Source organism: Perognathus longimembris, chromosome 23, assembly GCF_023159225.1.
Source record: "Perognathus longimembris pacificus isolate PPM17 chromosome 23, ASM2315922v1, whole genome shotgun sequence".
NCBI classification, from domain to species: domain Eukaryota; kingdom Metazoa; phylum Chordata; class Mammalia; order Rodentia; family Heteromyidae; genus Perognathus; species Perognathus longimembris.
In genome coordinates this window covers 14,424,587-14,485,534 of record NC_063183.1, presented here as the reverse complement: position 1 = coordinate 14,485,534, position 60,948 = coordinate 14,424,587, and the positions used below count along the sequence as shown (strand labels likewise).

Sequence of the window (60,948 nt, the reverse complement as noted above, 5' to 3'; positions counted from 1 at the left end):
ATTGAACTTTCTTGTTCAGACTGGCCTTAAACCATGATCCTCCCCATCGGCTTCCCAACATGAGCCACCACACTCTGCTTCTATTTGTCACCATCCCACGTGGGATGACATTGATCGCTTTCCCTCAGCAGAAAGTAAACATAAGGGCAAGGATTTGATTTGTTTGTTTCTGCCGTGTTTAGGGGTGACTCTCCAGTGACCGGGGAGCACCTGACCCTGAGTGAACAAATGCTCTTTACAAGGTATGCAGTGAATGGTTTGGCAGGGCCTAAGCACTGTCCCTGGCTTCTTTTTGCTCAAGGCTAGCACTCTACCACTTGAGCCACAGCACCACTTCTGGCCGTTTTCTATACATGTGGTGCTGGGGAATTGAACCCAGGGTTTCATGTATACATGTATTCATGTTTCAGTTTGTAGTTGTACTTTGTCTTTTGCTTTTTTTCTTTTTTGGTACTAGGGATCGAACCCAGGACGTTGCACTTGCTAGGCAAGCACTTTGCCACTGAGCTACATCCCAGCCCTGGTACGCAGTGAATGGATGAAGCTTAGGGAAGGACCTAGGCCAGGGCTCCGACAGGCTTTGGGGCTTGGCCAGGAGAAGGAACGGAGCTGCAGCCCTAGTGCAGCGTGTTGACAATGTCAGTCAGACCTAAGAAGATACACATCCTTCTAATTTACCGGGTAAACCGCACCGGCAGGGGCGGGGAAGGTAAGGAGGGCTAGGGCGGAGCCTAGGGGCGGGATCTTCTGGGATTGGGTCATTTTGAAGCCTGGGCTCCTCTGGGGCGTGGCCACCGTGGGCGCGGCCAGAAGGAGGCGAGGAGGAAAGGCGGAGAGGGGGCGTGGTCAAGCAAGAGACATGCAAACGAACAGGGAGGGACTATGAGTGGGTGGAGTCATTTGGGGGAGGAGCCAGGCTGGAGCGGGGACCAGTTAAGGAGGTGACTGGGCGAGGCGATGGGCGGGGTCAATCAGGGGGCGGAGTTAGGTCCCTTCAGCGGTACCGGCGAGGCGGGTCTCGCTCCCCGCGCTGGCAGGACTGAGAGTCGCCGCCGCAGATCGCCTGGGCTTGGCAGTCAGAGCCGAGCTCTGCCTGAGGTGCTCTGCTCGGGACAGGCCAACGTTAGGGCACTTTCCCCTGGCTGTGTCCCCAGAGGCTCAGGGCGAGGGTGAGCTGGGCGTGCGCGCGTGTGTGGGTACGCACGGGGAAGCAGTATGTGTGCTTGGGGTTGTGTAGGCGCCTGCCCCAGTGGCTGAGGACGCGTGAGGCTGGGTAGGTGCTTGCCCTAGGTTGTTGAAGGTGCATGGGGTTGGCTAGGTGCATGGCCTAGGTTGCTGAGGTCGTGCTGGGTGCCTGTGCAAGGGTGGTCTTGTGTGGAAGCCTGGCAGGCAGGGCAGGGGAAACTTGGGGGCGGCTGTGTGTGTGTGTGTGTGTGTGTGTGTGTGTGTGTGTGTGTTGGGGTGTCTTGGAGAAAAATCTGTCCCCCTCACCTCACGAGTCACCCCTCACCCCAGGCTCTGTCAGTGCTTCCCTGTCTTCCGGGGTCTTCGAAGGCCACCATGGTGCAGAAATACCAGTCTCCTGTCCGTGTCTACAAGTACCCCTTTGAGCTGGTCATGATGGTGAGTGACCCTGATTCTCAGACCTCTTGCATGAAGGTTGGAGGGGCTCAGGAGGCCAGCTAGGGTGGGACACTCCACAGATCCCCAGTTGTAGAGCTGTGCGGCTACTCTGCACCTAGCTTCAGGTTGTAACCAGTGACCCTTCTTCCTGGCCACCCTCTCCCACCCAACTTCTGAGTGCTGGCCAGTGACAGAACACAGTTTGCTCTTGGTCTCCCTTTGGTGCAGATCACCCCTCCCTCACTTCAAACCCTCCTGAGAGGAAACAAGGCAGTCACCAAGCCACAGTGTCCTTTTGTGCCATGATGGCAATGAGAACAATAATGGAAACCATCTTGCTGATGGGGTTGGCCACCACTAGTTGCACATGTCCTGGGTTGAGTCCTCACACACATGTTTCCTGTGTCCTACCTCACTTGGATAAACTGAGGCTTGAGCAGGTGGCAGGGTAGCCTTCTGGGAGAGATTGGGTCAATCAAGCCCAGCTCCATGCAGAGGGAACTCCATAGCCTCTGTGTTGACCAGGGCAGCATGGGAGTCTTCCTTCCTCCCAGGGACCACCCCCCCTTAGTTTTTTCACCCAATACAGGCTCTCTACCGCTTAAGCCACACCTCCACTTCCAGCTTTGTTGCATCTCCTAGTCTTTCCTTCCCAGGCTGGCTTTGAACCATGATCCTCAGATCTCAACCTCCTAAATAGCTAGGATTATAGGCGTGAGCCACCAGAGATTGGCTTATGCCCAGCCTTTCTTGCAGTAAGTTCAACGTGTCTCAGAAAGTGTGCTCTCTTAAGTGAAGGGTGGGTTCCATTCCCTCCTCACCTGTAGCCTCTAGGTATTGATGTACCTGGTGGGGTACCATTTAAAGATGGGAAAAAATTACCTCTGGGCTGGGGACCTGGTTGAAGTGTGGCAAGTGTGAGGCATGAGTTAGTTCAGTCATCAGGAACACATGCCAGAAGTTTCCAGGTATTTATTTTCTGTGCCTGCACGAAGGTAAGGCATTACCTGTCATTTTCAAAGGCCCGGCACAGCCTTGTCCTCTTATGTTCCATGCTGTCTCTCTGCCTTGATCCCAAGCCACAGTGCATAAGGGACAAAGCCATTTTACCACTGTTTGTACAAAACTCCATTGTCCCCACATAGCTTCATAACTTTGCATGCCTCGTGCCCTGGGAGCACAAAGGGGTTTTCTGCCCTGATCCGGCCTCTTCTGTCCTCAGGCTCCGAGTGGCGTGGGTTGGAGCCTGGAGCCCGGGAGGTTTCGAATGGACTCAGCTGTTTCTACAACCTCTGTCCAAGCGATGGGCAGAGCTGGCTTTTTGTTTCTGTTTAACAAATCTGACTTGCGCCACCAAGCTGGGCCTTTATTTTATTTTATTTTTTTAATTTTTATTGTCAAACTGATGTACAGAGAGGGTACAGTTTCATACGTTAGGCATTAGATACATTTCTTGTACTGTTTGTTACCTCTTCCCTCATTCGCCCTTCCCCCCTCCCCCTTTCCCTCCCCCCCCCCCCCCGAGTTGTTCAGTTCATTTACACCAAACAGTTTTGCAAAAAGCTGGGCCTTTAGAAACCACTTTATTGTGGTGTCGTTGATGTAGGGAGCCAAGGTGTTTTGTTTTGTTGTGGGAGTTTTGGTACTAGGGTTTGAACTCAGAGCTTCACCTTTGGTAGGCTGGCAGGATACCACTGAACTATAACCACACCCTGTTTTTCACTGAGATTTATTTATTTATGTGCTTATTTATTTTTTTGTGCCAGTCCTTGGGCTTGAACACAGGGCCTGGGCACTGTACCTGAATACTTTTGCTCAGGGCTAGTGCTCTACCACTTCAGCCACAGCTCCACTCCTGGCTTTTTTGGTGGTTAATTGGAGATAAAAGTCTCATGAAATTTCTTGTCCACACTGGCTTCGAACCATGATTCTTGGATCTTAGCCTCTTGAGTAGCTGGGATTACAGATATGAGCTACTGGTGCTCGGCTTTGCTAGTTATTTTGGGAATAGGGACTCCCTTCCTAACCTGTAGATAACCTCACTTGAACAAGAGTTCCTCTGTAAAGACCCCCAGCTCCACATAAAGTCACATTTACCATTGTAAGGGCTCAGGCCCATCATCTCTTTTGGGCGTACAGTTTAGCCTACATCACTTAGCCAATGGCAGAGATGGGCTGTGATTTTGGGAATCTGACCTCCATAGATGGAGCTCACAGTCAGACATCTGGATTCTGACTTTGATATTCCAGAAATACTTGGCTGAGTGGCGTGGAAAGGACCTGGGCCTCTCCACTGGCCGCTGGCCACTGCCCCTGCTAGAAGGGGAATGGGGGAGGGAGGAGAGAGGCTGGATGAACTTTTGGGGTTCAGATCACCTCTGATTGTCAGTCGTGGGGCTTGAACTCAGGGCCTGGGTGCAGTCCCTCAGCTCTTTTGCTCAAGGGTAGTAGTGCTCTACCATTTTGAGCTACATCACCACTTCCAGTTTTCTGGTGGTTCATTGGAGATAAGAGTCTCACAGACTTTCCTGCTGGAGCTGGCTTCAAACCAAGATCCTCAGAACTCAGCCTCCTGAGTAGCTAAGATTATAGGCATGAGGACATCCATGCCTGGCAACAAATGGGTTTTCAAGAGGGAGTGGAGATGAAGCTCTGTAGCTCAGGCCAGGATGCAGGTCGAAGGAGAATGGTTGCTGTGGACATTGTTTCAACAACACAGCAGGGACCTTATTTAAATGAGTTGAAATTAGTTCCCTGGGGATGTCATCAGATCCCGTTGCTAGCAGGTGAAGCAAAGCCACTCAGGTGATCAGTGCCCTGCAAAGGGACTTCTGATTTCAGAGGGCTTGAAAGGAAGCCAAAGGCCCTCAGGCAGTATTTTCTGCCTGCATTAGTTCATACACACACACATTCCACAGATGTGTGCTAAGTTTCAGCCCTGTACCATGTACTGTGCCAGGTTCTGGGGCTTCCATATCACTGACTCCTAGCATTGTCTTGAAATACTGTATTGTGGGCCCAGTGTGGTAGTGCACACTTGTAATGCCGGCTGCTTGGGAGGCAGAGGTAGGAGGATGGGTGGTCTACTGCTGGGACCCTTGTCCAAGGAAAGGATCTTTTATTTCTCTGATGTGTGGGCACCTGTGCTGGGCAGCAGTGGGGAGGCTGGCGTCCCTCCCTCTTGTTTCTGACTGACTGTGGGTCGTCCAGAGACCCTTACTTGGGCGAAGGAACCATTGCCCTTCCTGTCCTAGTTGGTCATGGTGTTTTGTGTCACGTATTTGATTTCCTTAAAGGCTGTTTCCAAGAATCTCTCCTACACTGGCGGGGACTCCACCTGCCTCCCAGGTGGAAACCAAGCCTTGTCTGACTATGGACTGGTCAGAGCTCTGGAAAGGTCCTCATGCTGACCCGGGCACTCTGCAAGGGGGAGGGCCCCACCAGGCACGCAGCCTCTCCTTCTGCTTTCAGCCCCCCACTCCAATGCAGCCCCCATTCCACATGCAGCCCACACTCCGCGTGCAGCCCCCCACTCTATGTGCAGCCCTCCCCACTCCTCGTGCAGCCCCCCACTCTGCGTGCAGCCTCCCCACTCTGTATGCAGCCCCCCACTCCGCGGGCAGCCCTCCACTCTTCTGTGTCTCCCCCCAGGCCTACGAGAAGCGCTTCCCCACCTGCCCGCTGATCCCCGCCTTCCTGGGCAGCGAGGTCCTGAGCGAGTCCTGCAGCGCCGACGGGGCAGTGCGCGTGGTGGAGCGAAGCTGCCGGCTGCGAGTGGAGGCGCCTCGGCTGCTGCGGAAGGTGCAGGAGATTGGGCGCCAGACTGGAAGGGGGGGATTGGGGGTCAGAATGGATGGTGGGGGGGCGTGCTTGCCTAGCATGCATGAAGCCCTGGGTTCGATTCCTCAGCACCACATACATAGAAAAAGCAGGAAGTGGCGCTGTGGCTCAAGTGATAGAGTGCTAGCCTTGAGCAAAAAAAAAAAAAAAAAGCCAGGGACAGTGCTCAGGCCCTGAGTTCAAGCCCCGGGACTGGCAAAAAAAAAGAAAGAAAGAAAGAAAGAATGGAAGTTGGGGATTGGAGTGAGGATGGAGGGTGGGGTCTGGCGGAGGGGCGGGGTCTGGCGGAGGGGCGGGGCCAGGCGGAGGGGCGTGGTCAGGTAGAGCACCGGCTCAGGTGGAGGGTCTGGCCCCCCTCCCCGCCCCATCTCATGAGCCCTGGCCCGCGGGCAGCTGGCGGGCGTGGAGCAGGCCGTGTTCCTGCAGAGAAACGCGCTGGACCTGCGGGAGAGGACGCTGCTCATCGAGGCCCGCAACGACACCTTCGCCAACCGCGTGCTGGTCACCGAGACCTGCCGCTACTCGGTGAGCCCGCCTCGACCTGGGCCTGGGCGGCGGGATCACAGGCGGAGCCGCTCCCGGGCAGGGTGCGGCTCGCAGACCCGCTTCCCCTCGGTCCTGGAAGTCAGACCTGGCGTCCCTTGGCGTTCCGGGCACCTGGGGGAGGGCTCCTGGGGCGGGGGTGAGCTTCCCCCAGCACGGAGGCCCTGAGCTTGGCCCTTGCCGGTTTCAGGTCCACCCTGAGAACGAAAACTGGACTTGCTTCGAGCAGTCGGCCTCGCTGGACGTTCGGTCTTTCTTTGGCTTGGAGCACATGCTGGAGAAGATCGCCATGAAGCAGTACACCGCCAACGTGAAGAGGGTGAGCTGGGGCTCCCGGTGCCACCCACAGCCCAGGACCCCAGCAGCAGCCCTGCCCTGCCCTGCCCAGACTCAGCCCTCCCGCCTGCCGAATAGGTGCCTGGCTGGGCACAGCATCAGGCAGAACAGTGGGTGGGACGCCCGGGCCTGCTCTGGGGGCACCTAACCATTGCCCCAGGACCCCAAGATGTTGTTGGCACGTGCAGCAAGCTCCAGGGGAGGGACATTTCGAGGGACTTGTTCAGGGTTACTATTGCCACTGCAGGCAAGGAGCCATTGGCTCACACCTCTATCCTAGCTAGTCTGGAGGCTGAGATCTGAAGGTGGTGGTTGGAAGCCAGCTTGGGCTTCCGTGAGACTCTTACTCCAGTTAACCACCAGAAAAGCCAGAAGTGGAGTTAATGGCTCAAGTGGTAGAACACTAGCCTTGAGCAAACAAAAAAAACGAAGCTCAGGGATAGAGCCCAGGCCTTGAGTTCAAACCCCAGGACCAGCCACACATACACACACACACACACACACACACACACACACACACACAAATCATCACTGCATGGGTGGCTCAGTGGTAGAGCGCTTGCTGGGTGTGCCTGAGATTGACCTTGAACTCAAGACCCCAGCTTAAAATCAGTACATAAATAAGTTAATAAACAGAGTTTTCACTGCTTGATTTGAAGGCCTCAGATCTAAACACCATGGGGTAGGGGATTCTTCTCGTAATCAAGAGGGGAAATTTTCTCTCTCTTCCAGGGGAGAGAGGTGATGGAGTATTACCTGAGCGAGCTCGTCTCCCAGGGCGTCTCCCACGTCCCCCGCTGGACTCCTGCCCCCGTCCGGGAGGAAGACCCTGGCAGCCGGCCTGCATTGTGGGGTCCGGGATGCCTGGAGGCTGGTGGGGGTGGCAGCATGCCAGGCCCTGCCCCGGATGATGGTAGGTGTCTGCCGTGGCCAGTGGCCAGCAGGCAGTGCCAGGTCCCAGCCCCCACTCACATCCTGAGAATCCCATGGGCAGCTTGGCTCCCCAGGGAAAGATGCCCCCCCCCCCGCCCCCTGCAGCCCGTCCCTCTGCTGGCCCCGCGCCCATGCTGCCTCCAGGCCCCTAGCCCAGAGCTGCTTTATTTCACCGGTCTGAGCCTGGCGTTTCCGCTTGACTTCGTTCCTTTTTAATTGTACGAGGCGATGGGTGTTCACGGTGGTATTCAGAGGTGATGGAAGGGGGGGAAATCCCTCTTCTCCCCCTCTCCCTTTCCCAGGCCAGGGCAGTTCAATGCTGCCATTTCCTGGAGCCACCTGTGCATTTATAGTGTGCCACGTGTCTGTATTTGCACGTGTGTGCATGTATGCAGAGGCAGTAACTTAAGTTGAATGTTTGGGAGTGTGTCGTATGTTCAACTTGGTAGTTTGCTTTTACTCACAAGTGTCACGCAAATACTTCCCTGTGTCAGTGCCTGCATCATTCTTTCTTTGTTGTTGTTTACTTGGTGTTGCTAGGGATTGAACTCATAGGGCCTTGGGCTTGCTAGGCAAGCCTGCTGCACAACTGGAGCCATACCCCCTAGTCCATTTGCCTTTAGTTTCCTTCTCAGATAAGGTTTCAAGCTTTCTACCAAGGCTGCCTCAAACTGTGATCCTCAGCTCTCAGCTTCTTGGGAGGGGTGAGCCACCAGCTCCTGGCTTGTCCTTCATCCCCCACCCCCCATTTTCCCATGGATTTCTTATTGGTTTGTGAGGGCTCTTTACATATTAAGGCAATCAGCTTCTTCCCACAGCCTTTTATTAATGTGGAAAAGGCTTGCCACATAATGTCAAAGGCAAAAAATTACATAACTAAAAGTGCTATGTTGATTCATTTTTTTCTTTTGGGCCACTGGCCTGATACTTGAGTAGCTACGATGCAACTAATACCTATGGGGCTGTATCTGGAGACAACAAAATTCATCCATACAGTAAGCATTCTGCTCCTACTGTGTGCATTGGCTGGCTGCTGCCATATTGCACTTTTTTTTTAAAAAGAAAAAGTAATAGCTGTGCCCTCAGCGGCTACCTCCTGCCTGGCTCTCCCGGGCTTCATGCCCAGGTCTCTGCTCTATGCTGACCGCAGCAGTGCTGGCAACAGAATGGCCAGTGGAAGGCACAGCCAGGCCTCTGCACCCGGCCTGGACTCACTGGGCCTTTGTGCTGAGAGGCAGAGCAGGGCTTTCCCAGCTGCCAGAGGGGGGGAGAGCGGGGCTGGGAGGATGGGGAAGCGCCAGCTTCCCTCACCACTCACCCACCAGCCTTGTTCTTCCTCTCCGTCGCTGGCCCCAGTGCTTCAGGCTGTCCACACACAGCCTCGGCTTCAGTTCACCCAGCAGTTCACTTCGGCTGTCAGGGGGACTCCTGGGGTCTGGGTTTGTGTTCAGTGTCCCCATCCCACATCTGTAGCCTTGCAGGCTGTGGCCTGTGTCCCCCGAGCCCCCACGGGGATGCTGGAAGGTGTGGAGACAAACCCACTGCCCCGATGGTCAAGACTGGGGGACAGAGCCATGCCAGACCCAGCTCTGGGGGCTGACAGGGCGCTGGGCCCACACAGCCTGCCTGTGAGCCAGGGCTATGCTGTGGGATCGAGGTTCCGGGTGCCAATGGCTGTGTGGTACCCTTGTACCCCCCAAGAGGGCTGGGGAAGTTGGAGAGCAAAGGAAACTTAGGTTACCCCCCCCCCCTTTTTTTTTGGTCTCAAACTTAACGATCCTCCTGCCTCCTCCTCCTGAGTGCTGGGCTTACAGGTGTGTACCACCACGCTGGGCTGTGTGCCTTTTCTCCTTTGTGGCACTGAATCTTCTGAGGTCTGCTCTTAAGTGGGAACGAGAGTGACTGACCGGCTCTCCCGGCCTGGTGGTGGCAGAACCAGACACCAGGCCTGGCCCTGAGTGCGCAGCGAATGATGGGAGCCCATCTGTGCCTCGCACATGGGTTTCCGAAGGGCTGGATACGGGTCTGGGAGGATGAATGGATCTGGAGCCTGGGTGGATGCTGTCTGGGGTGGGGTGGCCTTGTGTGGATGGGGTCACACAGAGTGTGTGGCAGTGAGGAGACCGTGTCCCCTCCTGAACCCCCTCCCTCTCCCCCAGGGGACAAGCTTGACGCAGACTACATCCAGAGGTGCCTGGGCTACCTCACGCCCATGCAGGAGAGCTGCCTGGTCCAGCTTCGGCACTGGTTACAGGAGACCCACAAAGGCAAGGTGAGCACAGAGCTCCCATGACAGGGAATCGGCCTGAGGCACTGCCAAGGGAGATACAAGAGTTTATGCAATTAGTAACACACAGAATTCATATCTGCTTTATTTTAGCAGCAGTAGGAATGAAACCCAAGGCCTCATGCCTGGCTAGGCGAACACTCTACCCCTTGAGCTATGTCCCTCTGCCTTTTTTTTTTTTCTGAGGCAGAGTCTTGCCACCTTTGCCCAGGCTAGCCTTGAACCCGGATCCTTCTGTTTTTTTTTTTTGTTTGTTTTGTTTTTTGGCCAGTCCTGGGCCTTGGACTCAGGGCCTGAGCACTGTCCCTGGCTTCTTCCCGCTCAAGGCTAGCACTCTGCCACTTGAGCCACAGCGCCGCTTCTGGCCGTTTTCTGTATATGTGGTGCTGGGGAATCGAACCTAGGGCCTCGTGTATCCGAGGCAGGCACTCTTGCCACTAGGCTATATCCCCAGCCCCGATCCTTCTGTTTTTGCCTACTGAATAGCTGGGATTGCAGGTGTATGCGGCCATGACTGGCTGTGTTTTATTCATGCTCACATGCTCTCCTAGGTATCTGTTCAACACATGCTGACAAAACTGCTACATGGTAGTGACCATGCTGGTTGGGCTCTTTTTTTTTTTTTTTCCTGAGCCCTGTGTTTAGCAGGTGAGCGAGGAGGCAGCTTCCTGCGCTTGTAACCTGCCAGGTAGAGGTTACCACTCGGTGAGCATTTCCCTCCTTTGCCTCTCAGATCCCCAAAGATGAGCACATCCTCCGCTTCCTGCGGGCACGGGACTTCCACTTGGACAAGGCCCGGGAGATGCTGTGCCAGTCTCTGAGCTGGCGGAAGCAACACCAGGTGGACCTTCTCCTGCAGACCTGGCGGCCCCCGGGCCCCCTGCAGGAGTTCTATGCCGGCGGCTGGCACTACCAGGACATAGGTGAGTAGCATGTGGGGCACACCGTCACTGCCCAGTGTGCCCTAAGCAATACCTTCTGTGCCCACATGCCAGCTTTCCTTTCAGCTCTCCTGAGCATCTGGAGATGCCAGTGGCACATCACCCATCTGCCAAGAAGGTAGACTTTGTGCTGAGCAGAGACGGTTTTTCCCAGAGGCTGGCTTAGCTCGCCGTTCACTTTGTATTATACCGTGGGCATCCGGCTTGTCTCAGCCGCATCTGTGCTGTGGCTTAGGGAGGCTGCCATAGCTTGTTACCACAAAGTGTGCAGCTTAAAGCAGCAAGACTGTCCCCAGCTCTGGGGGCCTGGAGTCAAGATGTCCTTGGACAACACCCCAAGGGCTTCCTGCCTCCTTCGGCCTCTGGTGGCCCCATGGGGCCCACCGTGGTGTCCTTGGCTTGTGGCCTCATCACTCCATTTTGTTCTCCTTTCTCTCTTTTTCCACTGAGGCTTGAACCCAGAGCCTTATGCTTGCTAAATAAGTGCTCCGCCTCTGAGGCTGGCCCCTTTCAGTATATTTTTCATACGGGTTTCTTCACCGGCGTTCTGTCCTTATAGAGCACTACTTCTGTGTCTTATCTTTTCCACTCCCTCCCCTTGGAGCAAGAGGGGTGCGGCCTAGTGCATGCACCCCAGAGCACAGCACCCGGGCCTCTGCTCTGGGGAGGGGAGGGGCTGCAGTCAAGGGGTGGCTTGTCCTGCCCCTGACCTCAGCCCCCTGGCCCTCCTCTCTTGCAGATGGCCGCCCCCTGTACATCCTGCGCCTGGGCCACATGGACACCAAGGGGCTGATGAAGGCTGTGGGGGAGGAGGCGCTGCTGCGTCACGTGAGTGCACCATGCAGCTTTGGGGAGGGGGGGACAGGCTGGGTCTGGGCTGTGGGATGGTGTGGTGACAGCACTGGGTTTGGCTTCCAGGTGCTTTCGGTGAACGAGGAAGGACAGAAGAGGTGTGAAGGTATCACCAGGCAGCTCGGCAGACCCATCAGGCAAGTGAGGTGGGCCCCATGTGGTGCTCAGTGCACTGCGCTCAGTGCAGTTAAGCTGGCCAGGTGCCCAGCTCCAGTATGGGCGGGTGGCCCCAGCTCTTACCATGGTCTGGTGAGGCAGGGACCCTGTTTTTCCTGCTCTTGACAGTCGAGGAAACTGAGTCTCAGGGTAGTGATGCCCTTCCAGGGATGCTGAGCACTCAGGGGCCCTGAATCTGAGCCTTCTCTCTGGCTCCACCCCGGCTCCAAGCCTCCTCCCCTTTCCTTTATGAGAACAGCTCCCCACAGGGCTCTACCTTTGACCCCTCTGCTGGGCACCAACCTCCAGGTGTCCTGGCCCATTCAGGGACCCGTTGTCCCCCTGGGGCTTTCCCAAATTTCCATTTCTGCCCCGACTGTGGCATCACCCCTCCTCCCCAAAGGAAGGGGCCTTTGCAGGCTCCTTTGTAAAAGGGGGCTCACATAGATGAACAAAAATGACACCTATCCAGACAGCTGTGGTGGCACGCACGCACCTGTGATGCCAGCACTTGGACGGTGGAGGCAGGAGGACCTCGAGTTCAAAGCCAGCTTGGACTATAAACAATTTTGAGGCTAGCTTTGGCTCCATAGGGGGTTGTCTCCAGGATACCCTAATGTTGGGGTCTACCCAGCACCCTTTGTTGGCTTCCTGGCAGTTGGCGTGGGAGTAAAGGACTGGCAGGAACTGACCCCCTGAGACCCTGATCTCCCAGAGGAACTGAGCTCCTCTGAGGTCTGGAGACTAAGAAGAGCGGCATGAGATGGGAAGGGGGAGGAGGGAAGGCCCTGACCAGAGACAGAATTCACCCCGATGGCTCAGAGGAGGGGTGTCCTGAAGAGACTCCTTGCAGAAGGGCTAGTCACTGCAGTAAGATGGTCATCTTCTTAATGAGCTGGTGCTAGTGGGATGGAGGCCCAGACAGGTTGAGCACTTGGCCGAAGGCTCCACAGCATGAAGGCTGAACTGGGCTTTGCCCTGAGCCCTCTGTGGGAGCACGCTTTGGTTCTGGTCCCCTTTACATAGCAGTGAGCATCTTTAACAGCTCAGACTGGTGCCTGCGCTGCAGAGAGGGCTACCCCTGTCCTGGTATTTATCTCTGAGTAAATGCTACCTGAGGGGTGGGGGCTGTTTCCAACCTTGCCCCTGACCCCAGGACGGCTTAGCTCCCAGGCTCTTGTCGCACAGCTCCCAGGGATGAAGATGACACTTTTAATTCAGGAGCTTGTCCTGTTCTGAACTTCTTCCTCGCGTGGCAGGGTCCGTGAGAATGTCCCGTGACTGGCTCCTCTGCACCCAGTCCTGCCTCCCCAAGCCCCCTGGCCCATCTTCAGGTTCCCCGGGGGAAGGATGTCCGGGTGCCCTGGAGGAGGCAGAGCCAGATGGCACCTGAGACCCCGTGTCTGCCACAGCTCCTGGACCTGCCTGCTGGACCTGGAGGGCCTCAACATGCGGCACCTGTGGCGGCCGGGGGTGAAGGCCCTGCTCCGCATGATCGAGGTGGTGGAAGACAACTACCCCGAGACCCTGGGCCGGCTGCTCATCGTGCGCGCCCCCCGTGTCTTCCCTGTGCTCTGGACGCTGGTGAGAGCAGGAGCCAGGCGGCGCCCTCGCGGGAAACGCCTTTTAAAGTAAAATTACAGAACAGGCGAACCACAGAGGCAAAATCTTGGGGCCAATTAGGGACGGGTCCGTGTGGGGCGTGTCCACGAGGGGCGGGGCATCGGGGAGGCTGGAGAAGACATTGTGGGCGTGTCCATGAAGGGCGGGGCATCGGGGAAACTGGAGAAGACATTGTGGGCGTGTCCATGAGGGGCGGGGCATCGGGGAGACTGGAGGCAGACATTGAGGGCGCGTCAGCGAGGGGCGGGGCATTGGAGAGACTGCAGGTAGGCATTAGGGGCGCGTCCACGAGGGGCGAGGTACGCATAGACTGGAGGCAGGCATTGTGGGCGTGGTAACAAGGGGCGGGGTATGGGGGCACTAGAGGCATGGGTTGGGGGCGTGGCCATCAGGGCGGGGTAGAGGAGTAAGGAGGAGTGACCAGGAGTGGGTATGGGTCTCCTTTTGGGGCCATGTATCTTGGGAGTGCACTGAGACGGCTGCCTGGTGAATATGCCAAAAGCTACTGAATAATGTATTTTAAAATGATTTTTTTAATGTGCCAGTCTTGGGGTTTGAACTCAGGCCCTGGGCACTGTCTTGAGCTCTTTTGCTCGAGGCTGGTGCTCTACCACTTTGAGCCACAGCATCACTTCCACCTTTCTGCTGATTCATTGGAGATAAGAGTCTCACAGACTTTCCTGCCCAGGCTGGCTTTGAACCACAGTCCTCAGATCTCAGCCTCCTGAGTAGCTAGGATGACAGGCATGAGCCACTGGCGCCCAGCTTTAAACGATTAATTGTATGTTATACTTTTTGGAACTTAAACTTGGGGTCTCAGGCTTGCTAGACAAGCTCTCCACCAACTGTGCATCACTCCAGCCCTTTTATTTTTAGCTTGTCTTCCAGATAAGGTCTTAACTAACTTTGCTTGAGCCAGCTGTGGGCATGAGTCGTCCTACCTCTGCCTCCCACGTGGCTGGGATTACAGGTGTGCACAGCCACACTTGGTTTGTTTTTGTGATAGGATCTTGCTACTCATTGCCAGGGTTTGCTTAGCCCTGAAACCCTCCCACTATCTCTGTCTGTCTCCTGAGTAGTGGGGGGGGGGGGGTAGCTGGGAATTGTGCAATATGAATCACAGCCCAATACTGTCTGGCCTCACCCACGCCTATTCTAGATCAGCCCCTTCATCAACGAGAACACCCGGCGGAAGTTCCTCATCTACAGTGGCAGCAATTACCAGGGCCCCGGTGGCTTGGTGGATTACCTGGACAAGGATGTGATCCCAGACTTCCTCGGGGGAGACAGTGTGGTGAGTCTGCGCCCCAGGTCAGGCAGGCAGGGAGTACCTGGGAGCCAGAGCTCCAGGGGCTGAGGAAGCTGCAGAGGATCGGGACTCCCCAGTGCTTCTTGTGTGATGGCCAGGCCGGCTCCAAGTGGGGACATGGACTTGTTGTAGACGTTATCCCAAGAGAGGTGGCATGTTTTGATATGGAGCCCTTTTTTTTCCCCCTTAAACATAGTGAGTGAGCTAGGTGGTGTGGTGACACAGACCTGTAAGCCCATCACCTGGGAGGTGGAGGCAGGAGGATCATGAGATCCAGGCCGGGCTGGAACTCTGTACCCCCTACCCTGTTATCCTGATGAACTCTTGCGGTATCACCCTTGAGGTGGCAGAGGAAAGGTAGGCTCATGAGCCCAGAAGTAGGTCACTCCTGTTTCAGGACTTACAGGGCCCCTGACAGCTCAGTGGGACACCCCTCACTGTATACCCTGTTTCTGACCCCCAGTGTAATGTCCCTGAGGGAGGCCTGGTCCCCAAGTCTCTCTACCTCACAGAGGAGGAGCAGGAGCAGGCAGAGCAGCTGCGGCGGTGGAGTGAGACCTACCACTCTGCCACCGTTCTCCGTGGGGCTCCGCATGAGGTGACTGCTGGCCTGGGGTTGGGGGATGGGATATGGGCTGGTCTGTGAACCTGGAGGGGGGGTGCTGAGAAAGGATCCCAAGCCCAGCGGTGCCTCCAGTGGCCCTTCCCAAGGGCCCTCACATTTTGGACACTCGCTAGTCACCCCAGGGTGATTCTATAGGAGAGGGGAACTCCCATGGGCACGTGGGGCCCTTCCCTCACAGCCCCTGTCCCCCGGGACCTCCACCATGCCTGTCCCCATGTGCAGGTGGCAGTGGAGATTCTGGAGGGCGAGTCGGTCATCACCTGGGACTTCGACATCTTGCGAGGAGACGTGGTGTTCAGTTTGTACCATGCCAAGCAGGCGCCGGGGGCCAGGGCCGCCGGGCAGCTGATAGACAAGGACTGGGTCCTAGGCACCGACTACAGCCGCGTGGAGGCACCCCTCATCTGCCGGGAAGGGGAGAGCATCCAGGTGTGGGTTCTGCCTCCTTCATTCTCTCATTCTTCCCCCAAGGCCAGTGCCTGGGGACAGTGGGGGATGAACCCAGCCCTAGGGGCTCCGTGGGACAGCAGTGGACAAAGACACAGGAGGGTTTTGGTGGCACTGAGGAGGGGGACAGAATGGGAAGAGCCCCACTTGCCAGGCTCAGCAGCAACCCCGTGTTCCAGGGCTCACACGTGACGCGGTGGCCCGGCGTGTACCTGCTCCAGTGGCAGATGCACGGTGCCCCGGGTGGCGTGGCCTGCAGCCTGCCCGGCGTGGACGATGTGCTTGCTGCGCTGCACAGCCCTGGGCCCAAGTGCAAATTGCTCTACTACTGGGAGGTACTGGCCTCCAAGGACTTCAGGTAGGGGTCCCCCCTCCCCCCAGCTCCCAGGGCCTGGCTAACTCCTGCAATGCTGAATTGACCCTACCCTCCTGCAAGGGGAAAGGGGAGGATTTGGATCTGGAATTCCAAGGGGTTTACAGCTATTCTAGGATAGTCTCCCAAGAGCAGTTGCTTAGAAGGTGCAGGTTCCTGGGTTCCAACTCTAGGATCTCCAACTTCCCACCCTAAAAAAGAATTTTGTAGCACAGTGCCTACAAGTTGCATTCAGAGAAACAGGTGGCTATGATGGATCTCCAGCACTGCTGGGCTGTATGGTGTGCCCTTGGGCATGGCATTTCCCCTCTCTGAGCCTCAGCACCCCTTGAACTAAATGGGACCCCCTGGAGCTCTCTGGTTACGTGGGGAGGCTGTCATGAGGGTAGAGTGGAGGAAGAGCTCACCTGCACCTGCCTGTCACTGGCCTGTCACCGACCTGTCCTCACCTGTGGACTGAGAAGTGAAGTGGAGGGACTGGAAGAGGTGCTGCAATTTCTTCAAGGCTTTCCATTTCATTTATTTAGTTTTTGTTGCCTTTTTTTTTTGTTTGTTTTTTACTAGAGAAGGTTGGCTATGTAGCACAGTCTGGCCTCGAACTCTTCCTCTTTTTTACTTCAGCCTGCCAAATCCTGCTGGGATGACAGGCAGAAGTCACCATGCCTGGTCTGGGAGCCCGGTTTGAATATGGAGACCGAGGGAAAGGCTGGGGTTGGGCCTTTGGGACCCTGCTAGGGCCCTCAGTGAGGGGCCCAGGGGGGACTGGCAGGCTGGGCTGTGTCCTGGGGGATGGGGCGAGGGAAACAGGTGCAGCATCATAGCGGAGCCTGACGTCACGGGCTTCTCCCTGGGGCGGCTGACAGCCCATGGAGAGGCCCCGGGGCCTCGTTTGCAGGGTTGATGGGGCACTGGCAGGAGGAGGTAAATGTGCGGCGCTCTCCTCCCCAGGGGCTCCATGTCCAGCCTGGAATCCTGCAGCAGCCGCTTCTCCCAGCTCAGCGCCACCACCTCCTCTTCCAGCCGCTCCCACAGCAGCTCCCTGCTCTCTAGATAGCCTGGGTGCGGGCCCGGGCGGGCCTTCACGCCCACAGACAGAACCAGCGTGGGGGTGCAAGTCGATGGCAGGAGCCCAGCTGTGGGTGGCAGGAGCCCCAGGACAGGCTGTTGAGGCTCCAGCTCTTGTGTTTTGGATAAGTGGCCTTGTGCGTCCTTCCAGGGGTGGTGCCAGGGCCCAGCTCCCACCCTGTGTTTTACCTTCTAAGTCGACTTCCTTCTCATGCTGGCCTTGCTCACCCCCAAGGGGATCCCTGACCCTGGGGGACCCCTTCAGTGATGACAGCCTCCCTTTTCTGCTGCTGAGAAATGAAACTTCTGTCCCCAAGGTTCCAATCCACCTGCCAGCATCTCCTGTTGGCCTGCTGCCTGCCTTATGCCTGAGCCAATCGGCTGCTGGGGACTGTACAACACTGATTGGCTCACTATCAGGGTCAGGTGTCTAGTCTGGACCAATCCCTGTGACTCAGGGGTGGATGCATGGCAGTTTTCTCAGGGGAACAGCCCACCCACAACTGGAAACCCATTTTCCAGTCTCTGGCTGTGAGGCCGCAACACTTAGGCCCTGGGCTTGAAGAGGCTGGGGGCACGAAGGGCTCCTGTCAACCCCAGGCAGCAGTGGGGTGACTGGAGCTGCTCCTCTAACTCTTTATGGGCCTCTCCCCCTCCCAGGGAACTGTTTATTTTAAGCCACAAACCCCACCACTCATAGCTTAAAGATAAAGGGGGCATCCTCTATGGCGTCTGTCTTGGTGAGGCGCCTTGCTTGCTTCAGGAGATAGATTCCTACTGCTTCACCATGCTATGCCTCAGTGGGCCAGCAGTGCAAAGTCACAAGGTGCATTCAACATCTGCCGTCTGTGCATCCATCCATCCAAAGACGCCCGGTCCCTTCCTCAGGACATGGCGGCCCCCAGAGAAGGGTGAGGTCAGGAGACTGGACCTCTCTCCCTTCCAGAGGCTGCTTGTGGGTGCTGCTGGACAGATCCTGTCTTTTGACGCCTCGTGAGGAGGGGCATTTGACGGGACAGTTGGTTGCTGTCATTTTCCTCCCTTGCACTCTGCACCTGCCCCTCCCCTCTGTAAAACAAGGCCTTCCACTTCCCAGCAACATCTGAGTGTGCGTGGGTCCTTTGCTCCATCATTAAACACCTTAGATTCTATTTGGATTGTCTTCTCTCCCTGGGCTTGAGAATTTCTCTGCTGTTGTTTTTGAGGTTCTAGAACATTCTCAGGTGGATTTGCGCCCCCCCCCCCGGCCAAGGGGTGGCAAATTGGGGGTGTATCAGGGGAAGCAAGAGTCATATTTTATGTCCAAAGCTCAGATATACTGTGTTGGTTTTGTGGGAGTGCAGTAACAACCAACGGGGTTAAGATGACAGCAATGGTGTCTTCTTCCATTCTGGAGGCTGGGGATTAATTAGATCAAGCATTGCCAGAGAAGGCTCCTGGCCTCCTCCAGGAGCTGGTGGCTCCCAGCAGGCCTTGGCTTGGGGCCCCATCACTCCACTCTGTGCCTCTGTCTTCCCAGGCCCCTCCCTGAGCATTGCCTCTTCTTTTATGGTCTATGTAGCACAGGCTGCCCTTGAACTTCAACCTTCCTGCCTCAGTCTCCTGAGTGCTGGGATTACGACTATGTACTATCACACCCAGTCTATGTCTCCTAATAGGGACGTCAGTCATTGGGTTCAGGGCCTATGACATTTTACTGTCTGTGGAGACATTTCCTGCAATGCAGGTCCCACTCTGAGGCCCTGGAGGACGTGCATCTGGAGTTGGGGTTGCACGCGTACACAGCATGTAGACAGGCTTGTAGCTTGTCCCCGTGGCTGTGTGCATGTGGGCCCACTGGATCTGGAGAGTGGAGCCTAGATCCCCCCCCCCCCCCCCCCGGCCAGGATCCAGGAACCCGAGGGAAGCAAGGGCCCTCGGCATACTCTTTCCCGTGCTACCCTGCCCAGCTCTCTGTGGTGACAGCCAGTCTTGCCACAGGGTATGAGGGCCCTGTCCAAGATTCCAACTGTCTTCCTGTGGCCTTGAATCGGGCCACAGGCTGTTCCTAGAAAGGTCTCATGTGTGTGTGTGACTGTCACCTGGGAGAGCAGAGGAGGTGGGGTCCTTTAGGTGGCTCTCTGAAGGCCCCTTGTGTGGGTCACAGCCTCACCTGCTTCCATCCAGGATGCCCTCCATTCGCTCTGATTTCATAGGTCTCCCCTGGGTCATGGCAGGTCTCAAAAAAGGCACAGCCAGCTGCTGCATGGGTGGCTCCAAGCTGAAGGGCCCTGCTGTCTGCCCTAGCCTCACTGTTGCCTAGAGGCCTCACGGGCCTGGGCCTGAGCCCGAGGTGGCAAGCCCACCCTCAGGATCTTGGGACAACCTTGGCCCAAGCTGCCACTGTGGGGGTCAGTGGGACCCGGATGGGCTAGAGTCTCCAAGAGGCTCTGGGGGGGCTGGGGATATAGCCTAGTGGCAAGAGTGCCTGCCTCGGATACACGAGGCCCTAGGTTCGATTCCCCAGCACCACATATACAGAAAACGGCCAGAAGCGGCGCTGTGGCTCAAGTGGCAGAGTGCTAGCCTTGAGCAGGAAGAAGCCAGGGACAGTGCTCAGGCCCTGAGTCCAAGGCCCAGGACTGGCCAAAAAAAAAAAAAAAAAAAAGAGGCTCTGGGGCCCTCCATACCCTGTGTCCTGTCTTGTCTGCACCCAGCCCCCCAAGATGGCTCTGAGGAGTCACAATTTGAAACCCAGTTGGTTTTCTAGGGAAGAATTTTCTGAAACAGACTCCTCTGAGAACCTGACACAAGCTGTCAACCCACACTTGAAACCTGAATGGCCCCGGACAGGCTGCCCCAGTCCCCAGAATGTTTCAGAGGTCCCTCAAGGCTCAAGTTCTAGGAGGGTACCTCGGGGTAACCCATGTTACTGTGGGTGGCTTCTCTCCTCAATGACTCAAGAGCTCCTTACTCTTTGGGTTGTCCCAAGATGGCAAAATGGAACAGAAATGGCCTCAAACAAAAATAAAATTTATTGGCTTCAGGTATAGCTGGGGCCAGCGGCTCCACCTTGCCACCTCACCCCTGCCCCCCTACCCCCCCCCCCCCCACCCTGTGGCTCTTGTGCACATCAGCTGGCCTCTCCATCTCTCGGTTCTGGTCAAGTATTCTCCACATGGAAGAAGAGCTTCTCTACTTTCTTCTGTGCGGCGCAGGCCTGGGAGCCGGACAGTTCCAGCACAGGGTCCAAGATAGGTCTAGGCTGGCTGGCCTGAAGCAGATGCTTCTATTGAATTGGTCCCTGAAGGCCCTCCAGACTTGGGCCAGTACCTCCTAGACTGGGAAGCAGCAGTGGCCTGGGCACCCTCCCTTCCAGTGCTGGGATTTCAGGCATCACTACCATGCCCAGCCATGAGAGGGCGTCTTGATGGGTCGATGAGCCCCAGTGGAGGGGATGCCAGAAGCGGCCACAACCAGCAATGCACAGGCACTGGCTGCTCGCGCCCAGCTCACCCGTCTCAGGTGGTGCGTGAGGGGCAGTACAGAGTGATGGTGGCCTGGGCATGTGCCCTGCTCAGTACACACCCGGCACGGGTTGCACTCCCTCCCAGTCCCCTGCCACTGCTTCCTGGAGCCACCTCCCAAATGCACCATGTGCTTGGAGTGGGCTCTGGGAGGCTCTGCTGAAGCATGAGTGGCCACACATGCCTGTAATCCCAGCACTTGGGAGGCTAAGGCAGGAAGATCAGGAGTTTGAAACCAGCCTGGTGAGATCTTGCCGGAACAAATAAATATTGAGGGAGCGACAGGTGCTGGGCAGCAGCATTTGCTGGGCAGGCAGACAGCAGAACACCACTTTGCCGGTGTCCAGTCCCTGCCAGCACAACAGAGGACAGGGACACGAGGAGGGCTCTGGGGGTGGCGTGGGCACAGTAGGTCTGAGAGCGCTGGTCACCAGCCAAAGCCTGGCATCCTGAGGGCCAGGGCTTGCTGACGGTCCCCTGGCGGCTCCTTCAGTGCAGCTGGGGCAGGAGGCCCCGGACCGCGGAATCCACCTGTAAACATCATCTCAGCCCTTCCTCTAGGAGCTTGTGACTGGTCAAGGCTGGCGAGCCCACAGTGAGCAATGTGGTCAAGTGTTCTGGCCCATGCAGGGGCTGCCGGGGGCCTGTCCCCGTCACCAGTTGGCTCAGGTCCCTGGGGATTCTTTGGCAATGGCACAGGCTTTCCTAGGACCAGGTCCTGGGCAGCAGACCCAGACAGGCATGGAACAGGCACTGTCCTGGGGCTCTAGACTGCTGCGGTGGGTGAGGGGCTGGGGCAGGCGGGGCCGTCAGTCCTTGAAGGGGTCGTGGCTGTACCCAGGCTGCTCCTTCTCCGCCGCCAGGGGCTCCCCGCCTACCTCCTGCAGTGGGTGGTACACATAGTCCCCATCCCCATGCCGGGTCCTCTTGGATCTGGAGCCCAGGAGCAGGGACATGTTGGCCGACACGCTGACCAGCAGCAGGAAAACCAGGCCCAGGGTGAGGGCCAGCCATGTGGTCCTGGGCAGAAGACAGAGCGGCTAGGGCAGGGGGAGGGGCACAGCCTTGGCTATGCCAGTCCTGTGTTGGGGACAGGGAAGGGGGGGGAGGGAGCCTTGTGCCGCACCCCACAGGTGGGGGCCGGGCTCCCACTGGAGCACCTACCTGCTGAAAAAGGAGAGCTCTGCGGCCCGTGGGGTGGCCTCGGAAGGTCGGAGACACTGCTTCACTGTAAGGAGCAGAGAGCTGCTGCAAGCTGAGGTGGTGGTGGGGGTGGGGGGGGCACGGGCGCGGAGGGGGGCTGCCCACCCTTTGGCCCAGGATCCCAGGGGACCTACCTTGGGAACTGCTGCAGTTGCCAGTCTGGGGGTCGCAGGGGCACTGATGCTCACACTGGCAAGGCCTCTGGCAGCCGGGCCCGTACCAGCCCAGCGGACACTCTGGGGGCGGGGGGGGGGGGGGATGGGAGAGATAGGAGGTCAGGGGCCAAGGCTGGGCCTTTGGGTGTGGGCCAGCTGGGCTCCTAAAGGTGACCTGGCTGGTGCCACCTGAAATTCCAGGCGGGTCCTGGAGCTCAGGAGGACGGGGTTGGCACTGAGGTGGCTCAGGGAGGCTGAGAGTGGGCAGCAAACACTCGCTGCCTAAAGCTGGCAGAGCCAGACCCCCACAACCCCCCCCACCCCTGGCGAGCTACTTCAAAGGTTCAGGGAGGACGGGGGGGAGAGGGGGTGCTGCTGTTCTGGCCACATCCACATGTGGGATTTGCTGCAAGGGCACAGGAAACCTGGATGGAGCTCAGATTCCTCCTGACCCAGCAAGCAGATGGGGCACTAGGCTGGGGTTGGGGCGAGGATGGGGTGCATGGCTCTCACCTTCACCACAGCTGGGTCCTGTCCAGCCTGCATCACAGCGGCAGCCAGCTGCCAAGACAAGAGCAGGAGGCTGGGTAAGTGGACGAGCAGGACTGGGCTGGGCTGGGGTATGGGACACACCAGACCGTGGGAGCCCGCCTGCCCATCCCCACTCACTGTCAGTGCACAGCCCATGCTGGCTGCAGTTGGAGGGGCCACAGTCCAGCTCGTTGCAGGCCGGGCCGTGCCAGAACTTCCCGGTGCACTGGCAGTGGCCGTCCACGCAGGTCCCATGGCCGCTGCAGTCGGGCGGCTGACAGCGGAGCTCGTGCACGCACACCACGGTAGACACACGGCGGGGACAGCGCCACCTACTGTCCTGGCTGCCGGAAGCAGGGTGTAAGGAGGCAGTGAAGCGGGCCCTTTCCAGCGTCCTGACCATCCCTACATCCCAGGGCCTTTGCACATGCAGCATCCGCTGCCCCTTCCCTAGCCCACCTGTCCTTCCTCACAGAAGTCTTTTCTGACAAACTGGCCCTGTCTTCCAGGGGAGGGGGCTGGTTCTGGCGACTCAGCCCATTGTTCTTTGTCTGCTTGAGACAGGGTTTCATTGTATAGCAGTCCTCACAATTGCTGGGCAGGCCTTGGTGACTCATATATCAAATCCTAGCTACCCAGGAGGCTGGAATCTGGAGGATAGTAGTTTGAAGATAGCCTGGTAAGAAAAGTCCAAAAGACCTATCTCCAATTAGCCAGCAAAAAGCTGGGCTTGAGGTATGGCTCAAGTAGCAGAGTACCAGCCCAGCAAGCAAGCTGAAACAGAGCGAGCATGTGGTCCTGAGTTCAAACCCCAGTACCAGAAAAAATAAAAATAAAAAACTTTCTCTGTTACTCAGAGTCTCCTCAAACTCACAATCCTCTTGCCTCTGCCTCTCAAAGTGCTGGGATTATAGGCATGTCCTGTCATACCAGGCATTTGTGCTCACTGTCAAACCCCCAGGGTTGAGGCAGGCCAAGGGTTTGCTTACCAGTGATCGGATGGGTAGCTGGCCAAGGTCCCATTGAGCACAAAGGTGGCAGAGCCGCCGCCGTCCAGGTTGATGGCATTGACCACGTCCTGCTGTAACAAGAACTCTGCTACCTCCCACAGGCTGAGGCCACGCTGCTCTGTCTGTCCATCCACGTGGAAGAGCACCAGCTGTCCCTGGCGGTCATGGCCAATGGCTGTCCTAGCCGACATCACGTTCACAAATTTGCTGAAGGAACCTGAAGGAGAAGCGGCCGGCTGATTGTCCAGCTCCTCTGGAGGCCTCCTGGACTCTCCCCAGTACCTCCTGCCAAAGACCACTGTCCACCTCCTGGCTCAGACCACTCTCCCGAACATACCCAGCCCTCGCCTGGTCCCTTTGCAGAACAGTCAACGGCTGCCACAGGGATTTCTTTGGTTCTGGAACCCAAGACCTCATGAATACAAGAGGAATTGCACTTGGGCCATGTCCACAGCCATTTTGTTTTTGAGACAGGGTCTTGCCGACTGCCTGAGCTTAGAACTTATGAGGCACTTAGAACTTAAGAGGCGCTTAGAACTTAAGATTTTCTTGCTTCTACCTCCCAAGTGTTTGGAATTACAAGTAGGTGCTACCATGCCTGGCTTCAAAGCTTTCTTTCTTAGCATTTATGACTTTTATTTTTTCCAGTTTAATATATAATCTTTTCTTATGCATTCCACATAAGACTGTCTAGATCTCCTTGGCTACCTAGAAGAGTGCTAAACACAACTCAATTGCTCCCAGAGGACTATGGGAAGACTTAAGAACAGCCCACCCCACACTGTTCCTGGTTCTCTCTTTTTTTCTTTGGTGGTACTGGGTTTGAACTCAGGGCCTTGTGCTTGCTAGACCGGTGCCCCCAATCCTTTTTAAATCTCTAGTTACGTTTTTTTGTTTTTGTTTTTTTTTGCCAGTGCTGGGGCTTGAACTCAGGGCCTGAGCACTGTCCCTGGCTCCTTTTTGCTCAAGGCTAGCACTCTACCACTTGAGCCACAGCACCACTTCTGGCTTTTTCTGTTTATTGGTGCTGAGGAATTGAACCCAGGGCTTCATGTATGCAAGGCAAGCACTCTACCACTTGGCCATATTCCCAGCCCCCATCTTTAATTATTTTTGAGCTAGAGTCTCCAGTTTATGCTTGGAACAACCTGGACCAATCCTACTTATGCTTCCTGAATAGCTGGGATGACAGACAGGGCTACTGCACTCAGCTTTTTACTAGTTGATGGAGTCTTGAACTTTTTGCCTGGGCTGGCCTGAAACTGAGAATCTTCCTGATCTCCACTTCCCAAGCAGCTAAGATTACAGGTGTGTGCCACAGCACCCAGCTATTGTTTGGCGGTGACAGCCTCTCCCCGCACCTGTCTCCTGTGTCTCGTCGCACTCGGCAGCCTGGCTCTCATTGATGTAGATGCTTCCATTTCGAATCAGCCACACAACCCCGCTGAGCAGCTGCTCGAATGGATTGTCAGTGTCCAGCGCCTCCTCCTCAGACAGGTACCTGCACCCAGGGAGGGCAGGAGGCTCACTCATGCACGGTGCAGGAGCAAGTGCAGGGGGAAGGTAAGCTCTGTCCTCTTGCCTCATGATCATAAGGCTTCCTGTTCCTCCCGCTGCCCCAGGAACACACCCAGTCAGGGTGCAGTTGTGGTGTCTTGCAGTCCTTAACCATCTCCCCACTGTCAAGGTCCAAAAGGCTGAAGCCGGGCAGGGGCTCTGGAGTACCCACCCCTTCACCCCCTCTGCAAAACTTCCACACTTCATTTAATTAAAAACTCCACCATATTGAAAATCTACCCCCAATCTCTGGCAAAACAATCCTGTGACAGCCCCTCAACCACCCATCTGCTTCTCTAACCAATCCTCTCTCCTCACCCCAGGCCTAGAGCCAGGTGGTACATAGAAATCCCTGATACCTTCTGATAACCTGTTCCACTTATTTACTTGTTTATTTATTTTTAGGTACTAAACTGGGCCCCAAACTCTTTAGTGCATTGGCTGGCACTCTGCAAACTGAGCCATGCTTCCAACCTATATAATCATTTCTTCTGTGGCTCCTTTCCCATCTCCCCAAAGTCTTGCTGAACTCTGTGTGTGTGTGTGTGTGTGTGTGTGTGTGTGTGTGTGCATGCGCACACTTGGTCCTGGGGCTTGAAGTCAGGGCATGGTGTCTCAGCTTTTTCACATAAGGATGGCACTCTACCACTGGAGCCACAGTTCCATTTCTGGATTTTCAGTAGTTCTATGGAGATAAGGGTCCCATGGGCTTTTCTGCCTGTGCTGGCTTCAAATCTTTGTCCTCAGATCTCAGCCTCCTGAGCAGCTAGGATTACAGGCGTGAGCCACCTGTGCTTGGCACTTTCTGCATCTTTGAGTCTTTGCCTGCAAGCTGTTTCTTTTGCCCGAAATTCTTCCAGTTCGCTCCTTGGTTGTTACTCTTCAAGTGTTAACTCACGGGTCACCTTTTCAGAGAGGTCCGAGACTGCACCTACAGCCAACCCTCTGCTTACACCTGTTCAACTCTGACAACCCTGTTCAACGTGAAAACCCCTTCGGGGAGCCCAGTCTGAACTGATCACTGGTTCCTGACGTTATCTACTACCGGAGAAGGTTCCTTCACGGAAAGACCTTCCGGAGACACTGTCTGGCGTAAAGCAGGTGTCCTGGTGTAAACTGCCAGGAAGGGGTCCGAACCCCACTGTGCAGACGAAGGAACCGAGGCTCAGCTCGGTGAACTCTACCCCGACCACACAGCTGCCATCCCATCTCCGGTCCCCGGGACGGGCGCGGCGCTCTCTGTTTCCTCACCCGGTGACCAGGGTCCCGTCGCGGCGGATCCCGAACTGCGCGTTCTGCAATCCCCCGGAGCTGCTCACGCGCTGCCCGTCGCTCACCACGTTCCCCAGGCAATCGCCCGAAGCCAGGCGGAAGAAGCCCCCGTTCTGGGCCACGCGGCAGCCGGCTGCCCGCGCTGTCTCCTCCACGGTAGCGCGCCGCCGCTGCGCGCAGCCTCCCGGCCCGCCGGGCTCCAGCACGGAGACGGTGCGCAGGGGCGCGGGGACGCGCGTCAGGTGCCCGGCCACCGCGCGGCCCCCGAAGTGCGACACGAAGGCACGCACGGCTGCGCCGGGGGCCGCGGGGGGCGCCGGGGGCGCGGGAGGCGGCGCCCAGCTCTCGTGCTCGCGGTGGCCGGCGCGCACCCGTGCGCAGTCCCGGGGCAGCCGTGCGCGCTCGCGAGGATAAGGTGATAGCAGGTCATCGTCGCGGGAGATCCTGCGGGGATGGGGCGCGTGAACTCCAGGGGGTCCCCGGCAGGACAAGGGGATCCAGACCTGGGCCCTCCCCCGGGGGCGCCACTCACCCCGAGCCCACGTCGCCCCACGCCGCCCCGATCAGGCCGAGCAGCACGAGCAGGAAGAAGAACCCGGGACTCCTGGGGGCCGCCATGTTGGGACCCGGCTTCTGTCACGTGGGCCCGCCCCACCTGACTGAACGGAGCCGCTCCGCGGCCCGCTTCCGGGTCTGAGGCGTCCCAAGCCTCGTCCAGGTATCGCGAGATCTCAGGGTACTTGTTATCTGGCTGCAATTTAAGATCTGTGGGAAGTTTCGAGAATGAGCTGTTGAAATTATTTCCTGAGGGGGAGGGAGATGAGTCTGGTGGGGTCATTCGTTTGCGTAGAGTTTTCACCATGAGACCCTGGTGCAAAAAAAGAGAAATAGGGCTGGGGATATAGCCTAGTGGCAAGAGTGCCTGCCTCGGATACACGAGGCCCTAGGTTCGATTCCCCAGCACCACATATACAGAAAACGGCCAGAAGCGGCGCTGTGGCTCAAGTGGCAGAGTGCTAGCCTTGAGCGGGAAGAAGCCAGGGACAGTGCTCAGGCCCTGAGTCCAAGGCCCAGGACTGGCCAAAAAAAAAAAAAAAAAAAAAGAGAAATAGGTGTCAGTTCATCTTAAAAAATAATCAAAATTGCAAGAATGTCTTGCAGAACGTTCAGTTATTCATATTTACTCATATTACATATACAATGATAATCACACACTACAGATACTATTTATACTTTATTCATACTTTTTTTTTGGGGGGGTGGCCTCATTGTGTAGTCCCAGACTGTCTTCACGTTCTTCATTCTTCTGCTTTAGCCTCCTCACTGCTGGGGTTCCAGGAGTGCACCACCACACAGGCACCGCTTACAACTCAGCTGCACACATGCAGCCTTTCCTTCAGCACTCTTCATGGTCCTCTAAATGCAACCTGTTTCTGAATCCAAGTCAGAAAAAAAGATATACTTAATCTGTAGATTCCTGGCCAATGCACCGAAATTTAGGGCAGCTAAGGTGACCCCAGGTGCTGTGTCTGTCAAGAGGAGAATTCAGGCAAGATGTGAACTGTAGTAAAAGTGATACAGAAGTTTATTGGGAAAGAAATATGGCTGAGAGAGGGCGTCACATCAGCTCATCTCAGCCACCTTGTCCTTCCTCCCCTTTATAGAGCTTGGTTTTGGATTGAAGGTGAGACTGAAGATGGCTTTCTGACTCCTGGGTCTCCTTTCTGTTTCCTGTAAGACTGTGACCTCAAAGATTTACTGCCGGGTCCTTATTTCCTCCTTCTTTTGTTCCTCTTACTTTTCCCTTCTTTTGTGGCCTCCAGCCTCCATTTTGTTGTCTGGCAGGTTTCAGTTTATCAGTTTTCTCCTGTCATCTGTACCTTCTATAGACCACCATTTCCTGACGGGCTGATTCTCTACAAAGTCATATCTTAAGGACAGGATGTTTTCTTAAGTAACCACCACTAGGAAAATGAGAATGTTGGACATGGGTAGGGTTTTTATTTTCGCATCCAATCATGGGGAGATATCTCTGGTTACCAGTAGGGGCTTGGACTGTGTGGACCATTCAGACTTGAGAGCTGGAGGGTCCTGAGTGATGTGGGTGGGTGACTGTCTGTTCTACTGATACAGCTCAGACTTTGTCAGTTGTCCCTTTCATGTCATTGATGGCGTCCCCTGCTAATCTAGGGGATTATGAGGCCTGGTGACCCAGCTGTTGACGAGGAGGGATTTGTATCCTTCTGGTCTGCATCCAGGATGCTAACCCAACTTAAGGCAGCTCAAGGCTGAAGTCAACCTCTCTGCTTTGGGAAGTCCTTCCTCTTCTTTGTCGATTCTGTTAGGAGTTGATGGAGCTGGTGGCCTCTGGCCAGTTCTGGTCTTGAACCATGATTCTCCCATCTCTACCTCCCAAGGAAGCTAGGATTAAGGGTTTGAGCTACTGTGCTGGGTCTATCTCCCCTTCCCCCCGTCTGCTTTTCTTTTGTGAAATGGGGCCCTGATATGTAGCAGAGGCTGTGATCCATCCTGCCTCAGCCTGAGTTCCAGCATAAATTTTTTTTTTTTTTTTTTTTGCCAGTCCTGGGCCTTGGACTCAGGGCCTGAGCACTGTCCCTGGCTTCTTCCTGCTCAAGGCTAGCACTCTGCCACTTGAGCCACAGCGCCACTTCTGGCCATTTTCTGTATATGTGGTGCTGGGGAATTGAACCCAGGGCCTCATGTATATGAGGCAAGCTCTCTTGCCACTAGGCCATATCCCCAGCCCCAGCATAAATTTTTTTTTTAAATATAATTTACAAATGAAAAGATACCTGGGTCTTAAGTATAGATTTCAAATTGTGTTCGCAGCCGCCACAGCGCCGTTCTCCGACGCCAGCGCCGCCTCTCGTTCGCCGAGCTCCAGCCGAAGGAGAAGGGGGGTGAGTAAGGCCTCTCTATACCATGGCTCGTACCAAGCAGACTGCCCGCAAATCCACCGGTGGTAAAGCACCCAGGAAACAACTGGCAACAAAAGCCGCTCGCAAGAGTGCGCCTTCCACTGGAGGGGTGAAGAAACCCCATCGTTACAGGCCAGTACTGTGGCGCTTCGTGAAATTAGACGCTACCAGAAGTCCACTGAACTTCTGATTCGCAAGCTCCCGTTCCAGCGTCTGGTGCGAGAAATTGCTCAGGACTTCAAAACAGATCTGCGCTTCCAGAGCGCAGCTATTGGTGCTTTGCAGTAGGCAAGTGAGGCCTATCTGGTTGGCCTTTTTGAAGATGCCAATCTGTGTGCTATCCATGCCAAACGTGTAACAATTATGCCAAAAGATATCCAGCTAGCACGCCGCATACGTGGAGAACATGCTTAAGAATCCATTTAAGATGGGAAGCATTTCATTCTCAAAGTTTCCCCCTTCCCCCTTTTCTTGTTATCAGTAGTTCTGAATGTTAGATTTTTTTTTTCCTCATGGGGTCAAAAGGTACCTAAGTATATGATTGCCAGTGGAAAAATAGGGGACAGAAATCAGGTTATTGGCAGTTTTTTCTATTTTCATTTGTGTGTGAATTTTAATATAAGTGCAGGGATATAAAGCATTAATGCAAGTCAAAATGTTTCAGTGAACAAGTTTCAGCAGTTCAACTTTATAACAATTATAAATAAACCTGTTAAGTTTTTCTGGACAATGCCAGCATTTGGATTTTTTTTAAAAAAATAAGTAAATTTCTTATTGATGGCAAAAAAAGTATAGATTTCAATGATTTTTAGTCAGTATGAGATATTCTAGTTTTAGAACTTTTTTGGGGGGGTAGTATTGGAGTTTGAATGTAGGGCCTTGCATTTGCTAGGCAGGCACTTTACCACTTGAGCCACACCTTCAGCCATTTTTTCTTGAGTTATTGTTTGCATTGGGGTTCCCTTTTTGCCTAGACCAGCCTGAGACTTCTACCTACCTAACAGATAGGATTACAGGCATGAATCACCAGACCTGGCCTTTTAGAAAGATTTTTATGACCCCCTACAGTTCTGTTGTATGATTCTGTTTTAATTAAATGTCCACAAAGGCCAAGTTGGATTGACAGCAAGCAGCTTAGTGGTTTCCTGGAGCTTGGGGCTGAAGGGCAGGGCAGGATGATGACAGGATGATGGGATGGGGGTAGAGGTTTGCTTTGTCATCTCCTGGGTAAACCTTATACCCAGTCCAGCCCCACACATTTACCAGAAAGACAAGAGCTCTAAGCTCCAGGATGTAGCAATGATTCTTACACAACTTAAACCGATTGAGAACATCAACCCCCCTTGCAGGAGTGCGAATAGATGAAGTGAGGAGGAGTCTCCCATACCATATGAATGTAAGAGGAGAAACATGGACTCCTGACTGGTGCCCATGAATTAACTGGGAAGTGGGTAGAGGAGAGGCACCTGTCCTCGGTTTCTTTGTACCACTACTAGAATTGAACTCAGGGCCTGGGCACTGTCCCTGGCTTCTTTTTGCTCAAGGCTAGCACTCTATTACTTGAGCCACAGCACCGCTTCTGGCTTTTTCTATATATGTGGTGCTGAGGAATCAAACCCAGGGCCTCATGTATACGAGGGCAAGCACTCTACCACTAGGCCATAGTCCCAGCTCCCACTTCCACCTTTTTTGGCAGGTAATTGGAGATCAGAATCTCACCACATATACAGAAAATGGCCAGAAGTGGCGCTGTGGCTCAAGTGGCAGATTGCTAGCCTTGAGCAAAAAGAAGCCAGGGACAGTGCTCAGGCCCTGAGTTCAAGCCCCAGGACTGGCAAAAAAGAAAAAAAGAATCTCACGGGCTTTCCTGCCCAGGCTGGCTGGCATTGAACCACGATCCTCAGATCTCTGCCTCCTGAGTAGCTAGGATAATAGGTATGAGCCACTTGTCCCTCTGATGGCCTCCATGTTTTTACCTGCACTTTCCTCAAATGTTGCTGATGGCAAAGGTGCTGGAGGCAATGGGGTGTCACAGAAAAGTATACTGGGATGGGGTGGGGGGAGGTGGGAAGAGAGAGGAAGAGGGCTTTGTGAGTCAGACAAGAAGCAGACCTGGACTCAGGGCTCGTGGGGAGGAAAGAGAAAGGGGGAGGAGAAGGGCACCCCTGAGCAGCTTCTCTGGTGGGGTGCAGAGGGAAAAGTCACACATGGTAGAGATCAGGGATTATTGTCTCTAGGGGGACTTATTACCTGTGCTGTAATCTGCAATTTTAGAGGACTTAAATTTGTCCTGTAATTCCCCATTTCCTCACACGACATTACTAGGAGTAGAAGAAAGGGACCTTCTTTCCCTTCCTCCTTCCCTCCCTTCCTTCCTCTTCTTGAAACAGGATTGGGAAATCCTGATTCAGAAAAAAAAAAAGAAAAAAAGACTCTGCTCTCGATGGATTTCGCTGTGATAATGTATTCACCTGCCCACACCCAGCCCTCCCACTGCACTGGAACTCCCAGCCCTGCTCAGTCCGAGTTCCAAAGCAGCCCAGAAAGTGGACATGGTTGGGGGTGGGGTGCGGCCTGCTCCCTCTTAGATGCGGGACCCCGGGCTTGAACGGGCTCAGCCATGGCTGGGTGGTGAGGGTGTCGCTGGATGAGGCCCTTCATTTGCCAGTGGGTGTGATGCCAGGAAGAACAGGAACCCACCCAGTGCCCCCACGGCCGTGGCTGTGTTGTGACAAGAGCAGCCATCTAGGGGTGAGAGGAGAGAGAGGAGGAGAGAATGAGAGAGTGCCAACATAGCCTGTCACAGGGGCTCTTCCCTTGCTCCCACCTTCTTTCTGGGTGGCCTGTGGGAGCCCTGTGGCCCCACGCAGACCCCACTTTGCTCGGGCTGTTCTCCTGGGGGACACCCACTCTGTGAGAAGTTGTGCCAACTCCTCTGCCTTGAGAACATCTGTTTATTAATTAACAGCCCTGAGGTTTGAACTCAAGGCCTGGGTCGCTGCCCCAGAGCTTTTTGTTGTTCAAGGCCAGCACTCTGTCTTCCACTTGTGCCACAGCTCCATTTCTGGCTGTTTGGTGTTCATAGGAGATGAGTCTCAGGGACTTTACAGCCTGGGGTTGGCTTTGAACCTGGATCCTTAGATCTCGGCCTCCTGAGTAGCTAGGATTACAGGTGTGAGCCATTGGCACCCAGCCATTTAACCCTATGTATCCCAGGCTGACCTCCAACTCCAGATCCTTCTGTTTGAGCCACCTGGGTGCTGGGATTGCAGAAATGCATCACCATGCTCACCTTGCCCTCCCACTTCATAAGAGGAGACAATCAGAGCCCCCCTGCCCTTCCTTCCACCCAAACTTCAAGACCTGGGCCTCCTGGGATGTTCGGGGACACTAGGGTCAGGGGCATTGCAGGCCTCAGTTTTTTAGGGTGTCTGGTTCCATGCGAAGGGTACTGTGGGGCCTGTGGTCACCTGTGAATAGCTTTTCCCGCCTCCTCACTCTTCTCAGAGCGTGCCGTGGGGTTTCATCCTTAGTATCTGGAGGGAAGAAGGGAGGAAAGGGGGGGAAAGTGGCGGGGGGGGGGAGGAAGGAAAGAGAAGAGGAGGGACAGGGGAGCCTCAGGTTGGGTTGTTTCTTATTTGATTTTTTTTTTTGCTAGTTCTGGGGCTTGAACTCAGCCTGGGCACTGTCCCTGAGCTTCTTTTGCTCACAGCTAGCACTCTGCCACTTGAGCCACAGCACCACTTCTGGCTTTTTCTGTTTATGTGGTGCTGAGGAATCAAACCCAGGGCTTCATGCGTGCTAGGCACCACCAAGCCATATTCCCAGCCTTGATTTGTTTTAGACTCAGCCTCCCTATTTGGCCCAGGCTTGCGGAAGATCCTCCTGCCTCCGCTTCACTGGGACAGCAGGCGTGATCCACCACACCTGTTTTCTCATGGTGACTTGTAAACCTCTCTCCATAACCCTCTTCCCCTCACAACATCTCAAGCCCCTCAGGTCTTCCCCGCAACAGGCTATTCCAGAAGTTTCCTTCATTACCTGTCTGCAGATCCCCCCATGTGGCCTCTACTGCCCTCTCCCCATGCTTTCCCCAGGTCAGACCGTAGGGGCTCTGGTTTAAGATGCAGGTGGTCCTGGTTTATCAGCCCTCATTTCCCTCATTCTTTCTTTCTGTGCTGCCTGCCCTGTTTTCCTCAGCCCCTCTCCCTTTCCCAAGGCCTTGTCATCCCAGCTACTCAGGAGGCTGAGATCTGAGGATAATGGTTCAAAGCCAGCCCAGGCAGGAAAGACCATGAGACTCTTATTTCCAATGAACCATCAAAAAGCCAGAAGTGGAGCTGTGGCTCAAGTGGTAGAGCAGTAGCCTTGAGAGTAAAAGCTAAAGGACAGCGCCTAGACCCTGAGTTCAAGCCCCAGGACCAGCACAGGCACAGACAACACGTCTGCCTCCCTCCCAATATCATCCCAAAGCTCCAAGCCCATTTCTACCTATGTGTGCCCATGCACACATGCACACACATATGCACACACCCCGCCACGTCCTCCCCCTCCCCTCGCTTCCCAGGCTCCTGGCCTGGCCAGGGGCATAGCTCACCAGGCTTCCCGAAGCAGCCTTCCTGCTGCCGCTGCCAGCTGAGGATGGCCTCCAGCCACCGGAGCTTGAAGAAGTCAGAGAAGCCAGCGATGCCACAGAACATGACTGGAAGCAAGCACGGGGCCCCCTCTGTGGCTGTGTCCCCCAAAGCCACCTCCTCCCCTATCCAGGGCCACCATATTGCTGCCTGTCTCCTGTCTGCTGAGGCAGAGCCAGTAAGGTTGGGGGCAGGGATTTGTAACGAAAGAGGTAGAGCTTGAGGCTCTGCCTGCCTCAGCAACCCAGGGTCCTTGGGTCTGGGTCCTGTCTCCCCGTCACCCCAGGTCCTCATCACTGGGTTGCTCAAATGTGAGAACTGGTGGTACAGGCCTGTAACTCCCAGTTATTCAGGAGGAGGCCGGAGAATCATGAGTTTGAGGCTAACCTAGGCAAAGTTAGTGAGACCCTGTCTTAAGAACAAAATACATGGGCTGGGGATATAGCCTAGTGGCAAGAGTGCCTGCCTCGGATACACGAGGCCCTAGGTTCGATTCCACAGCACCACATATACAGAAAACGGCCAGAAGAGGCGCTGTGGCTCAAGTGGCAGAGTGCTAGCCTTGAGCGGGAAGAAGCCAGGGACAGTGCTCAGGCCCTGAGTCCAAGGCCCAGGACTGGCCAAAAAAAAAAAAAAAAAAAAAAAAAAAAAGAACAAAATACATGGCAGGCATGGTGGCTCAAGCCTGTGATCCCAGCTTCTTGGGAGGTAAATGTTGGGAGGCTGAAGTTCAAGGCCAGCCTGAGCTTAAACGAAAAAAAAGTTCTTGAGATATTATCTCAATCAATGGCCGGGCATGGTAGCGCACACCTGTCTTCTTCAAGTGATTTAGAGGAATATTATAGCCACCTTGAGCATATAGCAAAAATAAATAATGAACTTGTCCTAAATATTGCACAGGGTATACATTTTTAGGATGAGTCTACCCCAATGCAATGTTTGGGATATACTTGTACTATATCTTTCTCTATTGTTTATCTGAAGTTCAAATTGGATGGAGCATCCTGTAGATTTACTGGTTTCGTCTGACAGTTGTGAGCGTGTGAGTGTGCCCGGTGCTCATGCACACCCACTTCCCCCCACCCTGCCCCCTCCTAAGGGCAGAAGGCCCCGGCTGGGCTCACTGTTCTCCATAAAGAGGTCCTGGGTGGGGTAGGCATAGCCGGTAGCCTCGGCTCTCTGGTTCAGGACCATCATGTTGGCACAGAAGATGCTGATGTAGAGCTGGCTGTGGCGGAACAGACTCTTCACACAGCCTTTCTGGAGACACAGAGGCTGGGTTACGGGGGGACCTGCAGATCTCGGAGTCTTCCCACTCTCCCCCCCACCATCTAAGTTCCCAGAGGGCCTGTCAATGGGGAGTCAGGAAGAATTGGGTTCAAGTTCAGGCTCTGCCACCCAGAAGTTATGTGACTTTGGCCCCATATATTAGCCTTTTGGAACTTCAGCGTCTTCGGGAAAGGGTGAAGCTGCCTAGGGTGTACCTAGGGCAGCTCAGCTCTCACTCTGCATGACAGGAGGACAAAGCCAGGCTGTGCCCTGCACCCACCCGACACTAGGTGGCGCTCTGCAGTCCTTTTCCCCACAGGCAGTGTCGGTGCTTGGCTGGTCCCAGCCCCACTGGGGAGGACAGTGAAGGCTCGAACCCAGTGCATGGCCTATGTTAGGCACTCTTCCGCTGAGTTATGCCCCTGAGTTTTGCCCTGTCGAATCTACTGAGCAAAATCATGTAGTTCACTGGGTGTTGGTGGCTCATACCTGGGTACTGCCTTTAAGCTTTATTTTTTTGTTTAAGGTTGGCACTCTACCGCTTGGGCCACCCAGCTTTTTGGTGGCTATCTAGAGATAATAGTCTCACAGATTTCCCTGCCAGACCTGGTTTCGAACATCAGTCCTTGGATCTTAGCCTCCTGAGTAGCTAGGATTACAGGTCTGAGCCCCTAGTAGCTTGGCCTCATTTTGCTTGGGAGATAATCAGCTCTCTCTAAACAGAATCCAGGAGCCCTCCTGGTTCCCTCTGCCTACTGGTAGTATCCACCATGCTGTCCCCTCCCTTTCGCCCGCCTCACACTCACCATTCGGGCCCAGAGGAAGAAGAGCAGCTGGTGGGATAGGCTGTAGCCTGAGCGGCCGGCTTTGGTCATGAGGGCCCTGCAAAAGTCTGAGAGCACGCAGGGCTTGCTCTGGTCTGACCTGGGGAGGCCATCCCAGGCTGTCACAGATCTGCCCAGCTTGTGACCCCCTCCCCACCTGTGACTCCCCCACAGGCTCCAGGCTGCACAGAGGGGTTGCTAAGAAGAATGCAGGTGTCTGGTTCTTGCTTTGCTGAACTGCACCCCTAGCTCTGAGGAGATGAAGCTGGAGGTGTCTGGGCTCATCTCATCATGGGCTGAGATGTCGCATTGCCCCGTGCAACCTCCATCTTTCCCATCCCAGGCCTTAACAGGGGACTCTTGGGTCCATGCAACCTGGAGGTCTGGGGCCAATAGACTCATCTTCTGGAGCCCAGCCCCGTGGACTCAGCTCTGGTCTAGCCCGGGCTCCTCTAAAGATGCTGAGAAGATAGAGTTGGGGTACTGATGCCCATCCTGTCCTGGCCTGCTGAGCTTGGGGCTGCCCTGGGCCTTGCTCAGAGCCCGGCTGCCAAATAAACTGGGGAGGCCCAGTAGACTCACTGCTCCAGGACTAAGGAAGAGGTGTGAGCTTCATTTGCACGCATGGGATGTGGACTTCATTTGCATAAAGGAGATGTGGGCTGGGCCTGGCCACAGGTGCAGGCAGAGCCCCCTTGGAGGGCTGCCTGGTGTCAAGATTGGGCTAGAGGAGAGAGATGGTCTTGGGGGGTTGGTGGTGGAAGGATGGGCCTGAAAGGAGGAGCCAAGACCTTGAAGGGGGTGGTGCCTTTGGGAGTAGACCAAGAGGCCCCTGGGAGGGCTTGGGGAAGCAGGAGCTGGGGTTTCCACTGCTGGGTAGAGTTCACAGATCATCTCCTCCTTTGCAGCCACCCCTGCATGCACACATGGGGTGTGGAGAGGGAGCCCTCTGGGGTCTCCAGCCAGCAGGGACAGTGGGGACCCACCCGGTTCCCAGGAGCTGCACCAGACACAAGTCACTGCTGTCCTCAGAGAATGAGTCATGGGGATCGAGCCAGGTGTAGACCAGGGAGGCGTTGGTGCGGGTCCACGCATGAGGCAGCTTCCAAAACCCAGGCTGGATGCTTGGCTGGAACTCTGCAGGGGAGTGGCAGGAGGTGCAGGGAGTGGCTGGGAGCTTTGGCTCTGGGAGGCTACCCCCTCCCCCTCTAGAGATGGTGAGCCTGCCCCCAGCAGAGCCCGGCGTGAATCACTCCCTGTAATCCTTTTCTGTCAAGAAAGAAAACAATATTTCCCCCCTCCCTAATTATTAAGAACAGTGTGCGCGTCAGGCTTTGGCTCTATCCACTGCCTTCCAGGAAGTCTGAGGCACAGGGAAGGGGGTCAGGTTACACCATAGGAGCTCTTGAAACACAGATGCCTAGCTCCAGCTTGCCTCTATTTTCCTCCTCTTTCCCTGGGCCTGGGGCCGGCCCTTCACCCTTGAGCCATGCCCCCAGCCCCTTGGTTTTGTGTGGCTTTCTTTTGGAGACAGCATCTTGCTAACTTTGCCAGGTCTGGCTTCAAACTCACGATGCTCCCGTCTCTGTGTAGGATCAGCTCCAGGCCTCCCTCAGGACAATGCCAAGGCTGGAGGTGAGGAACAGGCCTCCACCTCAGTTCCCCCAACTGTGCAATGGGGACACACGTATGCGTGTGTGGATTGCATTGATTGAGTTCAGAGCGGCTGGGCTGGGCTGGGCCGGGCCGTCTGTGGCTGGGCAGCTGCTGTGGCTCTGACCTCACCCCTGACAGGAGCCCTGAGAGCTGGTTTCATAGCTGTCCACATGTCCTCACATGTCCTCCCCAGGCATAGCTCCTGCCGGGATCATCAGGTGGGTTCTGTAGGGTCCTTTACAAGGCAGGGCTGGGTAGGAGGGGGTCCCTGTTTTCAGGCCCGCCCAGGTGAAAGCTTGACCCCTTACCTGAAAAACAAACTAAAGCATAGCCAGGTGCCAGGGCATCACCTTTTAATCCAAGCCACTTGGTAGGTGGAGGCCAGAAGGATCACAGTTCAAGGCCAGCCTGAGCAAAATGTGTATGAGACCCTCATCTCAAGCAATGGCTGCTTACAGGCACATCCCCATCACCCCAGCTATAGGACAGACATAAATAGGAGAATTGCACTCCAGGCTGGTCAAGGAGACCCTCTCTCCAAAAGCAACCAGAGAGGCTGGGAAGGTGGCTTAGTGGTAGAGTGCTTGCCTAGCATGCATAAAACCCTGGGTTCAATTCCTCAGTATCACTTACACAGAAAAAGCCAGAAGCGGCACTGTGGCTCAAGTGGTAGAGTGCTAGCCTTGAGTACAGAGAGGCTCAGGGACAGAGCCCAAGCCCTGAGTTCAAGCCCTAGGACTTGAAAAAATATAGTAACCAGAGCTTATAGAGTTGGGGGCCTAGCAAGCTTGAAGCCCTGACTTGAAGGCCCAGTACTTCAAAGCCTTTCCCTTTAACACAAGGCACTGGAGAGACGCTGGTGGGAGTTATGCAAAGGGGTGGATTGCCTTTGAGAGTTCCCATCCCCTGTCCAGGGCGGACCAGGCCTGCCCCTCTGGGACTAAGCCCCTCAGGCTAGGGTGAGAGCTGAATGGTGAGGAGGGCCTCCCTGCCTGCCTTTGCCCGGGGGATGGAGCCAGGATAGGAGCTGTCCCTGATCACCTGCAGCTTGCTGGGTGGGGACAGCTGGTATGGGCCACCCCTGGCCCTGCCTGGTACCAGCGGGGCCCATGCCCAGGGATTCCAGTAAACATCCCCAGAGCACCAGCCCCCCCCACATGCTATCACCTCTTAGGTAAGTGGGGTCACTCTGCTTGAGGTAGACGATGGCCTTGCCGAGGAGGGGGGTCAGCTTGGCGGCCAGCTGCCCGGCTCGCAGGCTGAGTGGCCGCAGCAGGGGGTCAGCCGCCCACGTGTCCTGGACGCCTCGGAGCTGCTCTGGGGGACGAGGGGACAGAGATCATTCATCCTGCCGGCTGACCAGGCACCCTAGTGGAAAAACTGAGGAGCCACTGCCACCCCAGAGCCTGTGCAGCTGAGCTGGACTGGTGAGCTGGATTGGCAGCTGGGCCCGTGGGCCTGACAGTGGCGGCTGAGGGCTTGCTCTCTCGAGACAGTCCTGGGTTCAAGTCCTGACTGATACATGTTCACTGGGTGGTGAAGAAACGTTTGCTCTCTCTTCCTCCGGAAAAGGGGGATGTGGACAATGGTTACCTCTGGGAGCTGGTGGTTAAGGACGGTCCGGCGAATAGGCAGAGACTTGGCAGATGCCACAGCCTAAGCAGGGCACTCAATGAAGTCCAGTCATAGTAAAGAGGGGGACTGGAAGGGGAGGGAGAGGCTGAGAGCTGGTGGACCTGGTAGACACCCACTAGTCTGCCCCCTGAACCAATCTTCATGGGTTCTGGAATGTCATACTGCCTCTTCCCCCTGCCCTGGGCACTGTGTTGGATAGGGAAGCCTCCCCTGGAGGACTGATTCTTCACTCTTCCTTCTGCCTCTGCCCCAGACTTGGAGCTGGTGGATAGATGCCCCTGCTCTGGCCCAGGGGTGGTGGTGTGTGTGTGTGTGTGTGTGTGTGTAGTGCATATGTGTGTGTGAGTGTGTGTGTATGCGTGCATGTGTGTGTCTCCCTGCCCCTGCTTGTCTTGGCTTCTTTCCAGTCCATTCCAAGGATCTTTTATTTTCAAAACTGAACAAACACTTGGTTGTTTTCTCTGGCCCTGCGGGTGGCTTTGGCTGGAAGTGGAGGAAATGGAAATGATCCTGGTTTTGAGGGCCCTGTGATGTCTTACCACCTTCTCGTGGGAGGGGGAGCCCCCCAACTGTAAACGCCCATTAAAAGGGAACCCCCCCAGTCCCTCCCTTAATCAAGGCATGGGGAAGGGCCATCAGTGGACCTTTCCTTTCCCAGAAGATGATTTCCAAATCTTTTCTCATGTTAACTTTAACTCCTTCTTCCCGAGAAGCTTGAGAAGGGCAGGTTGAGCCCCCCCCCCCCACGCAGGACCAGCCCCCCTCCCACACACAGCAGGCTTCTCTGGAGGCTGGGAGGTATGTAGGGGCTCAGGGAGAGAGCGGACCAATTGGCTTTCCCAGGAGCCAGCCTTACCTTCCAGCACCTGGAATCCTACTACTGCATCCAGGTTGACCCCGGGCAGCCTCTTCTGCAGGAACAAGGTGGCTCTCTCCAGCGCAGACAGGATCAGACCTGCCATGGCAGCCTTGCCCTGAGAGGTGTCCGGCTGTGGCAGGGTGAATGGCCGCAGTGGCAGGGCCAGGAGCAAGAGAAGTAGCAGCAGCCCCGACCTGGCCATGTTTTGTTTTGGAAGGTTGCTGGAGCACAGGGCACTTACCCGGGTGCCTCTCCTCGCCCTCCTCCCGCCTCTTCCTCCTCCCCCTTCTCCCTTGAAGACTTGCAGACAAGTGGCCTGGCACGGCTGACAGCCAGGGGGCCCAGGGCCAAGGTCAGACTTGGCTGGGAAGTGCAGTCCGCTGGCTGGCTGTCAGCTGGGAAGAGGAGCCCGCCCTGGCCTTCCAGCCTCGACTTCCCATTATGGACCAGCAATGTCAGCTGCAGCTCAGAAATCCAAAGGCCTTGGAAAGCCTGGCTAGATCCAATTCCTGAGTAAACTCCCTGGAGGGCGCCCCTGTGTTCACAAGCTTCCTTAGAGGGGCACCGCCCACTGGAATCAGAACTAAAGCTACAAAGGTAAGAGCCCTTGGCAGTGGTAGAGCAGCTTGAGCCTGAGGCCCTGGATTCAATTCCCTGTGTCACACACACATTTTTTTTTTGTTTGTTTTGCCAGTCCTGGGGCTTGAACTCAGGGCCTAAGCACTGTCCCTGGCTCCTATTTGCACAAGGCTAGCACTCTGCCACTTGAGCCACAGCGCCCCTTCTGGCCATTTTCTATATAGGTGGTGCTGAGGAATCGAACCCAGGGCTTCATGAATGCAAGCAAGCACTCTACCACTAGGCCATTATTCCCAGCCCAACAAAAATCTTTTTAAGCCACATTAAAAAAGCAATGAGAACAGGTGATATAGATGCCAATGACCTCTCTTATTTATACAGGACATACTATCATTTCAAATGTATTCACTATAAACTGGTTGATTCTCTTGTTCTTTCTCACACTTAGGTTTGTGCTTGCTAGGCAAGTAACTATTTTGTGTGTGTGTGTGTGTGTGTGTGTGTGTGTGTGTGTGTGTGTGTGCCTGCTGGGGCTTGAACTCAGGCCTGGTGCTGTCCCTGAGCTTTTTTGCTCAAGGCTAGCAATCTACCACTTGAGCCACAGCTCCACTTCTGGCTTTTTCCTGGTTAATTGGAGATAAATCTTTTGGTCTTTCCTGCCCTGGCTGGCTTCAAACTGTGATCCTCAGGTCACCAGAGAGTTGGGATAACAGGCGTGAGCATCAGCGCTTTAATTATAAAGATCGATCCAAATTCTTGTCTCATTTTATTTTGAAATTAGGGCTTTTAATTAAGTTACAGGTCTCAATAAAGAAACAGCTTTTCTTTAATAAGAGTGAAAGACGCAGTTACACGGAAATCGATTCCAGGCCGGTCAGAACGCCTCTGTGGTTCCGCGGAGCCCCAGTTAGAGAACCCGCTCCTCGCTCCGCCCGCTTCCCCCGCCCCCTGCTGAAGCGCGGTTCTGCGGCTGCGCACTGCACGCCGCGGGGGCGGGGCCACGGTGCCTGACCACGTGGGCGGGGCCGGCCGGCCAAGATGGCGTCCGGCGTGGCGCTGCTGCTCCTGTGTCTGCTGTTACCAGTGCTGCTGCTGGCCGCGTGGAAGCGCTGGCCGCGGGGGCGCTCGGCCCGGCACGTGGTGGTCGTGGTGCTGGGCGACGTGGGCCGCAGCCCCCGCATGCAGTACCACGCGCTGTCGTTGGCGGGATGCGGCTTCTCCGTGACCTTCCTGGGGTTCTGCAGTGAGTACAGAAGGGGGGGGGATGGAGAGGGGCTACGTCGTCCGGCAGGTTACGTCACCGCGCACTCCTGCTCCCATCCCCATTTCGGGGACTCCCGCCCGGGCTTCTCGGGGGGGCCCCCGCTGGGCTGCTCCCCGCCACCCCCAGCTGGCAGGGACCACAGCCCGGGTTGAACCATTCCCTTGCGGGGTCCCTTTTAATTCTCCTCGTAAGTGAAGAGACCCTGGTTCGAATCCCGGCGCGCGGGACCCTGGGCGCGCAGCCTCTCTGCAGAGCCGCCTGGCCCTTCCCCATCCTCACCCCTCCGGCGCTGAGCCCTGCAGGCCCCGCGCCTAGGCTAGCTTTCCCTCCCGAGTTCGGCTGTCTGGGGTGTGTCCCCCTTTTTCAGATCCTTATTGCTGGCTGGATAGGGTGGCCCTTCCTCTGACCAGGGAAATTGGGAACAGCGGTGATGGCCTTTAGGTTCTGGGTATGAGCTGCTCATTCTGAGGTGAGGGTGGAGCTGCCCTCCAGGAGGCGTGATCAGTTTGAGTGCCTACGGTATGCTAGGCATGGTGTTCGGTAAAGGTGGTATGGTTTGGGGCCTCTCTCTCTGGGCATTCTATTAGAATCTGGACAGGAATTGGCCTCATTCTCCTTGCTGAGGAACGGAGAGGTTTGGAAAGTCTTATTTTCCAAGGCAGTAGTGATGGTATGTGCTTATAAGCCAAAGCTACGCCAGGCAGAGAGGCAGGGAGCAGGCAAGTTCAAAACCAGCCCAGGGCAAAAGTACTGAGAGAATCTCAAAATACACACAAAAGGGCTTGGGGGCATAGCTCAAGTGGTACAGTGCTTGCTTGCCCAGCATGCATGAATTCTGAGCTCAAGTTCAAGCATTTCGGGGGGGGGGGGGGGGAGGTTTCATTTTATGAAACACTGACTTTTCATCTCAAGCTGAACAGTGATTATCTGACTTTAAATTTGATTGCCACGTCTGGTCTGATCGGTTTAAGGCAACATTTTCATTTTTCAGACTCCAAACCCCGTGATGAGCTCTTGCAGAATGACAGAATTCAAATCATGAAGTTGTCAGAACTTAAGCATCTTGCAGGTAGGAGGGTTGGTTCCAGATTCTTCTAACTTGAAGGTTTTTGTATGTATGCATGCATGTGTGTGCATGTTTGTGTAAACCTGTGAATTGCCAGAAGCTCCTTTGGTGATGTTAAGTATTTTCTGATTTACAGTTGGGCCCCGGATTGTCCAGTATGGAGTCAAAGTTGTGTTTCAGACAGTGCACTTGCTCTGGAAATTGATGTGGATGAAGCCAGCAGCCTACATCTTTCTCCAGGTTTGTTCAGTCCCTGCTTCCTTTTGTGAAAGCCACTGTTGACAGCTTTAAAAATGCACAAAGTGGTCGAGGTATACTCAGAAAGGCCCTGGATTGGATTCCAAGCATCTCACACACAGGAAATGGACAAATCAATCAAGTATATATTCATTTTTGCATGTATACTTGACACCATACTTCAGGTGCTGGTGGCTCACGCCTGTAATCCTAGCTGCTTAGGAGGCTGAGATTTGAGGATCATGGTTAAAATGGGCAGGAAAGTCCGTGAGACTCTTTTTTCTTTTTTTGGGGGGGGGGGGGCAGACATGGGGCCTGAACTCAGGGCCTGAGCACTGTTCCTGGCTTCTTTTTGCTCAAGGCTAGCACTCTACCACTTGAGCCACAGTGCCACTTCTGGCTTTTTCTGTATATGTAGTGTTGAGGAATCGAACCCAGGGCTTTATGCATGCGAGTCAAACACTCTACCACTAGGCTACATTCTCAGCACCGTCTGTGAGACTCTTATCTCCAATTAACCACCAGAAAACCAGAAGTGGTGTGGTAGCTTAAAGTGGTAGAGTGCTAGCCTTGTGTGAAAAAGCTCAGGGACAGCACCCAGGCCCTGAATTCAAGCCTCACAATTGATAAGAAACAAATAAAAAAAACTCATGCTGGATTTATAGTATTCAACCACTGCTGCTATTTTTCTGTGTCAAAGGTACACAGAATTCCATGTCACCTTACTCTCTATTTAAATGTTTTTTAATATACCTCATCTCTCAAGAATCCTGAGAAGCAGGTTCTTTTTATGGGGGGGGGGTTTGAAGCAGGGTCTTGTTGTATAGCCCAGACTTGTCTCAAACTTACTATGTAATCCAGACTGGCTTCAGACTTATAATTCTTATTCAACTTTGAAAGTGCTGCAGTTACAGACATACCATGCCTGACCCTCAAGGTTTATGCACTTTTAAAATGTGGTTTGTAAAGTGGGCCCAGGTGGCTCACACCTGTCATCCCAGCTACTCAGGAGGATGAGATGAGGATTGCAGTTGAAAGCCAGGGCAGGACAGTTCACAAGACTCTTATCTCCAATAAACTACTTGGAAAAGGCTGGAAGTGGCACTCTGGCTCAAGCAGTATAGCACTAGCCTTGAGCACAAAGAGGCTCAGGGACAGTACCTAGGCCCTGAGTTTAAGACCCAGGACAGGCAAAAACAAAAATTAAGAAAAAGGAAAAGAAAAAGTATGATATGTAATCCCTTTTTTATTCCCCCTTAATCCTCCTCATTTATCCCTAGACTATCACTGGCTGCCGTCAGGGAAAAGTGCAATCTCTGTGTTCTACTTTTTATTTTTTTATTTTTTAAATACAGAATTTGTGTGTCCTCCTTGCATAGGGGCCATGCTTGCCTGTGCTTCATTCCAGTTGTAATTTGTATCTGCCAAAGCAGGAACTCCTGTTCTTGGTTACAATGTATAAGAGTTGTTACAAATGTTTGTCTCATTTATGATCTGACACTTTTTCCAGTGGTGGAAAGTGTCTTTTTTCTACTCACTGGGTACCCACAGGTCAGTAAAGATTGCTGTCTCCCGAGGCAGGGAGACTGAGAACTGGAGGCCAGCCTGGGCTGTGTAGGATGAAATAGCCACCGTCATTCCCGGCTGGGTGCCATGAGCACTGTAGCTCTTCCCTGGGATGGTGCAGAATGTGGCCGGGCTTTCTAATTCAGCATCCACACTTCTCTCTTTCTTAGAACCCTCCAGGCCTGCCTGCCATCGCCGTCTGCTGGTTTGTGTGCTGCCTCTGCCGGAGCAAACTGGTCATTGACTGGCACAACTACGGCTATTCCATCATGGGCCTGGCACACGGCCCCCAGCACCCGCTTGTTCTTCTGGCTAAGGGGTGAGAACTGGGGACTGGGAATGCTACTTGGAGCATGTTAGGGGGCTGTGGGAAGGAGATTGGGGGCACACCAGCTCTGGAGCTGCCCTGAGCTTGGTGTCTCCTCTTTGTGCACTGTGGGCCTCAGGCTGCTTGCCATGGGGGCCTTGTCCCTCTGCCTTGCTCACTGGGCGGGAACGGCAGCAGCCCCTGGGCCTGCTGTGTACACCTGCTCTGTGCTGGGCCTCAGTGGAGCCCACTCTGTCCCACCCCACAGAGGGCGTGCTATGTTCTTGTCCCTTCCCACGCCTTGGAGCACAGAGCCAGGAGATGATATACATGGGAGGGAGGTGGGTGCGGCTTTTCAGGCCATCTCACGCCAGAGCCTTCCCTAAGCTCTTTGTGCCTCGGTCATACTCCTTGCCGCAGACATTCCTCAGCTCCTTGTATTTCTTCTTGGGCAAGAGGCTGAATTTTTTCTGCAGCTGTGGTGCCTGCTTTCCTTTTTTTTTTTTTTTTGCCGGTCCTGGGGCTTGAACTCAAGGCCTGGGCACTGTTCCTGAGCTTCTCTTGCTTAAGGTTAGCACTCTACCTCTTGAGCAACAATGCCACTTCTGTCTTTTTCTGTTTATGTGGTGCTGAGGAATCTAGCACAGGGTTTCCTGCATGCTAGGCAAGCATTCTACCACTAAGCCACCATCCCAGCTCACTGCTTTCCTTTTAAAGTGTGTTTAACAGAAGAATGATGGGACTGAGGGAAGGTGGGGGAGAAGGCTGGCGCAGGGGGTGCTTAGATGGTACCAGCTCTGGCAGATCTGGGAGACCGCAGCTCTGCAGCCTTGTAGAGGTTTTGGTGGCCTCTGTGCCAGCCCTGGCTGCATGCTGACCTGAGACGCCTTTGCAGGTATGAGAGGTTCTTTGGGCGTCTGTCCCACCTGAACCTGTGTGTGACCAACGCCATGCAGAAAGACCTGGCGGAGAACTGGGGCATCAGGTACGTCATCAGCACAAGGGCTGGGGGCATCAGGTACCTCGCTCAGCCCCGGGACCCCGGGACTGGCCAGAGGCTGCTGCCACCTGCTACATCTGTTGCCATTTTTTAAAGCAACTAGCACCTGGCAGGTGGTTTTGGGTTTGGGGAACCTGGGGGAGTGGAGGAGCAGTGCGGTGGTGGGCAGCTTCTTTTTCACCTGGCCAGGCAGACTGGAACTTTGGTGCTAAAATATCGTGTGTTTCCCAAGAAATCCAGATGCCAGGGATTCCCCAGTAGCTCTTACTTTTCTGGATCCATCTATCTCCTCTATTCCTTAGGCCTCTGTGCCCTGATTGGCTTCTCCTTTTAGGGCTCTGACTGTCTATGACAAGCCAGCGTCTTTCTTTAAGGAGACGCCCCTTGACCTGCAGCATAAACTCTTCATGAAGCTGGGCCGCACATACTGTCCTTTCCAAGCACGGTGTGTCTCTCATCTCCCTGTCCTCTCTGTTGCCCTGGGTGTCTTTGTCCCCTCCGAGCCCTCCCGTACTCCTGGGCATTGACAGTGTTCGCTTGCAAGCTGCCGCTGCAGAGCTGGATTTGGAACCAATGGGATGGCCAGCAGTCCCTGTGTATTTGTACTGTCCTCCCATTTGGGAGCAGGGTGACGGGAGGGGAGAGAGGCGAGCCTAGAGGCTGGCATAACTTCAGTGTGTGGGGTTGGCATGGGAGCCCTGTCCCTGAGGGTTTTGCCGCATGCCATGGGCTTTCCTTTCTCCTTCAGTTCTGAGCCTTCGGACCCAGCCACAGAGCTGTCTGCCTTCACCAAGAGGGATGTGCGGAGTGGGCTGGTGACGCACCTTCCCGGGAGGCCGGCACTGCTGGTCAGCAGCACAAGCTGGACAGGTGTGCCCGCTCTCCTCCCTGCCCTTGGGGGCGTGTGCTGAGCCACGGCCCCTGTCTACCCTGTGTCTGGTCTGGCAGGTGGCCTGTAACCTTTCCTTCTCTCTCTCAGAGGATGAGGACTTCTCCATTCTGCTGACTGCGTTAGAAAGTAGGTGTGTGGCTGGGTACACGGCTCTGGGATGGACAGGGTCACTGAGCAGCAAGATGCTCGCTTGGCCTTTGTGGAGGGTCTGCAGTGTCTTCCTGCCCCCCTGGCCGGCGGGGGGGGGGGGTAGTCAGCCTGGCAGGGAGGGGGTGTGCGCAGCTCAATGTCCCCATCTGGGTGACTGAGTGACCAGCCTAGGTCTAAAGAGCATCTCAAGGCTGGGGCCTCCCCAGGGGAAAGTGTCCCCCCCCCACCTGCTAGTCCTTCTTTGTCACCTTCTTTGTCTGTATATGTACATGCATGTATATATGTTGTGTGTGTGTGTTTGTGTTTGTGTGTGTTTGTTTGTAGTGCTGGGGACTGAACCCTAGGTCTCAGAAGCACTTTTCCCATTTGAACCTCACCGGAACCTGTGTTTCTTGATTTTTTTCTAACAGAGTTTGAACAGCAGACTGTCAGAGGGGCCAGCCTTCCCTCCCTAGTGTGTGTGATAACAGGTACCTGGGCTCCCTTGGGGGCTGCTGCTCTGCTCACTGCTGACCCCACATACACAGCATACCAAGACCCTGGTGGGCAGGGAGGTCCCTCTGTCCCCGTCCCCCCTTTGGCATCTCAGTGCATTCCTGGCCTGGGGTTGTTGGCTGTAGGGATGCACTCTGAGCTTGCTCTAGGGTCAGCTCTGAAGGTGCTGGGAGAGGGACTTTGGGGAAATGGCCTCTTGGCCTGAGTGGGGATAGCCGAGGCCTGGCATGGTGGGACACACACAGTCCAGTGCAGCGACTGCTTTTCTTGCACAGGCAAAGGGCCTCTGAAGGACTATTATGGCCACCTCATCAGCCGCAAGTGCTTCCAGCACATCCAGATCTGTACCCCCTGGCTGGAGGCCGAGGACTATCCCCTACTGCTAGGTGAGGGGTGCCAGGGAGGGGGTAGTGCTGGAGGGAGTTGTGCAAGAGCTAGCCAGGAGAGGCTTGCTGCCTTCTGAGCATAATCTTCTTCTTTTTTTTTTTTTGCCAGTCCTGGGCTTGGACTCAGGGCCTGAGCACTGTCCCCGGCTTCTTTTTTTTTTTTTTTTTGCTCAAGGCACTCTGCCATTTGAGCCACAGCGCCACTTCTGGCCGTTTTCTATATATGTGGTGCTGGGGAATCGAACCCAGGGCTTCGTGTATACGAGGCAAGCACTCTTGTCTCTAGGCCATATTCCTAGCCCCTGTAGCATAGTCTTTAAAAAAGAGAAAAAAAAATGAGGACCAGATGTCAGTAGCTCACACCTGTCATCCTAGCTGCTTAGGAGGCTGAGATCTGAGGACTGTGGTTTAAAGCCAGCTGGGAGCCAGTGGCTCATGCCTGCAGTACTAGCTGCTCAGGAGGCTGAGATCTGAGGATCATGATTTGAAGCCAGCCTGGGCAAGAAAGTTCGTGAGATTCTTCTCCAATTAACCTCCCCTTACCACCTCCCCAAAATGACAGAAGTGAAGTTGTGGCTCACGTGGTAAAGTTATCAGTCTGGAGCAAAAAAGCTCAGTGTCAGCACCCAGGCCCTGAGTTCAAGTCCAAGTACTGGCGCACACATGCACAAAAATTACAGAGGTCAGGGGCTGGGGATATAGCCTAGTGGCAAGAGTGCCTGCCTCGGATACACGAGGCCCTAGGTTCGATTCCCCAGCACCACATATACAGAAAACGGCCAGAAGCGGCGCTGTGGTTCAAGTGGCAGAGTGCTAGCCTTGAGTGGGAAGAAGCCAGGGACAGTGCTCAGGCCCTGAGTCCAAGGCCCAGGACTGGCAAAAAAAAAAAAAAAATTACAGAGGTCAAATACCTGCCAGAAAAGCTGCCACTGCAGCTACTCAGCACACATCAATTATGCACCAGGGGCATTTGTGACATCCACAAAGCTGCGTAGAGCTGCGTAGGATCATTGTTACCTTCGATAGATGCTGGGTTGTTGTGCAGGAACTGCTGGGCAGTTCTTAAAAATTTTTTTTTTTAATTATAAAAGTGACGAACAGGGCTGGGAATATGGCCTAGTGGCAAGAGTGCTTGCCTCCTACACATGAAGCTCTCGGTTCGATTCCCCAGCACCACATATATGGAAAATGGCCAGAAGGGGCGCTGTGGCTCAGGTGGCAGAGTGCTAGCCTTGAGCGGGAAGAAGCCAGGGACAGTGCTCAGGCCCTGAGTCCAAGGCCCAGGACGGCCAAAAAAAAAAAAAAAAAGTGACGAACAGAGGGGTTACATTTACTTGTCAGTATAGAGTATGTTTCTTTTTGGACAGTGTCACTCTTTCCCTTGCTCTCTTGGCTAGGGGGTTCTTAGAGAGTAAACTGGCTGTGTGGGAAGTGTGTGTTAAGCTCCAGGCAGCCTCTGGTAGGGCCCGCGGGCCCGTGGCAGCAGCTCTGGGCTTCCTGACCAGTGTCAGCCACTTGTGTTTGGGGACACTTGTTGAGGACATTGCCTGTTTCTGTGTGTGGGAGGGGAGGCCGGGTTCCAGCTCCTTGAGCACCCGTGTCTCCCCCCTCCCCCGCCCCCCCGCCCCCCCCGCCCCCCAGGATCAGCAGACCTGGGCGTCTGTCTACACACGTCATCCAGCGGCTTGGACCTGCCCATGAAGGTGGTGGACATGTTCGGGTGCTGCCTGCCCGTGTGCGCTGTGACCTTCAAGTGGTAGGCCTGACCGTAAGCCCTTCTGGGTGGAATCTAGATAAGCCACCATGGGGTGCTCCGTGTGAGCCTGCAGGGGGCTATCTCCCCACACCCCAGGGGGGGCAGAGAGGACCCTGCAGCCCCACTTCCGTGGTGTCTCAGTCCCACTTCCATGGTGTCTGCAGGCGTGGCTTCAGTGTCTTCCCAGCACCGGGAGAAGCTGGCTTTGCAGCATTTATGCCCAGTGTTGTACGTCATCTGGAGGGGATTGGGGGCCCAGGTCACCCGCAGGAGGGCTGGTGGGCCACAGGCACCAGGCCCAGTGGTGGATGGTGGCTTCCGGCGGCGCTCATGGCTCCTAGAACACAGTGGTGGTCCTAGCTGCCCTCAGTTCCCTGGTTTCCTCTCCTCTCCAGGTTGAACAGTTGAATAGCTGAGACTTCCCTCCCTGGCAGAGTGGGCAGTGGAAAGGGCCATGATAGAGAAGGTTCTGGAAGCAGTGGTCCTGGCATAGGCTCCGGATGGGCAGTTAGGGTGCTGACTGTAGTGTGAGCTGAGCTCAGGGCCCTTGGGGATGGAACAGCCATCTTTAGACCTCACCCAAATGCTCCAGGTCAGGACAGGCTCACTGAGACCAAAGTGGCTGCCCCAGCTCACTCCCTGCCCTCTGCACAAGTGCGGGCTGTGGGCACCCATAGACTCAGGTTCCCCCGCTGTCTCTGCAGTTTACACGAGCTCGTGCGGCACGGAGAAAATGGCCTGGTGTTCAAGGATGCGGAGGAACTGGCAACTCAGTTGCAGGTAGCCATGCTGTGCCCGTTCCAAGGCTTGAGGGGTTTGGAGAAGGCCCAGCAGCGGCAGCCGTGAGGGGCTGTGGATGGGCAGTGCTGGGGCCTGAGGGGTGCTAGGCCATGCTGCCAGCCAGCCTGGCCCACCGCCTTCCCTACTTACCCTGTGTTTAAAAGATGGGTGCTGCGCTGCACCCCCGCCCCCGGGAGCAGCGAGGAGAGGCAGAGGGGTTTAGCTAGGATAGAAACACATTGCTTTTTTTTTCCATTTTCGGAAGAGGTTTGCTTATATAGTACTAGAGATGGAACTTGGCCCTCCTGCCTTGCATTCACTAGGAGGTGCTGGAGCCCTGTGCCGCATCCCCAGCCCCATGGATCCTGAGTTGAATAGACTTTGTTTGCCCTTCTGCTGTTATGTAAAAGCAGCCATTGACCCATCTGTGCACATAGGGGATTTGTAAATAAAACTTTATTTATAAAAACAAGTGGACCCACACAGACCCCCACTTCCTCTTCCCCTGCAGTTGGCTGGTTGGGCCCAGGAGTGGGGGAGAGGGAGAGCCCCTCCAGAGCAGGGGCTGTGGCTCTCCAGCACCCTGTGATGGAGTGGGGGGCGGGGGAATAGTTAGGAGCACTACTGGGTCGACGGGAACAATGGTGTGAGGACCTGAGGTACTGATCTGTGCTCTGTACTTTTCCTGCAGATGCTTTTCTCCAAGTTTCCTGACTCCACTGGCAAACTGCAGCAGTTCCGCGAGAACCTGAGGGGCACAGAGCAGCTCCGGTGGGATGAGAGCTGGCGGCAGACTGTGTTCCCCTTGGTGATGGAAGGGTGACCCTGCTGGGCAGGGTTGCCCTGGACCTACCTGCCTGCCTGGGGCCTGGAGGCACCTGTCTTTGAGTGTCCCCCATCGGCCAGAGGCCAGAAGGACGGCAGCAGACAGCCTCCGGCATTGACCCAGGAGCTGCTCTGCTCGCCCAGATCCCAGACCTGAGATTGTGGGCTTGTGTCCTGCTGTGGGACCAGGAGCTGTGAGTGCAGAGTGCACAGGCGGGAACACATTTGGTAAATACATGTTTGTTTACACCGAAGGACGTATCCTGCAAGTCGGTGTGGAAGCAGCACTCATTCATGCCATCTGCCTTTTCCCAGGACCGTTTGTGCTTCTGACTTGGAATTTAACTCTTCACATGGTGAAGGGCAGTGCAGCTCACTGGTTCCGCTTCTGTGCAAAGCCCCTGTGGTGATGGAGACCAAGCTTCCCGGTGCTGGTGCTCCAGCCTAAGCCTCAGCATGGCCGTCTCTGAGCCCTCCTCGTAGGGGAACAGCTTCCGGTTGTGAGGAGGAACTGTCTCCCAGCTGATCTCAGCACGGCCTGAAATGGCACAAGGTCTCAGGATGGCAGGGCGAGGGCAGCACGGCCAGAGCAGGTGTGTCCAGCCTGGCTCACTTGGATCACAGATTTTCAGGCCCTGTAGATGCCTACAGTCCACCTGTGGTCTTAAGACAGGAATGACGGTCTGGGAATATGGCCTAGTGGTAGAGTGCCTGCCTCGCATACGTGATGCCCTGGGTTCGATTCCTCAGCACCACATACATAGAAAAAGCCAGAAGCTTTGTGAAAGAAAAAGCCAGAGTGCTGTGGCTCAAGTGGTAGAGTGCTAGCCTTGAGCAAAAAGAAGCCAGGGACAGTGCTCAGGCCCTGAGTCTAAGCCCCAGGACTGGCAAAAAAAGACAGGAATGACAGGCTGGGCATGATAGACTATGCCTGTAATTCTATCTGCTCATCCAGGCAAAGATCACCTAGGCCAAAAGATTTTGGGAGACTCCATCTCTGCCATCACATACAAGGTAACATGGTGGCACACGTCTGTCATCCCAGCAGTGTGGCGAAGCACAAGGATTGCAGTCCAGACCAGCTGGCCTGAGTATAAAGGGAGACTTTACAGAAAGAGAAGGAGAAAGAAGCAAAAGGAGAGGAGGAGAACCAAAAAAAAAAAAAAAGGCTAGAGGCATGAATCAGTAGTAGAGCACTCACCTGGCAAGTGTGAGCCCTAAGGTCAAAACCCCAGTGTCACAAAAACAAAAAACACAAAAGTCCCTGTCCAACTGTGCAGTGACAGCCAGCGGACCCCTCAGCATGGTGGTGAGGAGCTGAGATCCGAACTGCCATTGGCGGGTCCGCTGGGCTGGCGCACAGCACAAGGCCGGGAATGGGGTGAGGAATGCAGACCAGGACCGGGGTGGGGCGTATGTGGGTGTAGATGGTTGGGGCTGCTCACCATGAAGGTGTCTCAGTCATAGTTTTTGTCTGAGTTAGCATTTATACAACCAGTTAGTACAGACAAAGATGTGGAAGGCTCTGGAATCCTGCTCCTCACTGGAGTGTTCTAGAAATTCCTTGTGGCTACAGAAACGTGAAGATGGTTTTCTTGAGGGGTGCCGGGGGTGGAGTCCAGGCCATGTCCCTGAGCCTCACCCCAGCTCCACATGAGGCCATGACTGAAAGCACTGCCCACCCCCATCCCACCCCACCCCACCTAGCCTGCCTAGCCTCCCAGGCCCATCTCCACCTCTCTGCAGCCATATGGAGGCCCTGAGGGCCGGGGCCTCACCGAGCTCAATGGTGAACAGCTGGTATGTGTCGGGGTTGCGCATGGTGAAGGCCACGTAGACGTCAGGCACTCGGTCCTTCAGGCAGATGGAGAGCCTGTGCAGAACCTTGACCAGTGAGCGGGTCACTTCCGGGCAGTACAGCACGTCTGCAGTGAAAATCCACGTCACAACGGGCTTGGGCCCACAGGGCTGGAGGAGACCAGCCATGTCTGCTGTGCCCTTCCATAGGCAGTGCTTCTGGGGAGGGGGACCCCTGGGCAGGGGATCTCTGGGGCAGGATGTGCTATGGCCAGGTGTGCCCCAGGTCAGAAGCTCTGGGGGTGGTGCAGGCCGCTGGACGCCTGGCAGAGATGTGGGGGCAGGCAGGGTGTCTCAGTCTGTTTACCACCATGGAGCCCTGGGGTGATAGGTACCCTGTGGGTCTCTGCCCTCCACACTGTGCCCTCCCCCCATCCCCAAGGCACAGCCCAGGAGCCCAGGGTCACCGGCTGCGATGATGATGTCCGGCTGGATGGCAGCAAGCTCGGGGGTGGTGGCAGTGTCCCAGTCCAGCTGAGCCACAGTCACCAAGGGCCTCTGTGTGTCCGCGCGGGGCTCTGGCTGCAGTGAGAAGCCATTGAGAGCCACATTCTCCCGGAGCTGCTGGAGCACTCGGCAGTGGCAGTCACTGAAGATGTAGGCTCGGGGGTGGCACGACTTGCAGATGGCCAGGCCTGTGAGGCCAGCCCCGCTGCCGAGCTCGAGGACAGTCCTGGGTGGGGAAGGGACCCCCGTGTCTGTGACTGCCCAGCCCTGCTGCCATGCCCCCAGGGCCTGTCCCAGGCCCGCCCCCCCCCCCCCCCCCCCCCGCCACCTGTGAGCAAAGGCTGCTGGGTTCTTGATGGCCCACTCTGCGAGGTAGAGGGCGGCGTCCCACGTGACCAGACCTGTGGTGCCGTGGGACACTATCGCTGTGCTCTCGGCAAGAGTGACCACGGCCCCTGATGGCTGCAGGGAGACAGGGTGGGAGAATTAGCCCAGACAAGCAGAGTATACTCTGCCATGTTGAACCACAGCAAGCAATGGCCAAGAGATGGTGGGTGCCCATCCTGGGGAACACTGCTCTGTCATGAAGAGCAGACTGTGGACACACCACCACCAGGACACCTCAAGGGCACTGTGCAGTGTGAGAAGCCAAGCTGGGGCCCCACGCCCAGTGTCCCCTGGCCAGCAGCAGGGGATGCACACCTCATACCAACACATAGCTCCGGTGGCACTGGGAGGGCTCCTCGGCTGTCAGGACCTCTGCCAGGGCCTCGTACAGCTCATCCGAAGGCTCTGTGTGCACAGCTTCGTGCTGGGGACAGACAGGGCCAGAGCCTTTGCTCAGAGGGCTGTGTGATTGTTGGAGGTGGCACCCAGCTGCTCCTGTTGTGATCTGAACATATGGCTAGGAATGGGCCCTGTCACTGCACCCTTCCTTTGGCCTGATTGTCACCATGGTGACAGAGACTTTGGGGGGAGAGGAAGGGGCAACAGGTAGATCCCACCAGAGCTACCAGGGACTGAGAGAAAACTCTGCCACTCTTAGAGCAGAGAATGGTTTGGTGAGTCCTGGCAACAGTCACAGGGCAGCATACTAGCTGAGGGAGGAGGAGAGGGAAGGATTCCAGCTGCCTCTCAGTGGCACCCCAGGGATTCACTAGGTGGGATCAGATGACTAGCAAAGCTTCTAGGGCACAGGAACGTCCCAGAAGGGCCTTGGGCAAGGGTGATGGAGGGGCACGGGTCATTAGTGTGTGGCCTGGCTGATGTGATCTGCTCTGGCCAGGGGAGGGGTTGCCTCTGACATCTGGTGGAGACATCTCAGCAGGGAGAGGCCTAGCCTCTGAATGTAATCCTCCAGCCAGGCAGCTGCATGGGTGAACCTCACTGGCTAGCTGCAAAGGGAGATATTGCTGATTGCTCAGACTTCCAGCAGCAGCCATGGTGCTATTCCCAGGCTGGCAGGAGCCAGGTGAGAATCAGAGTGGGCCAGGCTGTAGGGCAGGGAGAGGGTGCTTCCAGTTCTCTACAGGAATAGAACCTGTGTGCACGTGGCTGGTTTTGAGAGCTCTGGATGTGTGGAGGAAGGCCTCGGTGTCCCCTGTCCCTGCCTGCCCCCACTTCATGCTCTGTCTGCCCTGCCCAAGGGCTGGCAGAGCAGGCACAGGGAAGGGGGGTGTTGTGGCCTGGCAGCCCCTGGCCATCACTAACCTTTCTGATGAGTTCCAAGACAAAGCTCTGGGTATACTTTTTAGACGGTGGGTGCCTTGCACATATGGGGTGTTGCACAGTCTACCAGAAGAGATGAGAGCCCAATGGTTAGACCCTAGCTTTTGACAACTTCATCAAGGAACACGGCATTCTGGTGTTCTTACCTTCTGTAAAATATCCACTAGCAGCTGCTCAGAATCTGATGAACCCCTCAGTTTCTCTTCTAGGCTCTATTGGGGGGGGGGGAGAGAGACAGACAGAGAGAGAATGAATAAGAGATTATCTCAAGCCATTCTCAGCAACGTGAAACATGCAGAACTGGAAAGCAAAGCATGGAGTGCCAGCTCCTTGGGGCCAGGAGGAAGTGGGAGCCAGGCGAGGCTGAAGCCTGGTGCTCACATGTCTAGGCCCCAAGGGGTTGGCCTGAGATCTGCCTTCTGAGTTAGGATGGAGATTCAGCTGTGCAGGGGTCAGGCCTGCGCCTTCTGTCCTCTTTCAGGGGACTGGAGCCCATTCATGAACTCAGGATCCAGTCATGGCAGATGGGGCCCTGGCTCCTCCCTGAACTCATCTCACCACCAGGTCCTTTACACTCCCCTCTGGCCACCCTGGCCCTGTAACATCTCAGCTGTACTACTGCAGGGCCTTTGCCCTTCTTGTTCCTCAGGGCAGTTCAGAGGCTGGCTGCGTCACTGTGTAAGTCCCAGTTAAACTGTGGTCAATGTCTTCCCTGTCCCCCTAGTTTCTGTTTCCCTGTTTAACTGGTGTTATGGCAGCTCTCCTCTGGAGTTTTCTTGTTGAATCATTTATCAGTTCTCTGGGGCTCTCATTTGAGCAGGGCCTTGCCTCGTCTGTAAAGCTGGCACAGAGATGCTATCACAAAGTCACAGAGCATCTAGGGGTGGGGGTCAGGATCCAAGCCTGTCTCCCAGGCCTGGGTCCTCGCTCTGCTTCTTTCCTCACTAAACAACTTCTCTGGTCGGAGTGTCAGTGGTAGGCCGCGGCGCTGGGTGAGGCTAGGAAGGATTACACTTGACACTGAACAGGGACCTACAGATGCTACTATCTTCCATGTAGGGGGCTGACAAGGAGGACGGGGTATCCGAGGGGCTCGTCCCTGAGCTCAGCGCTCGTGAATCACTAAGGACGGAGGGGGGACTTCACTAGGCCCCTGCGGCTGCCCCTGCAGGGACCACGTGCCAGTGCCCAACCCGGGTCCCGAGGTGCTGGGTTCGGTCCTCTCAGGCCTCGGCTGCTCCGGGACGGTCTTGATGACCGGTGTCCGATCCCTGGGTGGGGGCAGCGGGCTGCTGGCCTGCAGAACGCGCGGCCGCGACCCTGCCTGAGAGCTCCACGCGGTGGGGGCCCCCGCGCTTCCGCACCGCAGAGTCCGCAGGGCCGCCACTCGCCGGGGCTCCAGCCCCGATGCCACCCTCCCTCCGTCCCGCCCGAGCCCACCGGGCTCCCGGCCTGGCCGCCCACCTGCCAGGGGAAAGAGCGCAGCGCGCGCGCCGCCAGGAAGCGGCGCTCGAAACTCCGCAGCAGGGCCGCGGCCTCGGTGCGCTCCTCCGGCGCCATGGCGGGCGGGGTCGGCGTTGCTAGGAGACGGGCGGAAGTGGGCTGGAGCCTGGAGGGGGGCGTGGCCGGGGCCCGGGCTATCTTAGCCTCATGGGGCGGGGCCATACAGCAGCAGCATGGGCGGGGCTTGTGGGAGGGGCCGGGCGGTTCCGGCCCAATGGGGGCGTGGCTAGGCGATCCTCATGGGGGCGGGTACTGGGGCGGGTCTAATTATACTTAGCACAGGCCTGGCAATGTCAGGCCTTGGCTGCTGGTATCCTGCAGGGCCTCCGGGGCTAGGAGGACATTAAATAACTGTTCCGGAGGCCTGGGGAGCATACAGAATCGCCTGGGTTTCCAGGAGTTTGCTTTGATCTTGCAGGAAGAGGAAAAAAGCCACCCAACCCCCAATACACATGCGTGCGCCCCCCCCCCCCCCCACACGCACACACACAGAAAACAAAGCGAATTCATTTTTAGTTGAGAGTCATCATGGCCTGCAACCTATCTATGTTCAGAGTCTGACTTTTTGTGTGCCAGTGTTGGGCTTGAAGTCAGGGCCTGTGCACTGTCCCTGCCATTTGAGACACAGCTTTTTGGTGGCTTTTTGGTGGTTTAATGGAGATTAGAGTCTCGCTGGGACTTTCCTGCCTGGGATGGCTTTGGACTGTATCCTTAGATTCCAGCCTTCTTGTCACTGGATGGAGGTGAGGTTTAGTGAAGTTTCCCTTTAAGTGAAGGAACTCTTCACTTAGGGGCTTTGGCTTAGATCAATAAGAATTTCTGGACAAGTCACAATGGTAAGAAAACTTGGCAGAGCTTTATTGAGTAAGTAAACAAGCAGGCAAGCAGAGAAACAGAAAAAACAACACACAGAAGAGAAAGAGACACACAGCCTCTTGGGCTGTTGAGAGTATTTATATGGTAAGACAGGGGGTCTGTCTTCAAAGTTATGTAAAGATAGGTGCTTTGTCTTTGCTCTAATCACTCCTGGTATTACTTTCTGAGTTTCCAGATAGGAATGCATCTTGCCATGAAACAGATCCTTGTCCTAGAGATAAGGAGGCACCCTGCTATTTGCATTTTTAGGGTAGGTAAATTTGGGTAAACATTTTTCTCAGGAAGGCATACATCCTGTCAGACAAGTGGTAATTCTTGGGGTAAGGAATGCATCCTGTTGTCTCTCTTTGAAGTAAATGTCTATGTTTCTAAGTACCATATTTTTGAGTTGCCTTCACCAGGCCTGTTTTCTTAAGTTATACTGTTTCATTTTTCCTTAAGTGACTTTGGTTCCTTAATCTTAAGGGAAGTACATGAATGAATATCTCCTGCATTTGCTATCTGGCTTCATTCTGAGTAGCTAGGATTACAGGCAGGAGCCACTAGTCTTCCGCAGGTCTCACATTCGGACCCTTGAAGATCTCTCAGATAATTCCATTTGGAGGAATCTCAAGCTAATTTCTTAAATATGCTTGCAGCAGGTAGAAGGGTAGAGGAAAGGACACATTAAGCCTTATTTCCTTTCAGATGAGAAACACTTGAGCCCTGCTCAACCAGAGGAGGAGAGTAATTAATTGTAATTGGATGCAAGAGTTCTCTCCGAGCTGCAGATCCTCCGCTTCAAGGAGCAAGCACGGATTGGGTGGAGAAGATTCATCATTTATTCCCAGAACCTTTGGTTTACATTAAGGCAGTGGGCCATGGAGTGATCGGCTCCCTACCTGCTGTAGATAATGCAGCTCTGTGGGAATGGTTCTGGGAGGCTCAGAGATCCCAGGATTGTAAGGGGTACTAGTGCCTCTGGTCTGTAATCCCAGCCACATAGGAGACAGAGGGTTGACAAGAAGAACTAGGACTTCTCTGAACAATGTGGTCCGGGAGGGAGTGGGTATACAAATGAACTCTAATTCTCTGGCTAGGAGAATTTCTATGATAGCATAATAACCAAATGCATTTTAGCCTGGTGGAATGATGGCCTTTTAGCGATGGAGGGTGTGTGCAAGGGCAATTGATTTCTTTCTAAAACGTTGTCAGGGTCTCCAGACCTTTATGGGTCATGTTTCAACTTCTGGACATATTTTTTTTATCATTTTCAAATATAAATTTCAAATATAAATATGGAGTCCATAATGGAACCAAAGGTTAAAAACTAGAGCCCCAACTTATCTGAAGCTATTTCTAGCACTCAGACTACTGAGACAAATGCTATGTGAAAGGGTGGTTGACCAGGTGTCATACAGGAGCCTCAGGGCCAGGATACATCTACTTTGGTTGGGGTCAGGACCAATGTTGAGAGTTTAATCTCATCCCCTAGAAAGATCAGTTGGCTGGGCCTGACAGGAACCTGAGGCAGGATGGTGGTGAGTTTGAGACCAGGGCCTGACAGGAACCTGAGGCAGGATGGTGGTGAGTTTGAGACCAGCCCATTAAAGTTATTGAGAATCTATTTAAAAAATAAACTAACAGCAGAAGGGCTGAGCAAAAAGGTTGGTGAGACAGTGAGTTTTGGGGTGCTTTACTCTACCCAATGTGTATGGCTTTGTTAGCAAAAAAATACCCAGGAAATGATGACAACCAGCCACATAAGTTTAGGGACCCAATCCAGGGTCCCCCAAAATGCAGGGCCTTCATCAAAGAATCAGGAATTTCAGAATGGTGCTGGGTATGGTGGTGCATGCCTGTAATCTCAGCACTCTGGAGTTGGCTGAGGCAGGAGGATCTCAAGTTCTAGGGCAGCCTAGACCCTAATCTTAACACCAAACAACAGCCACAAAACAAAAACAAATACAATAATTTCAAAATAGCTTTGGCAGCTGAGAATATGGCTTAGTGGTAGAGTGCTTGCCTACCACACATGAAGTCCTGGGTTCAATTCCTTAGCACCACATTAACAGAAAAAGCCGGAAGTGGCACTGTGGCTCAAGTGGTTAGGCTGCTAGCCTTGAGCAAAAGGAAGCCAGGGACAGTGCTCAGGTCTTGTGTTCAAGCTCTAGGACTGGCAAAAAATAAATTAAAAAGCTGGAAGCAGTGCTGTGGCTCTAGTGTCTCAAGAGCCCTAGCCTTGAGCACAAAGAGGCTCAGGGACAGCACCCAGGCCATGAGTTCAAGCCCCAGGACCAGAACAAACAAAACAAAACAAAAATAGCATTGGCAGTTGGGCCGAAGGCTTCTCTGTGAACTGGGTTCTGTGGAACAGCAGGTGACAAGCCTGGGGTGTGGAGTGCTAGCCTGGGGTACTGGGCTCAGAAGGTGCTCCCCTCTACTCCCCCCAAGCAGAGTGAGCTACTGCCAATGCGTGATGGTCTATCACTGGAGGCCCGAGGGCCAGCCACTTGTTTCTCTGGTAAATGGCTGTGAATGTCACAGAGTGATGAGCAGAACCACAAGGCCTCCCGCAATGGTGCTGGGGCATGAGCATGGTGTGGTGGAGTGCTAGGCCCTCTCTCTGATCATGTCCAAAACAACAACAAAAAAAAGAGTGCTTTTAATCATTTGATTACAAGGATGTTGTCCAGCTGCCCTGGGCCTCTGAGAGTTTCTGACCCAGGATCCAGTGAATATTAATTATGGAAATGAGATGTACATTAGCCCAAGAAAGTGTTCACTGCCCACAGCGCTCCTAAGGCAAGTCATTGAAAGCCCATTTACTAAATGACCTTGTTACTAAATGACCCATTTGCCTAATGGCCACTACACATGACTGACTGACCCACTCAAAGCCAACTTGCTGAAGATTAATTTGTGGGATGCCCTGCTTCTCAGTGACCTCCGGAGATGGCTGCTCAGTGAGATGCATTGCTGTGGTTTAGATCTTGATGGCTCTCAAAGGCTGGTATGTGGAAGGCTGGTTTTCCAGCCTGTGCCCCTTTAAAGGGTGGGGCCTAGAGGAGGAAGCAAGGTCAGTGGGGGTTTGTCTTGGGAGGAGTGGTGAGACTCCACCTCTTCTTGTCTGCTTCCTGGCTACCATGAGGCAGGCAGCTTGCCCCACACCAACAGAGCCAGAGCCACCTGAAGTGGTGTTTGACTGTCACCCCAGCTCTGGTGGCAGAGGCAGGAGGATCACAAGTTTGA

At 55.0% G+C, this 60,948-nt stretch overlaps 5 protein-coding genes and 1 pseudogene across 8 annotated transcripts; 3 read left to right on the top strand and 3 right to left on the bottom strand.

The window, feature by feature from the left end:
• Positions 1 to 1,520: 1,520 nt before the first annotated feature.
• Positions 1,521 to 16,942, top strand: Sec14l5 (SEC14 like lipid binding 5). The gene is made up of 15 exons (XM_048332709.1): positions 1,521 to 1,623; positions 5,275 to 5,424; positions 5,857 to 5,988; positions 6,197 to 6,325; positions 7,075 to 7,255; positions 9,435 to 9,547; positions 10,296 to 10,485; positions 11,243 to 11,331; positions 11,422 to 11,492; positions 12,924 to 13,095; positions 14,294 to 14,428; positions 14,907 to 15,041; positions 15,291 to 15,497; positions 15,695 to 15,873; positions 16,837 to 16,942. The coding sequence occupies exons 1-15, from the start codon at positions 1,561 to 1,563 to the stop codon at positions 16,940 to 16,942; spliced, it is 2,052 nt and encodes a 683-aa protein (XP_048188666.1). The 5' UTR covers positions 1,521 to 1,560.
• Positions 16,943 to 20,047: 3,105 nt separating this feature from the next.
• Nagpa (N-acetylglucosamine-1-phosphodiester alpha-N-acetylglucosaminidase) lies at positions 20,048 to 26,821 on the bottom strand. The gene is made up of 9 exons (XM_048332710.1): positions 26,720 to 26,821; positions 26,167 to 26,631; positions 24,720 to 24,859; positions 23,338 to 23,575; positions 22,487 to 22,692; positions 22,331 to 22,378; positions 21,797 to 21,898; positions 21,624 to 21,687; positions 20,048 to 21,479 (listed from the first exon to the last, which is right to left on the bottom strand). Exons 1-9 carry the CDS (start codon positions 26,803 to 26,805, stop codon positions 21,269 to 21,271), a joined length of 1,560 nt encoding a protein of 519 aa, XP_048188667.1. The 5' UTR covers positions 26,806 to 26,821; the 3' UTR covers positions 20,048 to 21,268.
• A 2,203-nt stretch (positions 26,822 to 29,024) lies between these two features.
• On the top strand, positions 29,025 to 29,875 carry LOC125340656 (annotated as a pseudogene). Its single transcript, XR_007208796.1, has one exon. The product of XR_007208796.1 is annotated as a histone H3.3A-like (transcript).
• A 1,369-nt stretch (positions 29,876 to 31,244) lies between these two features.
• On the bottom strand, positions 31,245 to 40,257 carry C23H16orf89 (chromosome 23 C16orf89 homolog). Its single transcript, XM_048332411.1, has 8 exons — positions 40,001 to 40,257; positions 38,677 to 38,826; positions 36,840 to 36,990; positions 35,836 to 35,953; positions 34,885 to 35,020; positions 33,724 to 33,828; positions 32,597 to 32,662; positions 31,245 to 31,871 (listed from the first exon to the last, which is right to left on the bottom strand). The coding sequence occupies exons 1-8, from the start codon at positions 40,203 to 40,205 to the stop codon at positions 31,741 to 31,743; spliced, it is 1,062 nt and encodes a 353-aa protein (XP_048188368.1). The 5' UTR covers positions 40,206 to 40,257; the 3' UTR covers positions 31,245 to 31,740.
• A 1,336-nt stretch (positions 40,258 to 41,593) lies between these two features.
• Alg1 (ALG1 chitobiosyldiphosphodolichol beta-mannosyltransferase) lies at positions 41,594 to 51,556 on the top strand. Of its 3 annotated transcripts, none has more exons than XM_048332407.1 (13): positions 41,594 to 41,825; positions 42,838 to 42,915; positions 43,049 to 43,152; positions 44,886 to 45,034; positions 45,918 to 46,007; positions 46,357 to 46,467; positions 46,771 to 46,892; positions 47,002 to 47,040; positions 47,475 to 47,534; positions 47,835 to 47,945; positions 49,587 to 49,701; positions 50,406 to 50,481; positions 51,173 to 51,556. In XM_048332407.1, exons 1-13 carry the CDS (start codon positions 41,621 to 41,623, stop codon positions 51,302 to 51,304), a joined length of 1,392 nt encoding a protein of 463 aa, XP_048188364.1. In that variant the 5' UTR covers positions 41,594 to 41,620; the 3' UTR covers positions 51,305 to 51,556. The 3 variants fall into 3 exon arrangements, with proteins under 3 accessions (XP_048188364.1, XP_048188365.1, XP_048188366.1); XM_048332408.1 differs by lacking the exon at positions 41,594 to 41,825 and adding an exon at positions 41,963 to 42,294; XM_048332409.1 differs by lacking the exons at positions 41,594 to 41,825; positions 42,838 to 42,915; positions 44,886 to 45,034.
• On the bottom strand, positions 50,742 to 56,927 carry Eef2kmt (eukaryotic elongation factor 2 lysine methyltransferase). The gene is made up of 8 exons (XM_048332410.1): positions 56,803 to 56,927; positions 55,485 to 55,550; positions 55,321 to 55,401; positions 54,320 to 54,421; positions 53,939 to 54,072; positions 53,571 to 53,836; positions 53,085 to 53,231; positions 50,742 to 51,844 (listed from the first exon to the last, which is right to left on the bottom strand). Exons 1-8 carry the CDS (start codon positions 56,896 to 56,898, stop codon positions 51,648 to 51,650), a joined length of 1,089 nt encoding a protein of 362 aa, XP_048188367.1. The 5' UTR covers positions 56,899 to 56,927; the 3' UTR covers positions 50,742 to 51,647.
• Positions 56,928 to 60,948: the final 4,021 nt, after the last annotated feature.

Bases quoted from the DNA above. Each gene is read 5' to 3' on its own strand.
- Sec14l5 (XM_048332709.1), top strand. From the start codon at position 1,561: ATGGTGCAGAAATACCAGTCTCCTGTCCGTGTCTACAAGTACCCCTTT. The intron at 13,096-14,293 runs GTGAGAGCAGGA...CGCCTATTCTAG, and splicing joins TCCCTGTGCTCTGGACGCTG to ATCAGCCCCTTCATCAACGA. The intron at 15,498-15,694 runs GTGTGGGTTCTG...CCCGTGTTCCAG, and splicing joins GGGAAGGGGAGAGCATCCAG to GGCTCACACGTGACGCGGTG.
- Nagpa (XM_048332710.1), bottom strand. From the start codon at position 26,805: ATGGCGGCCCCCAGGAGTCCCGGGTTCTTCTTCCTGCTCGTGCTGCTC. The intron at 24,860-26,166 runs GTGAGGAAACAG...CCCTGGGTGCAG, and splicing joins GACGGGACCCTGGTCACCGG to GTACCTGTCTGAGGAGGAGG. The intron at 21,688-21,796 runs GTAGGTCCCCTG...TGCTCCTTACAG, and splicing joins CAACTGCAGCAGTTCCCAAG to TGAAGCAGTGTCTCCGACCT.
- C23H16orf89 (XM_048332411.1), bottom strand. From the start codon at position 40,205: ATGGCCAGGTCGGGGCTGCTGCTACTTCTCTTGCTCCTGGCCCTGCCA. The intron at 35,954-36,839 runs GTGGGTCCCCAC...TGGCCTCCCCAG, and splicing joins GTGCAGCTCCTGGGAACCGG to GTCAGACCAGAGCAAGCCCT. The intron at 35,021-35,835 runs GTGAGTGTGAGG...CTGTGTCTCCAG, and splicing joins TCTTCCTCTGGGCCCGAATG to AAAGGCTGTGTGAAGAGTCT.
- Alg1 (XM_048332407.1), top strand. From the start codon at position 41,621: ATGGCGTCCGGCGTGGCGCTGCTGCTCCTGTGTCTGCTGTTACCAGTG. The intron at 46,008-46,356 runs GTACGTCATCAG...TTCTCCTTTTAG, and splicing joins GCGGAGAACTGGGGCATCAG to GGCTCTGACTGTCTATGACA. The intron at 50,482-51,172 runs GTAGCCATGCTG...CTTTTCCTGCAG, and splicing joins AACTGGCAACTCAGTTGCAG to ATGCTTTTCTCCAAGTTTCC.
- Eef2kmt (XM_048332410.1), bottom strand. From the start codon at position 56,898: ATGGCGCCGGAGGAGCGCACCGAGGCCGCGGCCCTGCTGCGGAGTTTC. The intron at 55,551-56,802 runs GTGGGCGGCCAG...CCCCCCCAATAG, and splicing joins TGCGCTCTTTCCCCTGGCAG to AGCCTAGAAGAGAAACTGAG. The intron at 53,837-53,938 runs GTGGCGGGGGGG...TTCCCCACCCAG, and splicing joins CCAGCAGCCTTTGCTCACAG to GACTGTCCTCGAGCTCGGCA.